This window comes from Balaenoptera musculus, chromosome 15, assembly GCF_009873245.2.
Source record: "Balaenoptera musculus isolate JJ_BM4_2016_0621 chromosome 15, mBalMus1.pri.v3, whole genome shotgun sequence".
Lineage (NCBI taxonomy): Eukaryota > Metazoa > Chordata > Mammalia > Artiodactyla > Balaenopteridae > Balaenoptera > Balaenoptera musculus.
This window is the reverse complement of record NC_045799.1, coordinates 4,409,450-4,479,093: the sequence shown is the minus strand read 5'-3', so window position 1 is coordinate 4,479,093 and position 69,644 is coordinate 4,409,450. Positions and strand designations below refer to the sequence as shown.

The window sequence follows — 69,644 nt, the reverse complement described above, 5'->3', positions numbered from 1 at the left end:
AGTAGCCCTACAGGCCCCCAATGAAAGGGCACTATCCTCTCCCCACCCCCATGGTGTCTGTCTCTTCTGCCAGCCTTGGACAAATGGCTCCCTCCCCTGAGTTCCTAAAACATTTATCATCCCTACGATTCACGGGGCAATTAATCATGTGCTGCCTTGAATATGTCTTCTGTTGTTGTATTGAACAGCTGTTTAACCCTTATCAGTGGTGAAGTTTTCGATATCTTGTCTTCCTAACCAGACGTGGGCTTCCAGAGGGCTGGGCAGGCGTCCACCTCTCTCTCCCCTGCCCGTAGCCAGAATGTGCCTGGTTTGTCACCATCAGGGGACGGGCTGTGTCTCCCATTAAGAGTCAAGCGCTTAGCACAGAGAATGGTTACTCGTAAGTGCCCAAGAGCCTTTGGATTAACATGATTCTTAGTATTATTGCTATTTGGTTTACTCAGATATGCCTCCAGCACCTACCATATGCCAGGTGCTTCTGAAACCACCTGAAAATGGTGCCCATGGATTTCCCTGAGGCCTTCTGGAATCCAGTCGGAAACTCTAGGCACTATTCCCTACTGAGAGGATGCATTTATCCCCTGGGTGAGAACATGTCTTTCCTCCAAGGCCCTCGGTTGGTGTCAAGGACCCTTCAAGTCTGGGCAAAGTTGGTTGTTTTGGTCTCAAGAGCTGTGTGTGATTTTCAAAGAATAGAGGGTTTGTAGGCAGATCCTCATCAACTTCTTCCCCAGAGAAGTCAGGAAACGGCCAGAAGGGGGTAAGTGCTGAATAGGGGGCACCGCTGGTGTGGCAGGGGCTCAGAGAAGCTCGTGCTCACTGTGGCCGGAGATGCTCATCCGTGTCCCAGCAGCAACCCTTCCCGGCCAGGGGAGAGGGCAAAAAAGCACAGGAGGCTGGGGGGATGTGTGTGTATAGAGCAGCGGTCCCCAACATTTTTGGCACCAGGGACCGGTTTCGTGGAAGACAATTTTTCCACGGACGGGGGGGCTGGGTGGCGGGGATGGCTCAGGCGGTAATGCGAGGGATGGGGAGCGCTGGGCAGTGGCAGATGAAGCTTCGCTCGCTCACCTCCTGCTGTGCGGCCCGGTTCCTAACAGGCCGTGGCCCGGGGGCTGGGGACCCCTGGTATATATAGAAACTACTTCCTTGTCATTTTCAATAAAATGGTTATCGTTGGACCATCCAGTAGCGCTCTACCTACCTCTACCTACGCCAGCTCCCTCATCTGATTTTTAAAAGTCCCTCTGGTTCCCGTGTGGAGAGCGTTTGGGGGTGCAGGGGGAAACCTGGGAGCCCAGCGAGGGGGCCTGTCATGATGTCACGGAGCGAGGCAGCGGGGGGGCCAGGCGGGACCAGATGGAGAGAAGCCGGTGTGTTCCAAAGCCCGCCGTCCTGAACCCCACACCAGGATTTCCTCCCCCTTCCCCCAGCACCCTGCCTGTGTATTGGTCTCCCCCATGAGTAGGGGGTTCCCTGAGGGCAGTCACTCTGGCTGGACCGCCTCTGAACACCAGAAGACAGGCAGGCCAGTCCTTAGGTCTCTTTTCCTGGTTCAGATCTTCCCAGGAATCCATGTGTGGGCTTTGTTGCAGCAGCCGGGCCCTGGAATAAGAGGAGGCATAGCTCCCAGGCTGTATATGATTCCATTCAAAGCCTAGCCTTTCCAGCCACGCTTCAGTCCTGCCTGGGGTTCATGACTCTCACGGGGTCCATTCTACCGCCCGCTTTCCAGCAAAGGCGGGATTCAGGGGCAGCTGGGACCAGCCTCAGGCCCAGGAGGAGAGAGACCTACATCTCCCCAGAGGGCACCTGGCCCTGGGGACAATGGGCCCTCTGTTAGCCTGTGGTGATGTTACAAGGACTTAAAGACTCTTCCGTGGCCCTGGCTTGCTTTTTAAGAAACAAAACAAGTTAAAAACATACACACTCCAGAAAAAAAAGTAAAAATCAATGATGATGGAATCCAAGGGGCAGGATGACCTGAGCTCCATCCTGCCCCTAAAGAAAGAAGGCAACGCAGGCCGTTCCTGAAGTCATCCTGGCAAACGGGGCTGCGTAGACCCCACGGAGGGAGCTTGGCGCTGAGGAGGGGTGGGAGGTGGGAGGTGGTACCCACCAGGACAACAAGCCAGCCAGGCAGCTCTGGCTGTGAATGTTGCCTTCAGCTCTGGGGCGTCTGGATCTGAGGACAGCTCTGGATGCCCAGGGGCTGCTGTCCACATCCAGCCGCTGTCCTGATCACCCCTGGCGTGGACTGAATTGTGTCTCCCCCAGATTTCACATCTATCCAGAACCTCAGTGGCCTTACTTGGAAGTAAGATCTTCGCAGATGTACCTAGTTAAGGATCTTGAGATGAAGTTATTGGTGGGCCCTAAATTATTTTTCAGGTGGGCCCTAAATCCAATGACTGGTGTCCTTATAAGAAGAGGAGAAGGGGCTTCCCTGGTGGCACAGGGGTTAAGAATCCACCTACCAGTGCAGGGCAGACAGGTTCAATCCCTGGTCCAGGAAGATGCCACATGCCGTGGAGCAACTAAGCCCATGCGCCACAACTACTGAGCCTGTGCTCCAGAGCCCGCGAGCCACAACTACTGAGCCCGCGTGCCTCAACTACTGAGCCCATGCGCCACAATGACTGAAGCCCGCTCGCCTAGAGCCCGTGCTCGCCTAGGGGGGAAGAAATGGGTAGCCTAGAGACCATCCAAGATGGTGGGCCAGGGCCCTCGGGCCTTCTCCAGACGTGGGCTGGGCTCCAGGTGTGTGTCCTACATGGCTTCCCACTTCAGACCAGAAGCCCTGGGATGGCTGTGGCCAGGAGCAGTGGCAGACCTTCTCGGGGGTCCTCCCAACCAAGGGAGAGCCCCTCAGCCCGAGCCCATGCGGGGGACCAATGCCTTGACTCTGGCCAGGCCCCACCTGCCTCCCCTTCTGAGGCCCTTTGCTGCAGGGTCTCTGAATAAAGAGTACCAGGGCCTGAGAGGGTCATGCCATCCAAGTTTGAGCCCTGGCTCTCTTGCTTACTAGCTGTGCAGCCTTGAACAAGCAACTTCACTTCTCTGAGCTCCTCTCTCCCCCTCTTTAAAATGTTGGCCAAGCCTCTCTGAGCCTCAGTTTCCCCATCTGTAAAATGGAGGTACTAGGTTGTTAGAAGGACTAAAAGGAACTTGGCTGGGGGACTCTTAGCACAGGGCCCGGCCCAGGTGCGTGGGCATTAGGGCTGCTGTTCATCTTATCCCGTGCTAAGGGGACAACTTCTCCATTGTTTTCCATCAGCCAATGGGCTGGCCGCACCATTGCTTGCCCCCATTGCTCACCCCACCCGCAATTCATGTGGGAAGGATGTGCAAAAGCCAGCTTCACGGAGGACCAGTGAGCTCACTTCAGGAGACAGGGTCGCTGTACGGGTTTCCGCAGCAGAAGAGTTAACGGCAACTTCAGGGTAGTGACCAGAGTCCCATGAAATGTGCAATGTGGTTTGTTGCTTTCTGGACAGGCTTTGCAAAGGCCTCCTTGTCCCCTGCACCTTCCACGAAACCTTTTGAGCTTCATTCCTTCTTCCTTCTTTGGACAAATATTTATTGAGCACCTATAGTATGCCTGACCATCTGTGTTAGGGCCAGAGTCATGAGCTGCCCAGGTCAACTCAGATCCACTTTTTTTTTTTTTTTTTTACCATTTTCATAGCATTTATTTTTATTTATTTTTTTAACCATTAAAAATTTTTTATTAATTCATGCAGGCATTCAATGTAGTCATTCATTTATTTTTGTTTTATTGAAGTACAGTTGATGTACAATATTATACACGTTACAGGTGTACAATAGTGACTCAATTTTTAAAGGTTGTGCTCCATTTATAGCTATTATAGAATATTGGCTATAGTCCCTGTGTTGTGCAATATATTCTGGTAGCTTATTTTATACATAATAATTTGTACCTCTCAATCCCCTACCCCTATACTGACCCTTCCCCCTTCCCTCTTCCCACTGGTAACCACTAGTTTGTTCTCTGTATCTGTGTGTCTGCTTCTTTTTTGTTATGTTCAGTAGTTTGTTGTATTTTTTCGATTCCACGTATAAGTGACATCATACAGTATTTGGCTTTCTCTGTCTGACTTATTTCACTTAGCATATACCCTCTGAGTCTATCCATGTTATTGCAAAGGGCAAAATTTCCTTCTTTATGATGGCTGAGTAATATTCCATTGTGTATATCTCTATATATCTATATCTATATCTATCTATCTATCTATCTATCTATCTATCTATCTATCTATCTATATATACCACATCTTCTTTATCCATTCATCTGTTGATGGACACTTGGGTTGCTTCTATATCCTGCAGGCCAGCTCACATCTAGTGGACGACACAAGGTGCTGAGATAGAGACTTATAGGAAGACCCAGCAGGAGGGTACAGCCAGAGGACTTCTCTGAGGGGGAGTCTTTTGAGCTGGGACTTGGAGTTGAGGAAGGAGCCAGCCATGGGAGGAGCTAGGACAAGAGCATTTTAGGCAGAGAGAACAGCAGATGCAAAGGCCCTGGGGAGGGGAAGGTTTGGCCAGTTCTAAGAATGTATCCAAGGCTCCCATGGCTGGACAGCAGTGGGTCCCACTGGGGAGCAGGGATGCAGGATTGCCATGTGATCGAAGACAAATGCCCTAGTGAGACAGCCAACACACTGGCATGCCACCTCCTCTAGGAAGTCTTTCAGGCTGGCCATGGTGGAGGTGAGCAGTAGCCTCTCAGAAAGCCTAGGCCTTCTGCCATGGCCCCATCTGGCCATCATCACTCGTGGCTGTGCCTCCTAAGGGTCTTTGTTTTATGACGAGTGGGTGTCTAATCCTCCCAAGATACACAGAATAGGGTGACGTCTGTTACTCCACTGATCACCAGGAGAGATGTGACATATCTGGCTGGCTAAGTGGGTGACCCCTTATCTCCCAGAGCTGCATACCGAGAGACCTTCCCAAGGAGGAGCAGCCCAGAGCTCTATGTCGAACAGAATTCTGGAGCTACACGTGCAGTGAATGATCAGCAATGTCTGCTAGGAGCACGGGAGGGAAGGGTGGGGGCAGGCATACCACGTATTTGCCATCCTTCATCACCGAGAGCCTCGTTCCCCCTCCCCAAAGCCCCGTATATTTTCTAGGTCTTAAGCCAGTGGCATATACATGATAGATGTTAAAAAATATTTGTTATTTGATCGATAGTTTATTCAACAGTCATTTTATAGCCTAGTGACTACAAGCTAGATTAAGTGAGGGGGAGAAGAGAGTGAGGGGGTGGGAGGACCTGTCTGCTGGAGAGGAGACTGGGCGGGGTGGGGGGGGGGATGTGCCAAAGACCAAGATCTCGCCAATCTGGGTGTAAAGAAGTCATTTTTCTACGCCTACTAAGTACAGACGACGTGCCTGGCGCTGTCCTGGATGCTGGAAGTGCCGTGGTCCCCGCTCAGGAAGGCACCTTCCTGTCTCTAGTTTCATGAACTCGATGCCGGGGAACCCTGCTTGCCTCTCCCAAGGCCAGGTCCTCAGGGCTGAGATGCTGGGCCGGTGTGGGAGTCTCCGCACTCCCTACGGAGTCGGGTGTGGGATCTGGGCTGTTTGACAAACACTCTTATGAAAGCAGTCCTCGGCAGGCAGGCGGCAGAAAGGCCCTATTTAATGGGGCCGTGTCAGAGTCTGGAGCTTAAATTTTCTTCTCGAGAAAGGAAAAATGCCATTGAGACCCACACCCGCAAATGCATAAATGTGGGCGTGATTTATTAACCCACACGTCAGCCAGTGTTTTCTCTGAGTAACTGTGAAATCTTTCCTCCTCTCTAAACAAGATATCAACAGTATGGTCACTGTATACGTTTTTCCACTTTTTCCAGAGCCAAGAACCAAGGGAAAAAAATTAAAAATGAAAGTGTAAGAAAAGTAAAGCTTAGGCCATACCCACCCCAGTTTGGGGAGCCACGTAAGGGTGGTTCTCAAAGAACCGCCAGGCCCCAACTGGCCTTCCTTGTTGGGATCTGATGTGCTGGAGGTCCGCAGACCCCTCTCTCCCTGCAACTCGGGAACACATCTCCCACCAAAAGGGGCTGATGTTCCTGTAGGTCGCAGAGCAGCCGGACCACGGGGGCTTTGGGAGGATTCTCTGCATCCTGCGGGCCTTTCTGAGCGCTCAGAGGAGGCAACTTCTTCTCCCAAGAGAGGGGCCTCCTAGGCGATGACGTGTCCCGGTCCAGGTGAGGGGTTGCCTCGCACCAGCTTGGGGCCCAAGTCTTTCCCGGTTCCCCACAGTGTGAATGTGCCCCAGCCCTTGAGGCACCAAGAGCCCTCCCCTTGAAGGCCACCAAGTCCTGACAGCAGCCTTGGGGACACCATCCAGGGCCTTGGGACATAAAGAGCCGTGGACCTCAGCTGGGGATGTCTGCCAGTGTCTGGAGACATTTTTGGTTGTTACAGTTCAGGTTTTCCACTGGCCTCTCATGGGTGTGAACCAGGAAAGCTGTTACACACCCTAAAACGCACAGGACAGCCTCCCAGCGGAGAACCATCCAGCCCCCAGGTTGGGGACCTGATCTAGAGAGATTTCTCGCCTGCTTCCCTTCTTTCGAACGCTCGCGGCCACGTGGAAACTCCTCCTTCTGTCTCTCAGGACTCTCCTGTGGGTCAAGAATATATGTGCCCACTTGAGGAGCAGACAAACTGAGGAGTCCGGTGGGGAAGTGACCTCCTTGAAGGCCAGGGACAGTCATTGGACAGCTGTTCCCGCCCCTCCCCACCTCCCTCACTCTGTCCTACTCGGTTCTTTGCTGGTGGCCTGTTGCACCTTTAAAATCAAGTGAGAGAGAGAGAGCGCCAGAAACATTCCCGCAACCTTTTCCACCAGAGGAAAGAACGTGAAGCCAGCTGAAGATCTGTGGTTGTTAAAAGACAAAAACAAATCAGAAAGAAAGAAAATGTTCTTAATGGTGAATCTCCCTGGAGCAGAGAAGGAAGTGCTGGCCGGCCCTTGTGTCACATGGAGACGTTCTGGACAAGTTTTGGGAGAAGGGCCTCGGAATCCTTCCATTTCAGGTGATGGCCAGGGCAGGCGACCACAGGGATGGGGGAATGAGACCACCCAGCCGGTGGAAGCCCGCCAGACCCAACGTTGAAAGGGAAGGCCAACTCAGAACCCCCTCTGTGGCTGTAGCTTGCAGGCACTGGATGGAGGCTTCCAGGCCAGAGGAACTGCCGCTCTCAGACCACAGCCCTTAGGGGCACAAAGCGTTTCAGAACTGGAGAGGGAGACGCGGAGGTGGCCCACAGGTAAAGACTCTAGGAATGGGCAACAGCCTGATTCGATTCAGCCAAACCCCAAGTCCTTCGGGCAACATCACAGATGCTGCCGTTCCCTCTCCCTGAGACACTCTTCCCCAGACCGTGTCTCTGCTCCAGTGTCACCTCCTCCTAGAGGCCTTCCTGGATCATCCTTCATGTGATTCTACTGTCTGCCATGAGGCAGGGACCTTGCGTCTTGCTGGCCACGGCATCCACAGCAGCCGGCTCTGTGCCTGGCACACTCTCAGTATCTGTCCCACCCCTGTTCCTGGGGGCTCTGCTACGTTTGTCCTCGGAGGACTTGCTTACAAGGTGCTCTTGGCTGAGTGGGCTTAACCAACATCATCGTGGGTGGCATTAGTAGATTCCCTCAAAATTTACAACATGATTGAGGGGTTGGGTGTGGGCCCTGGAGCCAGCCGGACCTGAGTTCCATCTTGGCTCTGCCTCTCCATGACCTCAGGAACACTGGCCCCTAGGACTGTTTGGAGGGTTGTTTGAGATGACTCGTATCAGGCGCTGAGCACAGGTGTAGCACAGCACCTCCTCCCCGCAAGGAGAAGCATGGTTAGGCAGAGTTTCTTGAAAAATGGGATGCTTTTTCTTCGTGAGCCGAGAGCCTGGGGATGTTTCTTTCCCAGTAGGTCCCTTGGGGGCTACCATATCTTTCCAGCCTCCGTGTGCCTCTCATTTTAAGACCAAGGAGCTGTGAAAAAACTGCTCCCACACATGGGAAACTCAATCATGGGATTTGCATGAAAAGCATCCCAAAGCAGCCTTGTTTAGCATTCAGACATGCATGGCCCCTTCCCACTACCCTTTCCAGGTGTTAAAGATGGCCCATCAGAGCCTCCTGCACTGGAAACAAAGGAGTTGTCTGTTCAGTCACCGTTGCCCATGCCCGGCATTGCTGTCAGGGGCCCCGGGAGCCCTGCTCCAGCCAAGCCAGCCTCTGGGGAAGGAATGCTTCCCCGCCATCTCTCCTGGATGTTGTCCAGGCCCCCCCAGCAATCCACCCCCCGACTCAGGAGACAAGCCTATCAACGAGTCTTCATTCTGGGCTGGTGACGGCTCGGCTTCCCAGGTGCGAGGAAGTCATCACGCCTGGGGGCTACCTCCTATCACTCTGGATCCATCTATTGCCTGGAAAGTTCCTCCAGGACCAGGGCCATTGGCCAAGGCTGACACAGGGGGAAGAACAGCCCTCATTTCACACGGAGCTGCACTCTGAGCCCGTAGCCCTGCCACCAGCATGCCAGCTCACGCAGCCTCCGGCTTAGCTTCAAGCCCAAGCGCCTTTGGCAGGGGTGCAGTCAGCCTGCTGGGGCCTTGTGCACTCTCCATGAGCCAAACATGGGGTCCGGGGCCGTCCGCGGCTCTATTCCCACCGTGGGGACTGCCTCTCACTCCCAGGAGGTCCATCATTCACTTACTATTCGTTTATTCTTTCATTCACTCCACAAATGTTTACAAAGCCCTCACTCTGCCCGAGCATAATATAGAAATGCATACGTGGTCCCGCAGCTCTCTGTGGTTCTGAAATGGACATAAGGAAATCCTTGTTTTCGGTCTTTGGGGCTTGCTGTTCTTTCTGCCGGCCCAGCATCGACTTTCCCTTCTTCCACTAACAACACCCTGATTTTCCTTGGGAAGGCCTCCCCATGCCTGCCTCAGCCCTTGTGGGTGAGCCAGGCCAGGCCAGACAGACCCTCCCTCCCCCAGGGATAAAGATTGATTGGTTCTGGGATGAAGAGGCAGGTGACCTAAATCTGGCCAATGAGGCTCAGTTCTGGGACCTTTACTGGAATGACCAATGAGTCCAGAAACGCTGGTCGAGGCCAAAGAATCCGTTCATCTTCCATCAATCCAGGAAGGCTTTTTGAAGGTAGAGCTTCGGGTCTTAAATGATGGGACAGAAGTGAGTGCAGCCAGCCCTCCCACGAGGTGACCAGTCATCTTCCGACCCAAGAGAAGCTGGCTGTGTTCTAAGCCTGTGTATGGCTTGGCTGAAGGATCTGAGTCCCTTCCCAAGCATGTAAGTGGTTCCCTGTTTCCGTCCCCTCTGACCTGCACACCCAGCCCACTTCCTGCTCGCGAACAGGCCATGATCTAAGTGATTTAGTGAGAAGTGAGACCCACTCTCCCAGAGACCCACACAGAGGAGGTGCTGGTCTTCGTCGGGGACCCGGGGAAGGTACTAATTCTTCTCAGAGGGACTCTGGTGTGCTGAAGGGCCACGCTGGGAGTCGAGCTGGGTTCAAGGTCAAATCCTGCCGCTGGGCAGCATGTGACCTTGGCCAAATGGCTTCCCTCCTCCGGCCTCCGTGGTCTCTAAGTATCTATCTAATAAATTCGTTATTTCTAAATCAATTAGATAGAAATGCTGAGGCCAGGAGGCTTGGAACAGGAGCCAGGGTACGTGGAGCTGACCCATGACCCCTTGGGGAGGTAGCTGCCATCTGTCGTGTTCTGAGAGGTCCTCCCTCTGCTGAAAGGGCCCAACTCCCCGAGACCATTTCTCCTCTTTCGTTTTTCTTCTGTTCCAGGAAGAACAGGGTAGGAAGTTCTGTCGAAAAAAGGCAGAAGGGCTCTGCGTTGCTAATGGCATCCCGGGGAAATGAAACGTAAAACCGTGTGAGTTATTCAGCTTCACATAATGCTTTTCTCAGGGGCCTGGAAAGAAGCCCTTAGCAGGAGGAAGTCTGATTTCCTTGGAAAGATGGAATTCTGGTGAGACCAGCGGGGAGCCGGGCCCTCCCAGCACAGACGCAGGGTGGAAGGATCTGCAAGTCAGCCCGAGGCAAAGACCAAGACGTGAAATTTCTCTCCCTCCCTCTCTGACACACACGCATGCACACACACAGCAAGACCATGGTTTATCCCCACTTTTCAAAGGAAAAGCTGTGCGTGGCCTCTCACGTGGCCGACTTTGAAAGATACCTTGACTCCAGGATGCTTCTAGAATAAAATCCAAACGCCCGACTTCCAAGGCCAACGAGGCCCTCGGCTCCGACCTCACCCCTCACGCTCTCCCCTCCTTCACGACCCACCAGCCTGTCGGCTCCTTCCTGTTCCTCAAAGGCTCTGGCTTGGCCCACCTCGGAGCCCTTGACCTCGACCTTCAGTCTGAGCCTCTATGACTGGCCTTCCCCGCTGTCCTTCAGATCAAGGTCGCTTGTTCTGAGAGGCCTTCCCTGAAACATCCCTGGTCTAAAGCAGGCCACTTTTTTTTTAGTTTTCTGCTGGCAAATCCTTACTTTCTGAGATCGCATTATTTATTTGTTGTTTATTTTCTGATTCTTCCTCCTGGCAAGGGAACTGTCGGAGGACAGGCGGCACATTGGTTTGTCCATCCTGTGTCCCAAGTCAGGAACGATGCCTCCAGAAACTTGCAAGAATCTCCTTGTGGCCCATCCCGACTACAGACATGGAAGAAAGGGGATTCTAGGAAATGTCGTTCAGCCTGGCCAAGTGCTATGGTCTGAATGCTTGTATCCCCCCACTGCCCCGTGAAACTCCTGTGTTGAAATCCTAACCCCCAAGGTGATGGTATTAGGAGGTGGGGCCTTTGGGAGATGACTGGGTCACGAGGGTGGAGCCCTCATGAATGGGATTAGTGCTCTTTTTTTTTTTTAAATATTTTATTTATTTATTTATTTTTGGCTGTGTTGGGTCTTCGTTTCTGTGCGAGGGCTTCCTCTAGTTGTGGCAAGTGGGGGCCACTCTTCATCGTGGTGCGCGGGCCTCTCACTATCGCGGCCTCTCTTGTTGCGGAGCACAGGCTCCAGACGCGCAGGCTCAGTAATTGTGGCGCACGCACCCAGTTGCTCCGCGGCATGAGGGATCTTCCCAGACCTGGGCTCGAACCCGTGTCCCCTGCATTAGCAGGCAGACTCTCAACCACTGCGCCACCAGGGAAGCCCGGGATTAGTGCTCTTATAAAGGAGGACCCGCCGAGCTCCCTCGCCCCCTTCCACCGGGTGAGGAGACACCAGTTATTCACCAGGAAGAGGGCCCTCACCAGTGGTCAACCCTGCTGGCACCTTGATCTTGGATCTTCCCAGCCTCCAGGACTGTGAGAAGTAAATTTCTGTTGTTTATAAGCCACCCAGTCTGTGGCATTTTGTTCTAGCAGCCTCTCTGGACTGAACCGGGCAACCGAGACACCAAGTTAGCATACTGGAGAGTCACCCTGAATCAGTATTGACTGATGGGAGTAAGTGAGTGGTTTTGGATTAAGGTGTGAACTCCTTAGGCTGGAACATCATTCTCATTATGGTGCATCTTCTACCTGCCCATCTTCCTCCCAACCATCTTTAAGGGTCTAGGAACACCCAGGCCCGTTTGAGCGTCCCGTCCCCCAGAATACAGCTCCTCAACCATCCATTGGCTGGCCCTCAGCACCTTTTAAGATTCAAGCTTCAAGCGATGGCTCCTTTTGGAGTCATTTTACACCAAGGCTGAATCACAGCCTTCCTCTGTGCTCCCCTGCTGGCTCTCCTCCCTGGAAGCCACCATTATTCCATGTTTCTTGTGTCTCTTTCTAGAAATGTCTAGTCATTTGCCAGCAAAACACATATATAATTTTTCCTCATGTGAAAGAGAGCATACAGTATTTTTTTTCTGGATCTTGCTTTTTTTTTTTTTTCTCTTAACACTGTATCTTGGAGACCTTTCCAAATCAATATATACTGAACTGCTTTATCCTTTTTAACTGCTCTACAGGATTCCGTATGGATGAACCATAACCTATTGCATCAGTGGCTTTTTGCTGGGAATTCAGATTGTCTGCCCGTTTTCACTCTGATAAACAACATTGCAGTGAACATCTTTGTACATGACCATATCATGCTTCTGCCCCTTCCCCACCTGGACAACTTCTGATGCTCTATGAGATTCCCTCTGAGAAGCCCCCATTAATCTTCATTAAGTGAGGCCAGCTGCCCCTCTCTGGCTTCCAGGCAGCTGGTGGGTATGGCCCCTGTAACACTTACTGGAAGATATTTATTGAAGTGTCTGACTTTCCTTGTGTCTGGTTCATCTCTGAACCTCCAGCACAATCCACAGTGCCTGACACAGAGTAGGCACAAGATAAGTGCTTATGAATTGAATGAATGTCACATTTAAACCCCTGACCTTCAGGGGACTCCAAATCTCACTCCTTCTGCATCGTCACCTCCCCAGTGTTTACGGGGCTCAGCGGGGCTCTCTCCTGGTCCCTCGCCCACCTTCTTCTGAGCCCTGCTTCTTCAGCTTCGCCCGTGCTGCTTCCCCCTCTCTGGAATGCCCTCCCCTTTCTGAAGCCCTTTCCCATCCTTCAGGGAACGGGTCCTCCTCTGCTTCCTTCATGAGGAAGCTTTCGCTGAAATATCAATCTCTCCCTTTTCTGAACCGCTGCTGCCTTTATAGTCACTTTGGCATATTTTTTCAAGCTCCAGTGCTCACTAATTGTTTCCCGTCTGTTGGTTTTGTTTCCCCAGCTAGACTGTGAGTTCTTTGAGAGCAGAGCGTCTTACATGACTCCAGCGGCTCCATGATGCCGTGTTCATGGTAGCTGTTCAATACTTCTGTATTGGTAAAGCAATTGGTGCCTTCATCGACTGAGTGGGATCTTAATGCTGATGGCTGGAAATGGTGCTTGGGGCACCAAGGAGGTGCTAAACATCTCAGTCCTGGTAACCTTTGAAGTAGGAGATGTGACCCACGTAGAAAAGTCTGTGGGAGCTTGGCTCCTCTACCCCACCCTGCTTAGACTGTGTCGTCGGCAAGAATGAGTCCCAGTTACATCAAGTCATGTCGCTCTGTGGTCCCCATGGGCCTGTACACAACTCTCCACTGAATGTTGCAAGTGGCACACGCCCTGCTTCCCCGGCTCCTTGGGGGAAACAGGGCACCTAGAGAGAATTGAATGAGTTTCACCCAGACTCATGCCCAGTCATATTTCCATAGATAATTTGACTCCAGTCTGACTCACTCAGCCTCTATTTCCACCAAAAAGACATGAAGCACACCGTCAATCCCATCAGGGGAGAATAGTTGAGTCACATCTAATAGAGCCAAAGGAAACACTTAACTAAGTTTGTAACTGAACTTTGGAAGCAAAAAAAAAGAAAGAGGGTGGGTACCAGAGACATGTGTTTACCCCCGACAATCCAACCTTGAGGCTCAAATTGGTTTAGACTGTGGCTAAGGATGAGCCGGCCTTTCAAAGGAGATCTGCCAATTGGAGATGCAGAATTCAGCTGGATTTTTCTCCCTCTGTCCTCAGTTTATACGAACTTCTTGTTAGTCCCAATACACTTCGAGCCATTTGGGCTTATGGATGCCTCCTGATCACAGGTAGCTGGCCCTAAAGACATCTACCTGGACTTCGCTTGGTCCGGCCTGGCCTCACAAACCTCACATCCCAAACCCTGGGCTTTGGTTGTAAAACAAGGATCCATCTTCCCACTGTGATGTGCTGTAACCTGCCTCCTTCCACATCCCCCATCAGCAGTGCTCAAATGTCATTCACCCAGTCACGCTCAATGAGCAAGTGCTTCCCCCGGCAGTGCCTGCCCTCCCCATTGCCCCCGACGAGTGGCGAAGGCAGATGTGGAAACAGACCAACACAAGACAGCATGGCGTGTCCTCCAGGCCATGAGTGGACGTGGTGCTTTGTGCTCCAAGAAGGGGAAGTGACTGATGTTGCCTGTGGGGCTGGGGACGGGCTCACTGGTGACATTGGAACCTGATCTTGAAAGGCGAGGGAGTTTTCCAGGAGGAGGGGGTGGGAGTGGAGGAAAAAATTCAAGGCAGAAGCTATCAGATGTCAAAAGGCACAGAAATGGTAAACACGGAGGGTGCGGAGAATGTTCCACAAGGCATAGGATTCCCCGTGGGTGTGGCTCGAGAGGCATGGGCACTACAGGCATTTAGGGGCAAAGTGAAGGAGTTCATTTTTTCTCCATATGCAGTAGGATGACAGAGCAGGCATCTAATCAGGAGAGAAGCACGACCAGATTGATCTTTTTGGGAAGGTGATGGTTTAGAGAACATCCTGCATCAGGGACCAGCATCAGAGGCGTGGAGACAAGGCTGAGAGGCTGCTGTTGTGATTTTCCAGGCAAAAGGGACAAGACCAGTGGAGTGGCCGTGGGCACGGAGGGGCGGAAGGACCACCGATACGTAGGAGGAGGAATCTTTTGCATTCTGGTTGTGGATGGTATGTTGACTCAGGCAAGGAGGATCTAGGATGGCAGATAATGCCAAAGGCTCTGCTTAGGGGCTCGGCTGACTGGTGGTGCCACTGATGAAGATCAGGAATCCAGGAGGAGGAGTATACCTAGGAGGGAAGCCAGGGGTTCACTGTGGGACGGGGAGGACCTCCAGGAGGCTCTGTGCGGTTGGACACGGTGGAGTCTGTGGAGAGAACCTCTCGCTAGGTGGTCCCTGAAACCATGGGTAGGTAAAGGGTAAGATAAGAAAAGCAAGAACCAAACATCTGGGGACTGGGCCACAGACAGACTACGAAGGAGTGAGTTTCAAGGAGAGGCAGATGGCCATGTGTGAAGGGCACAGAGTAAGGACTGAAAACTGGCTTGAGGCAGAAACCTGCTGCATTGGAGTACCCAATGTCCCTTTTCTTGGGTCCAACACACTGACTTCAAAAAGGGTGAACTTGCAGTGCATTTTGTTTGGGTGGCTCAGACCCGGCCGCCCTCACCTTCCTGAGTCCAGAAGTGGTCACAAGACCTAAGCCCGACCAATCAGATGATCACTACTTTCTGGCCACAGTTTGGTGTTTAGGGTCCAGGGATGAGGATGGGACTAAGACAGGCCACTGAGAGTCGGTTCTAGACTTTTGTTGAAGTTATTGAGAAAGAGAAGCGTCCTTTCTACTGCGGTTGCTATGCCATGAGACACCAGGGCTGGGCTTCCAGATATCAATTTGCCACCTCCTGGGGAGAGCTAGCCCGAGCATGAAACCCACGCAGAGGAGGGAAGAGCTGAGAGATAGACTCTTGTGGATTTCCCCTCTGAATCCAGCTCTGCCTAGATTTTTCTTTCCTTTCTTTTTTTTTTTTTTAGTTATTTGGGCCAATACATTTGCTTTTAAGCTGAAACCAATTTGATTTGGGTTCTGTCCCTTGCAGCCCAAGGAGTCTTGACTCTTACAAGGCCACGTGGCTAATGAGAGGCTGCTGGTCACCAGAGTGGCATCTGGAGAAGACTGGGTCCAGGTCTGTACTTGACAACACTCAGAATGCCATGGACAGGCCAGTGGTTACCACCATGGGAAAAAAATATATATAGAAATGGCTGTGCCGGCTGTGTCTCAGTACCTGTTAACGTGAAAACACAATGATTTCCTTTATATTTTTCAAGGGTTGAGTCATCCAGATCAGCCCCGGCTTGGCACTTCGACTAATTGATCTTGCCAAGGAAGATGGTTAAGATGGGAAGGTTGATTTATTTGAGGACACATGTGTCAACATCATCCCACGGAAGAAAACAGAGCACAGAAGAAAACAGAATGTATGCTTTGCTGGCATCAGCTGTTACTTAAGAGGTTTCTTTGGGGACCTCGAAGATCAAAAGCCATGAGGTTAGATGTTGTTTCAGTCTTGAAGTTGATCAAACACAGCCACATGGTATGATGGCCCAGGGCCCCAGCAGAGGACGTTCCTCTCCCAATGGCACAGACAAGGTCGGGGGACTATTTTACATGGGGTGATCTGAGACCTGAGTCGTGAGAAGGAGCCAGTCGTGTGAATAGACTAAGTTGGCGGGAGCAACGAGTTCTAAGGCGGTCTAAGAACTAGTAAGATGGCCAGTGTAGCTGGAGCACAGTGAGGAGGAAGTGGGGAAAGAGGACCAGAGGTCTTGACCTTCTGGTATATGCTGGTCCTTAATATATTTCCTCTCATCTTTCCATCTATCAGTCCAGCCATTCATCTATTCCATAAACATTTATGACATGTAGACAATGGGTGGCACTAAGAATTGAAGGAAGAGTTCACAAAGCAAAAGGGGAAAGACCCGCAATCCAAGCAGAGAAAACCACATGAGCCAAGGCCTGGAAAGGGAAGAGCTCACTGTTTGGGGTGGAGGGCTGTTGGGAAGGGTCTTGAATGCCTGGCCTCCCTCCCAGCGGACCCCCCACCATACAGAACACCCATGTGCAGAACGCCAGCAAATGTTGATATGTGAAAAAAATTTGTCAGTGAAATTCATGATTCTGGGATAAATCAGATATAATCTTACGCTATATTCAGCCAAGGGGTAGCAGTGAACAAAGGCTTAAGAAACAGTGAGGGGAGAAGCACTTAAAATGGAGACTATTCCATCAATTAGCTTAATTTTTTTCTGCCAACCAAGAAAAGACCATCATTAGTTACTATTAGTGATGGCCTGGCTTGGAGAACACCTGTTTTCCGCTGAGTGTCGCTGGTGTGGGCCAGAGGGAGCTGTTTCAGAGCCTCAATCAGGCAGTGACATGATGAGAGTCGCGCTTTGGAAAGGTCACCACGGCTGCAGGGTAGAGGATGGATGGAGGGAAAGAGAGAGCGTGTGTTAGGCTGTTGGAGAAACACACATGATGAGAACCAGCATTTGGGCAGAATAGTGGAGGCTGCATTCCCTGAAGGCCAGAGTTTTGCTCTGGTTCAGCCGTTTTAGCAGTGCCTGGCAAGGGCTAGGCAGAGCCACTGCTAGATTTTTTAGAAATGCTTCCTGAATTGAATTGTCTGCTATAAAAACCTAATGGAGTCTGGACAAAACAAAACTTGCCTCTCTCTGGCATCTCTCTGCTCACGAGAGGCATCGTGGCTGAAGGCAGACAGAGCTAGGGAGTTTCCAGAGGTTGGAAACACTCAAGGTTTTGAGGAGCTATTTGGGGAGACAGAACACAAAGCTCCTGTTTCCTAAATCTGGTCAGAATCTGCCTGTTATGTCAAATCTGTGCAAATGAGACATTCATTAGGCTCGGGGGCTCTGCTGCTCATCCTGATAAAAGAGTGACCACCTGTCTTCCAAAAGGCGCTAGGAAGGCCCAAGGTAAAAGGTGTCCATTTGAGACTGTTTAAACCCCTTTTCCACCTGCTTAGACACATCTGGATTCCTAAGCCACAGAATCCGAATTTTGAAATGTATTCAGGGGAGTACCCAGTTCCCACCACCATGACCTACTATTTGGAGTTTGCTGTGAAGCCTTCCAGGGAGAGCCCAGCCTACGTGAGCTTTGTGTCAGCAAGACGGCTCCTGAAATAAAACACGTGGCCACGTTCGGAACACTTAGTACGCGCTGGCCCCAAATGAGGGCTCCGTGAGCCCTATCTCATCTAAACTTCTTCCCTGAAGGGTGTGGGTCTCGCACTGCTGACCCATTTTGTCTAACCACTGACCTATCTGCACTTGAAAACCTTCTCCTGCCCCTGCCATTGTCTGGCTTCAGCCAGGAAAGTCCATGTTTATGGTTCCCTTCCGCACTGATTAAGATGACAAGAAGACAATGAAACACTTGTCTCCCAAAGTGACTTCTTGGATCCACTGGCAAAATGTTAGAAAGTGGGTACAAAGCCCAAGAAACAGGACACCCAGGCTCTTTGAGCTTGGGGAGTATTACAGAATCCTATCCCAGGCCAAGAATGAGTCACAATGAAAGCTTTTAAAATATAAAACCATCAACCTAGATTTCAATTCCAAGGAAACACATACTTGGCCATGAGGGAATGCTTGAAAAAAAAAAAAATCAGTCTTAAGCCACTTGACAGGAAAATAAAACAGCCAAGGAACATTCAAATGTAATGATTTACATCCTCCCTCTCCCCCCAACCCACCTCCCTTCCAGTATGGGTCAGGGCGTACAGGGACTGGACACGGTCTCCACCAGTGTGCATGTCCTGGCCAGGGCTTCCATTTCACTTAACACTATTTCACGCACATGATCTTGTGCCTGGACGCAGCCAGGTTACAACTGCACGCTGCCACCTTTGGGTTGCTATGCCAGTCTCATGGATTCTTCATGATTTCCCTGCTCTCGGGCTCTTGGGTTGCTTGAGGTGGCTGTTTGGGGAATACAGGGATTTTTCTTCCATTATTTATGTGGGCAAGCGCCCGTTCATTTCTCTCAAAGAAATGGAAGCTTGATTGATTTCCTAAATGTAAGAACGAGATTGTCCTGCAATAAATATTTAAGACTGACCAGGAAGGGCGACCACCATCTGCTGAAACACAAGCCCAGGAATTACTCTGTTAAGCTTTCCCAGTGAAGGGAATGAATAACTACCCTATGTAATATTTGCTCAGCACCTGATAGTTGACAAAGGTTTTCACTTAACTCATTGGATCTTCACAATAGCCCCGAGAGGTAGACAGGGCACGGATTACATGGATTATTAAAACCCCACATTTTCCCCTTCCTAACCGATAAGGGCTCTAAAGGCTTAAAGTCACTTGAGGGAGGTCAGAGAGTTTGTGGAGGGTATCGCGGGTCTCTAATTCATTCATGCGCATAAAAACAAAACAAAACATTTATCTGGAGCCTAGTCCCAAATAGATGAAATGGCAGAGGGTACAAAGATGAATAAAACACGGTGCCTGCACAGGAAGATCACGTTCTAGCCTGGGGGAGAAAGCCAGAGATAATACATGTCCCCGCTTTGCAAGGTGATGAGTGCTCAAGAGAAAGGAACAGGGTGCGGATCACGTTTCTAATCTGATGTCTTGCCGAACACCGGCTCGGTTGTTATTTACAATATCTGTCCCCCGAAGGGGGGAATAGGGGGCTTAGCCGTGCGCCCCGGGTCAGGTCTCACTGCGGGGATCGCACGCGGTGTGGGGACCGTTCTCTCCCTCTTTCGGCAAACAGGCACATATCCCCCGGGGTGCCGAGCTTGCCGGGGGTCCGCACACAGGCTCCCCGAATTTCCCTCCACGAGATAACCGGGGTCCCTGCCTTTGGAGCAGCGGCTTTCTCCCGCCGCAGCCTCCCGCTCGGAGAGGCAGGCAGCTCGCTGTCCGCGGAGACACGCGGCGGCGAGACGGCTGCGAGGTTTTGTCTCGCCCGAGCATCGCCCACCGCCCGCGAAAGCCCGCGAACGAGCGCCGCTTCCCCGCGCATCTCCCTCTCCCGCCGCCCGGCTCCGGAAACCACAGCCCCTTCCTCGAAACGAACGCGCCAGCCCTGCTCGCTGGCTCTCCCGGTTCTTTTTCTTTTATGCATTTTGATATATCCCTCCCAAAGATATGTTTCACAACAATTTTTAGTTACACGACCGATGCACAGAAACATTCTTCTTTAGGAAAGAAAAATGATATATTTCCATCTAGCGGGTCGCCAGCTGCCCGGCGGATCCCCGGCGGGACTCCGCCGGGCGCCCCGCGGGTGCAGCTGAGAGCCGCGCGCGGGTCTCCGCGCCGCCCGGGCGGCCGCCCTTTGTGAGCGCCGACACCGGCTTTGTGTTTCCCGTTTTGCTTTCCTTCTTTTTTGCAAACCCGGAGCTAAGCACGCGGGAAACGCTCGGAAAATACACACGTGTGTGTAAAGTTTGTTTAATGCAGGACCAATTGCGGGGATGGGGGCCGTTCCCGAGTGCCGGGGCGATTTTCCTTTGTTAAGACCTCAGTCGCGAGTGCGGCACGGCGGCCACGGATCGCCCGGGGAGGGGAAGCCCGCACAGCCCCGGCCCTGGGCCCGGGGGAGGCGCGGCCGCCTGGTTCCGCGACCCCGACCCGCTCGGGCCCGCGCGCCCGGCCCAGGCCGTTTCTGGCTCGGGCTTCGGCCTCGGGGCGCCCGGGGGGTGACCTCGTGCCGCCGGTGGCGTGGCCTCGTGCGGCCCGTGGTGTGGCCCCGGGCCGGACACCTCGCGGGGCGACCGCCTAGTCCCTGCTCGCGCGCTCGGGCTCGGGCGGCTCCATCCCAACGCGCCCCAGCGGAGCCCCTGCCTGAATCCCGGCCACCCAGGTCCCCAGCCTCCAGCCGCGGTCGCGAGGAGCTCCCCGACCGGACTCCAGCGCCGGAAAGCGGGCCGGGGGCGCGGGGGGCGCGGGGCCAGGCTTGGCACGCCGGCGCGCGGGCCCACTAGGCAGGGAAAAGTTGCTGGAGGCGGGGGGGACTGTCAAAGTTTCGGGGAACTTTTCCACTTGAGATTCTACAACCCTGCAGTGCCCCCTACAGAAAGCGGCAGCCGGGGAGGGCGGGCGCCCCCCACGACCCCCGACCGCAAGCGGCGGCGCGGCCCAGGCGGCCTGGAGCTCTAGCTGCAGCTTTTGCTTTTTTTTTTTTTTTTTCCCCCTCCTGGTGGTTTTTCTGATACATCTTTTTTTTCAGAATTGGAAAAAAAAAAGAAAGAAAAAGAAAAAAAGCGAGCGTGAGCCGCCGCCTGCAGTGGAGCGTGCTCGGCCTCCAGAGGCAGTCGTCTCCAACTTTTCCTCTCCCGCCCCAACTCCGCGCGCCTCAAACTACGGCTCTGCCGGAGCCCAAATTTGCCTGCCGCTCGACTCCACTCTAATAAGCGCGCCAAGGCCCCTGGCGGTTGTTTGCAACGTGGGGGCCACGCTCTCGAGGCTCAGGCCCGCCCGGCGGCCCGCTCCCAGTGCCTGGGCCCAGTTGGGAAGGGGAAACCGAGCGTCGCGGGAGCACCCCGGGAGAGGGCGGAGCGCTCCCGTGCCCCGGGGCAGGCGTTGGTGGGGGGGGGGGGGGGTAGGGATCTCCCGCGCCCGGAACGTTGCGAGCTAGGCTTATGAACGTCGCAGGGGGGCACTCGCGAGAGACGGACAGGAAGAGGGCCGGGGGGACGCCAGAACCCGGGACCATAGCACGGAAACGGCCCGGGGCTGAGCAGCAGTCAGATCCCGGGATGGAGGGAGCCGGAGAAGAGGAGTGAGGAGGCCGGGGAGGCAGGCCCTGCTGCCCTCCTGGAGGCTGGCAGCCTGCGGTGGCAGTGGAGGACCAGGCCGCCCACAGAGGGAAGGGGTCAGGAGGTCGGGCCTCGGCCTTAGCAGGCTCAGACCAGGCCCCAGAAGGGAGCAGCAGAAGTTCAGGGCCCAGGCCTGGCTCGGGTTGTCCAAAGGGGACCTCAGGCAGGCCTCCCAGAGCCTCTGGCGGGGACACTGAGCCGGAGACAGGCCTGAGGGCCCGGCCCAGACGCCTGTGAGCCAAGTTAGGCAGAGCCAGCTAAGGCCCTAGGGGGTGTCAGAGACTAATGTGGTAGGGGGCTTCAGGGCCTCCCAGCCCGGAGCCGGATTGGCGAGTTAGACGCTTGTAGATCCAAGGTTGGATTGGGGAGGGGTCTCTGGGAAGTTGGCTAGCAACGCAAGGATTGGGGGGATTTAAGTGCTTAGAGATCGAAGACAGGTCTTGGGTAGGGGGAGTCAGACAATCGGAAAGCCTAGGTGGTTATTTGGGGAGGGGTCTTTGCTTTTAGACGAAGCGCAGAGCAGCGCCTGCTCGGCTGAAGGCCCGAGGCCTTGTCAAGAGAAGCTCCTGTGAAGGGTGGGCTAGACTAGGCCAGGCCAAGAGAAAGAAAGTGAATAAACCTGGCCTCGAAGTGGGCGGGGGGCCCCTGAGCGGGGGGTCACAAAGGGTGAGACATGGCCACCAGGCGTTTAACGGACGCTTTCTTGTTGTTGCGGAATAATTCCATCCAAAACCGGCAGCTGTTAGCCGAGCAAGTGAGTAGTCACACCACCTGCAGCCCTCTGCATTCACGTAGTATTGCTGCGGTGAGTCTCCTGGCGGCGGCCTCTCCGACACACGCACCGTGTGCACTGCGGCTCTGCCTGTTTGTCTGTCTCTGTCTGTCTCTCTGTTTAAAAAAGAAGATTAAGACTAGTACGGAAATGCAAGGTCTCTCGGCTGGGGTCCGAGAGCATCGATCACCCTGGCTGGGGAAGAACCAGTGCTAGGCCCCTCCCTGCTCCACCTCTGCCTTGCACTCTCTCCTCACTTCCGCATCTCTCCCAGTTCCCCCCCCCACCCCCCGGCCTCCCCCCGGCCGTCCCTGCGCGACCCGCAGCCTCCAATTTACATATGTTTTAGCACTAAGGTTTGGAAGCTTTGGGCCTTTCTGAAGCCTTTTCGTTCCGTTTTGTTTTAAGCTCCCCTCCCCCACTCCGCCCCCGCAGACTGAGCCTCACTTCGGTTCTGCTGGTCGGGTTGCAGGCTCGCAGACCCAAATCCTTGCAAATGCACGATGCCCTTCCCCCAAAGAGGAAGGAGTTGTTGTTTTGGTTTTTTGTAGTCCGTTTTCTTTTAATGGCCTCGCAGTCCTCTGTGTTTAGTGTTCCCTGTGAATAATTGCTTCGCTGTTTTTCCTGGGGGCTCTCGTTTGTGAGGCTGTAGGGTGCTAGCTTCTTCGTTTTCCATTTCCCAGACAGGAAATTAAGCTTTTCCCTCCATTCGAACTTTTTAAAAAGAACATGGTGTGTATGTGAAAATCAACCCCCCAAATAGCCCACGGTTTTTGATTTAATTAACCTGAAACTTTCTTTAGCCCAGCCGTAGAATCTTTTACTGGGAGGGCCTGGAAGGATTGCTGTGCTTTTCTGTTTGTTTAAGGGGCTCCTTTCTCTTCCTGAGCCTCAGTTTCCTGCTCTGTTGAATAAGGGGGTGTGTGTGCATGATCTAAACAGGAGAATGAAGATGAGCCTAAATGGAAAAGTGAAGTTATGAAACTAGTTTGTAGTGGGGGGGGGGGTCCTTGCTGTAGACGGGCTGGGTTTGAATAGAAGCAGCATTGGAGGAGGAGAGAATAAAGTCACCCCAAGACCAAGTTCTTGGGGGTTATACTTGACATATACAGTTTGGGGAATCACATTTATTTCACCTGTTAGGGACTGTATTCCCTTTACATTTTTTCTTTATGACTTGATCTAAATGCTTCACAAAAATCAGGCCTTCTGTCTTGATTATTGACAGAGAGTCTACAAAGACAGTTTTTCCTTTTTGTAAATCGGAAGAGGAAAATGTATTTGGCCAGCTTGCTTATATAGAAAAAATATTGTAAACTGTGTGAGCAGTTTTAGGAATAAAATCACGGTAAACTTAGGTCAAAAAGCATAGAAAACAGAGGGACAGAGTGTGTTTAGCTTTTCACTTACTTAAGAATTTGAAGGTTTTTTACGTTTGTAAACTGAAAGAAGTCGTATTATACTGAAGTAAGTGCAAAATGGGAATGGGCTAATTCCAGCGCTAATTTTGAAAAGAATGTTCTGAAATAAGCCAAGAAATAGAGAGTAGAAGTGAGTGAAAAAAAAAAAAATTCCTCCATGGAACTTTAGTTTTGCTAAATAAGATGTAAAAATTGCATGTTCCTTAAATGACTTGATTTTATGCTACCTCGTGGGGAGAAAAAAACAGAACTAAAACTCCTGTTAATGTTTCTAAGGTATCAGTCTTTAACTGATTTTAAAACATAATGTTTGCTTTAAAATTTTTAATCATGTAAGGTTCGGAATACACTGAACCATAGGATAACATGAGACTTTTTTTTTTTTTTAATCATTTGGTCAGACGGTTTAAAAACCTGGTGTCTGAGATAGGCAGCTTTTTAAAAGTGCATCTCTAAGTCAAATCTATTTTTTAAATGGTTTTCGAAGTTAGGCAATTTTAAATATATATATAAACTAAGTCAAATATTTTAAAATATATAGCTAAACTGTACAATTTGGAAAAAGAGATATGTCAGAAAATGTACAGGTATATTTAGCTAACTCAGACATTTTCTTGAAAATAGATTTCTAAGTCAGACTAAAAATACATGCCTAAGTGAGAGCACTAAAAAGTATTTTTTACATATTATACCATTTAAAATGTTACATATGTTGGTTTGACTCTTTAAAATCTTTCTCAGATCATTATGAGCAATCAGATCATTTAAAATATCCTTGTAGTCAATTAAGACTATCTAAAAAATAGATTTTGCAATTAAACAAAGATGGTTTGCCTAGGTTAGAATTAAATAGAAGTCACACGTTTATATATTTTAATTGTGTGCATTAAAAAACACATGGCATGTCATAAATTTCCGAAGTGTTTAGGGGTGAATTATTATATTTTCAGCTTGCTTACAGTTGATTCTACAGAAACCATTTCTACACACACACAGACACACAAAATTAAATATGTCAAGATGTTAGCATGACTACATAGAGGGTACAATATTTTCAATTTTTCTGGAAGTTGGAAAAATGTTATAAACATTTTGGGGAAAACTATGTCTAACACAATTTTTAAAACTTTATTAAGTAACTGATGTAATATTTTTCACTGCATATCTAGCTCACAAAATTTTTTAAACCTCATTTCTGAGTTGTAAGTTTCAAAATCATGTAGCAAATCAAACAAAATTAATGCTATCAAATTTGAATATGGACTGGGTTTTAGGTGGTATTAAGAAATTATTAGTTAGTTAAACTAATTAAATAAATTTGTTAGCTTTATTAGAGGGGTCTACTGAAATGTTTAGTATTGAAATGTCAAAAGATCACCTAGTTTATATGCTTAACCCCCGCCCCCCATAAAGGAAACAAATAAGGCAGAGTGTTACTAATTGTTAAGTCTACTGATGAATATGTGGGGGGAGGCTATGCCATTTTACATAGTTTTCTGTATGTTTGAAAAATCATAAATAAAAACTTAACAAATACCTAGCATGTTAAAAACACAAGTAAAACAATTAAAAGGCAATTTGTATATATTTATCTAAAACTCAGGTAATTAAAAAAGGAAGTAACTAAATTCTAGAGTGTAACTTAATTAAAAAATCATAAACTGAAATTTCTACTTCCTAGTTAGAAGAAAAAGCTGTAGACCTTGATTTTGGGGTGTGCAAATTATCTCACAATTAGAAATAAATCACATCTGAAATTTTTTTTTTTTTTTTTTTTTTTAGTTTTAAATCTGAATCTGCACATCCTTATTTTAGGTGAAAGCTGTGGAAATTGATTGTAAAGTGTTTGTGCGTGCGTGTGTGTGTTACACACCTCAAAACAAAGGGCACATAAAGCCATATCATTCAAAAAATTTAAACAGGCATTTTTTTGCATCCTAGTTGGAGGAAAAAAGTAGAAGTTGGTGGTTGGTGGTGGTGGGGTTAGTGTGTGTACCTATACACGCGTATAAAACAGGTTTGTGCCACATTCGGGCAAATATGTCACAGCTAAGCAGGAATTTAAGGAGGATGTGCGGTGACAAAACAAACAAAACGTCCCAAGGGCCAGGAGGGACCTAAAGGTCGTTTGACCCAACATCCCCTCTGTGATAACCCCTCTGCCTGCCTTCCTTGACCGCATTATGTGATGGGGATAGGAAATTCCAGCAGCCGTCACCCCTACCTCTTTCACTGCGAAAAAAGTCCTTGCCTTTATTAACCCCGTCTCTGTCTGTGTCTTGCATCCTGTGGTCCTAGCTCTGCTTCGGAGCCCCCGGGGTCTCTGACACAGGAAGCCTCTTCCTTCTCCTGCAGGATAGATAACCCTGCAGCTTGCTGGTGCCCCGGAGCTTTCTCTAGCTCAGCAGTCCCGGCTCAGGCAGGGAGGTTAAGTTTTCTTGCCTATGAATGAAGTCTGGTTTTTCTGTGTGCTTTTTAAAGTTCAGCACCCAGAACTCAACAAAATTCTACTTAATTGTGTTCTCGGTTGTGTTGATATTAGTAAAACTAATTGTTAAAAATAGACCAGGGGTTTGATTTTTAGACTGTCAGCAAAATGCAGCTGTTGGCATTTCCCATTCATTCTGTTTTGGCCTCAGTTTTGGACGCCCCATCACGGTTAGGCCTCAGGGCAGCGTGAAATACAGGGAAGAGCCCTGGAGTTTAAACCTGGGAATTTAGGGCCGAGTCACTCTGTGGCTGACTCCGAATGTAGGTCTTCCTGCAAGCTTTTAATCTCTTCTGGCATCTTTTGCCTTAATTGTAAATGGAGGGTTTGAGTTAGGTGATTTCTAGTGGCCCTGTGGATTCAGCCGTGCTTTCTCAGATTCTGTTTTAATACATTGTTTCTCCTGACCAAGGCTTGCAGCCTTAGCTTTAACTTGAAAAGGAGGAAATCACAGTCAACGGCATTGCCCTGCCCATCAGCCCGATGTTACCTCAGAAATCCTCAAAAGTAGCTCCAGTACCGTGGAGAAGTAGTTTTAACGTTCTGTCTGCCAAGTGCAGGTTTTAAGGCAGCACCTCATTCAGGCAGTTACAGGCAGCTTAGCTTTAAGGAGCTGGAATGAATTTACAGCATTGAATAATCATTCAAAAAAACGTGTAAAGTCTTGAATGAATGACAAGTAGATGTTGAGTTGCTGTTCTCATCTGGTGAGGTGCTGTGTGACTTGTGTGATTTCCTTTGATCTCCTGAAACAGATCTTATAGAGGGATTTGAGCTACTTTGTTAGCGTTTACTGCTTAATCTATTCTCTGTTTCAGAATAATGCACAATCTATAAATGGAAGCTAGAGTTAATTGGTCTTAGATTAGTTTGAAAGTAGCACATTATTTTTAATAAAACATGGTGTGCTTTGGGGGAAGAAAAACAATTGAGGATTAACTGTGGTTATAAGAAAACTGAGGTCCTTCTTCAGTCTTGACTATAACATTAGCCAAGATTTATTGAGAGCTTACTGTGTGCCTGGCACTGGGCTTAGCCCTCTCCGTGTGTAACCCTACTTCATCCTCACAGAGCTCCATCAAATAGGTGGTGTTGTTTTCTCATGATACAGATCTGGAAACTGAGGCTTCGAGGAGTTAGGAAACTTGCTCAGTGTTGCCCATCTAGTGAGCCAGGGAACTGGATTGGGAACTCAGGCAGACCTGGCCCGGAGCCCTGTGTTACCTGCTGGGCCACAGGAGTGCTGGCTGCTTTTCCCGGACTTGGGCTGCAGGTCCCGGAGAATGGAAGAACCCATTAAAAAAAATCTTTTTCTTCTTACTATGGGATTGCATCTTTATCTCATTTTACAACCATGCAAGTCCATTTTGACTTGCGTATTGAAAGTTCTGTGTTTTAGTCCATGCTGAGTCTGTTGGAAAGTTAGTTCTCTGTCTTTAGAATCCAAGTATGAAATCATTGTATATTTCTCTTTAGATCTATTTGCTTTTCTGCTTCTAAAGATTCCATTTGAGCAGAGAGGCTTACTTGAGAATAAGGGTACTTTGTTGGATAAAAGTGAAGCAAACTTTTACTTTGGTAGTAACGGAAATAAAGTAAATATCACTATAGCATAGACCTGTATTTCCAACTCATTTTGCTCAACTTTTCCAGACTTCCTGAGTAAACACAGATGGGTTTCCACTTACTTTTCAGTTTTATGTAGAAAGTTCTTTAGACAATAAATTCCACATGCTACTTGGAGTTTTCAATATTTGCTTGATTGTATGCCATTGGCAGGTCAGAAACCTAGATGTAGACGTTATAAAGATTTAGAAAGTGATGATGTGTAGTGCCGTGTTTTCATTTGGCTATATTTTGGTTTTTCCTGATGGTAATTCTAAATGTTTTAATTCAGGTCTTGACAAAATTTTCTGGTAAATTGGTGGCAGGGGGAGTTTTGAAAGGCCTTCTGTTTTTAAGTAGCAAAATGGGAGGGGATGATGCTCTTCAAAAAGAAGACCTCCTGAATTTAATTCCCAGTGTGGTATGGTAGTAGCTGCCTATCACTAGTAACTCCCTGAATTGTTAATAAAATTAGAGAGACTGGAAGGTGGGGTGGAAAGAGGCCTGAACGCCTGGGTCTGTCCCCATCTCAGCCCTGTGACTTTGGGGAAATGGATTTATATATTCTGAAGCTTGATTTTCCTATTTGTTTAAAAAAAAAAAAAAAAGAGTCGTATCTAGCCCATGATTCTGATTTCACCTCTTGTCAACTAATAATTGTAGAAACCAAAAGATCAGGGTGTGTGCTTGGTTGATAATCCAAGAGGCCAGGCTCATGTGCAGCAGAGATCTTAACCAGGGTTTGCGGTAATGCTTTATCCAAAGATTGGATGCCAAGGAGGCACTGCAGGACAGGCAGATGTGCAGACTGAGATACTGAATTAGGGGTTTTGCCTTGTGTCTTGTTTTATTAATAAAACCACTTCAGTGCTTTCTTGCTGAAAATGTTAAGCTTTTAAAAAATAAAGAGGTTTTCTTTTTAAAGTAAAAGGTAATTAAATCAGATTTCCATTTGACACTATCTTCTCTATTAATATCTTGTAGTACTACTGTTGTGGCAGGGTGTGTATAGAAATATAGTTCTCTTGCTCTCATGGCAAAGTGTAGAAGGAATGAAGAGGGCTTTCAGCTTTCTATAATGTCAGCTGATTGAATTTTTACATGGAGGAATGTTGTGTGGTTACACTGTTATTGCTGTCATTGTTTAATAATATTTTGGCCCTGATAGACCAGTTTCATTTGCACTATTAATTTTTAAAGAAGGAAGTTATGGTTTTTTATTTTCTAAATTGACTGCTCAGCATAAAAAAAAAAATCAACACAGTTGATTATTGAAATTCACCACTAATTATTTCAGTGATCAATACTGTAAAAAAAAAAAAAGACCTAGTTGTTCAGATTATCTGTCATTAGTAAATGTCTGTTCAGAAGATAGAGTTCCACTTTGATCGAAAAAAGAACCTTTGGTTTTAAATTGAAACTTAATCTTCTGCCAGCCGGTGCTGCTTCCTTTCTGCTCCCCCTTTAAAAAACAAAACAACAACAACAAAAAAAAACCCTCTCCTTACCTTTTGTTTTGTTTTACTTTCCTTTATAATAGCCTAATAAATAACTGTGTGCCTTCTAGACTAATAATAATGCATGCCAAGCAAATGGGAAGAGTTTTTCTTTTCTTTTACCACCTGTGTCTCTCTCCGGGGAAGAGTGGTTTCTCGGCTTGCTTATTACCACGGAGAAAGCCGTGTCTGTGGGATTTAATTTGTAGAGCCCTTACATATGTGGTCACTCGAATATTATCTGAATTCAGCCATAGACAATTTTTGGGGTTTTTCATTTTCTAATTTTGCTGCATTTGCAGGGCTGATTTACATGTTAAAATTTACATTTATTTGACATGGTAAAATTACATTTTAGCTTTGCTCTCTTGATTTTATCTTCCTCAGGGAAATTTAGAATCTTGTATATGATATTTGATATTTATGAAGCGATACCATTATATTTTATTGAAACTAAAGCAAGTGTGTTTTATTTGTTTCTATTGTATTTTAATTTTTACAACTATTTATTGTTTGTATCCTATCTCATTTATCAAAACAACAATCATGGTAAATAAAAATAAAAAACATAATAAGATAAATATTGATGTAGCTTTTTTTAAAAAAAAAAAATAAAGGAAGAATCAGAAGGGGGAGATTTTTTTAAATGCTTTGGTTAGTGGATCTTTATTTTTAGTCAACTTTACAGTTGCTTAAAATCTCAGTGTTTTCTCAACTGACCATCCCTTATCTGTCTGTCTGTCCCCATCCTTCTTTTTTTTTTGCTATCCCTAACTGGATGGGCTGATGGGAACAACATATCTCTTCAGGAGCTGGATGAGGTATTGTGTTTTGACTATTTTTGTATGTTAGTTTATAAAATTATGCCTGTTTTTCTGAAATCTTTGGTCATATGTAAAATGCTAAGAGTGTACATTTTAGCATTTGTTTTGATTACTTCTAATTGTCGTGTTTTACAATTTAATACTTAGGATTTATTTAATGTATTTTCACACCAGATGAATTGATGATTTAGAGAAGGGCTTAGGAACATTATTTACTACTGTAGGGAAAGTGTCTCAACTTTGGAAGCAGTAAAATTTCTTGCACTTAAAATAAGCCACATTGTTTTTAGGATTATGCATGCAGCTCCCTTGATTCCTGAGACTGTGCAGTGAGGTTGCTCAGAGGTGTAGAAGGACGTGATGTCTGGCAAAAGCCCTAAGGAAGCAGGACCCGGAGCCACCAGACCTGTTGAGATGTCTGCTGAGGTGTCACTGGCCCCAAGCGAGTGACCCTCCGGTTGTGCTGACTGACTAATCGTTACGTGGCCCCCTTCCTAGCAGCACGATTTTGGCCTTTTCGTCACTTATTAGCAATTCTCCCAGAAGATGGAGAGGGTATGTGTTCACAGCACTTTATTCTAGTTGTGTGAATAAAAGTGTTGAGGAAAAAGGAGATTGAACTGTGATTGTTGGTTTTGTGTTTCTAGTATCTGTTTCAGCCATGAAGGGGTTGAAAATATTTTTCCTAAAGGTAGACCTTTTTAAAAGAGTCCTTTTAAAATTGGGGGTGGGAGGGTGTCACTGGTTTTTGTTTTCATTTAGAAGTATGAACAGTGAGGTGGGGTTAGGGCCACTGTCTTCAGAACCAATGGGGTCCCTTACTAGTTGATAATAACAACAGATGGGAAACAACCTAAAGATCCTTCGTGGAGAACTGGTTAAATAAATTATATAGCAACTCTCATTCCCTGTACTGTACCTGTTAAAAAGAGTGCAGTCTGTCTCTGAGGGCTGCAGGGAATGAGCTCCCAGACACATGGCCAAGTGGGGAGAAGCCTGATGCAAAACACTGGACACCGCGATTCCTACTCTTTAAAAATAAATAAATAAATAAAAATTATGTCTTATTTTATTTTTTTAAGAAAAATAACTAACATTCAGGCTTGTGTGTACTTAGATTTCTGAAAAGAGACAGAAGAAACTATTAACAGTGGATACCTTCCAGGAGAAGTCTGGGATGGAAGGGAAACTGCCTTTCTGTTGCAAACCCTTTCCGTAGGTTGGATATATATTTTTAAGCCATGTGTATCTATTACTTGAGTCATTAAAAAACAATTAGTATTTAAAACCAAACCCATCCATCTAAGAATGGATGCTACCGCTTACTGAACGGTTTGGAAATGTGGGACTTGTGGCCCCAAAAAGGAAGTGGGCCGTGGGGAAAAAACAAACAGCAGAACAGCTTCAGTTTGAACACTTCTCCCACCGGGCCTGTCAAGGGTCGTCTTTCCTGAGGGCTCCGCCGTCTGAACCTATTTCCAGTCTCTCCTACTTCCTCTTCAGGCAGCAAGTTCCAGACACTGGCCCCCCCGCAGAAATTCTCTCTGCCACGATCTCTAGCAGAGACCCCGAGTGGAGAGCCCCTTCCCAGCCACACGCACCTCACGTGCCAAGAGGCCCTCCGAGCTCCAAGCCTTTCCATTCCGGGGCCACGTGGCCCTTCGGCCACCCGAGCCACTCACTTCCCCTTCTTGTCCTTTGTCCAGAACCACTGTATCAGTGAAGTGAATTGTACATGACCTGTCTTTTATTTACTTCATTCATTCATTCCATTTATTGTTGACTCATGCAACTGATTATAATTGCGTACTTATTACCACGAAGTGCCAGGCGCTGACCGAGGAGCTGGGGCTGTGTTGGGAACGGTGTCCAGAGCCTCACCTTGCCAAGACTGCAGTAGGGCTTCGAATCGATCCTGGCGTGGGTCAGATGGAAGCCCACCCCTGGGTGGGTGAGGCCTGAGCACGCTGTCCTGACTGCGTCACAGGTGGCGTCCTGCAGTGTGTCCACATTGGTTTGTCGTTTCTCCTACTCAAGCCAACTCGAAAATCTGCTGCACCCTGGGGATAGCAGGCTGTGTTCTTCCCCAGGAATACTAAGTAAGGTGTGCCCAGGGAGAAAGCCCACCCACCGTTCACCCTTTTGCCCAGTGTACGGCCCTGTCCTCTGCTCTCTGCTCTCATCTACTCCCTGCCTAGGACAAAGTCATCTCCCAAGTTGTTGGGTTTTAAAATTCATAGGAGGAACTATTAAAAAATTACAAGATGTAAAATCAGGCTCCCAAACCATATAGCCTGGGAAGGGCAGGGTGAAGTAGCAGGGGCGTGGGGGGCCACAGGCTGGCTCACTGGTGTCCCTGCGGAGGGCAGCATTGAGAAGGAAAGTCTGTGAGCCCCTCGGTGTCTGTATCTGTAGAACAGGGAGCAGTTCCCTCTGCACTTTTGTTGTTGGGACTAAAATGACCAAGTCAATGGGGGTCCAGTACCAACAGAGCGCAGGTAATTGTTGCTCCCTACTTTTTTTTTTTTTAGGATGTATATAAGAGTTGAGAAAAAAAGGAAAATCAGCGAAACTAGTAACATTGTATCTGGGTGGTGTGATTGTCAGATTTTTTTAATTTCTATATTTTTTGCACATTTAAAGAAGTGTTAACTTTGAACATTTTTTGTTTCATAATCAGAGAAAGTAAACACTTTTAAAACTATCACAGATTAAAAAAAAACAAAACTGTAGGGCTGACAGCCCCTGATTCTCTTTTCTACAACATGCTTATTCACTCCCTCAAAGAACTGAGATTTCTTCAGCCTAATTGTCTATTAGCCTTCCGAGCCCAGTGAGTTACGCTTGTGGTCTGACTGCATCATACACACTCCCACACTGTCTCAAGTGGAGACCAGAGCTGCCAGGCTGTAATTGTCAACGTCCCTTCTGGACTTTTTAAATGTTCGTTGCCACAGAACATTTAAAAAGTCCAGAATTGTCAGTACTGGTTCTTATTACCAGGGCATTATGGCTGAACTTGGTGTGTTTTTTTACCTGGGTGTGTGGCGGGGGGGTGGGAGGGGCTGTGTTTGACTTTTCTAGTCCCTGCAGGGGCCCTGCCATTTCCTTAATCTTACGGTACACCAAATCAGCCTTCTCGTAAAGGCAGGGTTTGCTAAGAGGAGGAAAGCTGTATATTTGGGACAGCAAGATTTATAAGACTGTGCTCGTGTGTGTGTGTGTGTGTGTGTGTGTGTGTGTTCCGTCCATAGATCAAGCACTCGTCCATACTGTCTGGTACTCTTTAAAGGGACAGTTGTCAATGTCTAAAGTGGACCAAGAGCAGAAGATAATTTTGATGAGCTGAACAAGAAGCCTGTGGGTGTGCCATTGTGAGCACCCGCTGGCATTTTCCTGCGTTGATGCAGTTGAGCTGGATGACTCTGGGTTGTGGTCGTGCACCCTATAGTTCTTGGAGGACAAGAGTTACAAATCAAAGAGACAAAAATTCTTAATCCTCATAAACACAATTTTATTAAAAATTTTTTTCTTATTTAAAAAGTAAGATTTTTTTTTTTACTTCAGAAGCACAAATTCACTAAGAAAAGCTTTAATGAGCAACATCGTGTGTTTGGTAGGGGGACACCGAATGGAGTAGGCACAAGTAAAGAGAATGAGAAACCTGGCAGCTTTTTAAGGTCTGAACTGACTTGGATGGCAACTTGAAAACTGATGTATTCTGGATCTTAAAAATGAGGAAACGTGTTGAGATGGGCAGTGAGGTTTCTGAAGTTGAAAGGGTGATTGTTTTGCATTTAAGATGTATTTTTTTAATGTTCATATTTGTTCCCATTTTTAAGTGATATTTATCTTCAATTAGGTTTTCCCTTCCCAAAACAGTCTTAAAAAAAAAAATAGTACATACTGTGAAATATATTACAAATCCATACTGATAAAATAAATGCCACATTTCTTCTGAGTAAGGCTGCATTTCTTTATCATGATGAGCTATCGCTACAGATTATACCATAAAGGGGACAAATTCTTCCCTGTTTAAAGCTTTCAGTCTCAAAGAATCAGCTATTCTGTCTTATTGGCAACATCCTGATACAGCATGTGGGAAAGCTAGGGCCAGCTAGATGGGCTAGCGTCTGTCCCCCTCACGTGGGGATCTCTCGATTAGCAAGCTTCCTTAGGACACTTGAAGAGGGTGTGTTCGCACACTCTTTTACGTGCGTTTTTTGGGGGAACACGTCTATGGTGTAAGATCAAGTACTGCTTAAAAAAGAGTTGAATCCACTTCAACTGACTTTTCATATGTGATTTATAATTTCTTATTTGTTTCAGAGAAGTTGATACTAATTATTGTGCAGATAAATTTAGGTAAATACCATCTCTGTATCCTTTTTAGTTTAATGTATATTAGTAAACCGTAACAACAGTTCAAAATCGTGAGTTTAAAAACTCTAAATAAAGCAAATTACTATTATTACTTTATTGAGATACGGTGTAACAGTAAAATGTAGTGGGTTAGATGATAAACTGGCGTAGTAGAAACTCTATGACCCGTAGGTGTTGCTTTGTACGAACAGCTGGAGATTTAAGTTCAAGTTCTGCTCTCAGTTAGGCAACTCTGCAGTGCCTGCTGTATAGCTGGCAGATGCTGGGTGCTGATTGTGTGATTTGTCCCTTCTGTTTTGGTCATCGTGCCCTCCACAAAGTTGCATAGCTCTTGGTGACTTTGGGGCAGGACTTTTAAGGAATACACAGCTCTGTGTGGAGTGAGGTCTGCACCTCGGGGCTGCATCTGCAGATGGTCCTCGAGAGTGTCTGCTTTGTGGATGCCTCTGTGCTCAGCCAGAGCCTGTCCTGGAGTCCCCGGTGTAGCTGGTAGGGAGTGGGTCCGAGGACCGTGTCTGGTGGTATTGTTTAAGTCTGAGGGCTCGTTGTCCTGGTGCGTTTAGCAAGTTACAGTTATATTTCACGTGCCTGCCAAAGTGATTGGCAGCGTGCGGGTGGACGGTGCTTCTGGAGTAGCCGATCCAGGTTTTAATCTGTCACATAATACGCTGTGACCTTGGGCAAGCTAGTTAACTTTCCTGAGTTTCAATTTCCTCATTTATAGATTGGAATAATAGTTCCTAGCTCACCTAGCTTTTGTGAGGATTAAAATAATAAAGAGAATGTAAAATTCCTGTTAGTGAACTCTTAAAAACAAACAAGGTGGCTCTGGCTGAGAATTACCACGTCACAGACGCAGAGCCCCGGATAGTGCAGGCGGGATGACGCACCATTTGTTTAAGACCTGAAATGACACCGGCCCTGCAGGGTCCACGCGGCAGCGGAATGCGCTGGCCCTGATCACGACTCAGACGCTCTGGGAGCACTTCTGGGGCTGCTGGTCCCCTGAGCCAGTGGGGGCAGCGCCACACCAGGCATGACGGGTGGCAGACGCAAGACTCTCATTTGCTTTTAGGGATTTTGCTACAATCTCTCTGCTCAGGATTTAGGGCTTATTACTTGAAGAATTCTTTTAATTTAGGCTTTTCCTTATGTGATTTATCTTCCCCCTTCGTCTGAGGATGTTAAACATTTTGCCTTGTTCCTTTATTGTTAGAAAAGCAAACAAGTATTTGCCGAATGAATGAAAAACAATAAATTTAGATAAATGCAGGGGTGGGGAGAAAAGCAATATAAATTCTTCACCCAATTCTGCAGTGTGATTTAGAAAATTTACAAAGTATTACCTGTAAAGGACTTTCATGTGCTATTTTCCATTCTTTTTTGATCATCATTTGCATCTTTTGAAACTGGCATTTGTAAGTGCTGGGCTCCGGAGGGTACCTCGGGACCCTTTCAGCATTCACTGCCTCCAGGCCAGAGGGCAGCTTCAGCGTGCAGAACGCATGATTTCCCTCCCATTCTTAAAAGCTTCCTACCGCAGTGTATTATATAGGTAAAGTAAACAAGAGCTGTTGAGATCGTTTCAAAATAAGTGAAAATGTTGCCTGTGGACATTTAACCAAAGAAAGGAAAGGACAGTGTAAGAGTGCCTTGAAATTTTAAGGATTGCTTTTGCCAAATGGTGGGTAATTTGCTGACTGTTTTAGGCAGTTCTTTCACGCATTTTAACACGTGGTTGATGATCTTGTGACTAAGGTAACTAGATCAGCCCTGTTTACAAAATAAGCTAAGTGTATGTAAGTAAACCGTGACATTTGTGTGTTAGTTCCATTTACAGCCTAGAATTTTTTTTTAACTTGCATCTGTCTGATCAAATTAATTGCTGAGGTTCATGCCATCCCATCATAGTATAGTACTAAGGTTTTTCTTGTAAGAATCTTTTGTTGACTTTTTCATTACATTTCCATAGCCAGAGCAAGTCAAATGCATGTTCACAGGTATGTCCAAGGAAATTAAGAAGTGGTGCATGAAGAGACAGGAAAACCATTGCATACCCTTGCAGTATCAGAAGCAAGTGTGTAACACAGGGAAGTGCACTTATTCCTCCATTTCTGAATCTTCTTAGGGAGCGGCAGTGAAAGGTAGTAAGACTGTGCTTATCTAAATTGAATTTGAGTAATTTTTTTAATGTCCCTTTATCTCCCTGTAGCTTGCGGATGATCGCATGGCTCTGGTGTCAGGCATTAGCTTAGACCCAGAAGCAGCAGTTGGCGTGACAAAGCGGTTACCTCCTAAATGGGTGGATGGAGTGGACGAAGTAAGTTGAATGTTAGTTTCACACTCTCTTATTTATTGAGGTAATTATGACATTAACGTATTTTAAGATACCTGCCATAAAGACTCAAATGAGCGTCCCTGGAAGCATGTTACATTTAGGATTATTCTGTTCACATACCACAAGAAAGGGGTGTGTGTGTGTGTGTGTGTGTGTGTGTGTGTGTGTGTGTGCACGCTTGTGATTTTGGTTTTAGTACTAACTATCTGAATTATAGAAATAAACTGAAGAACTGTGTAACCAGGAGGAGCGCTGTTTGAATGTCTGGTCGTTTGAATTAAAAGTTGCTCAGGCAGCTACAAGTTGGCTGAAGACTGAGCTCCATACTGTGAGTGTAGCCAGTTGTCTCAGAGGCAGGCAGATAGCTGGCAGGCAACAGTGATGTTCTGTGATTTCATTTGTTTAGATACAGTACGATGTTGGCCGGATTAAACAGAAGATGAAGGAGTTAGCCAGCCTTCATGACCAGCACTTAAACAGACCCACCCTGGATGACAGCAGCGAGCAGGAACACGCCATTGAGATCACCACCCAAGAGGTCACGCAGGTGAGGGTGGAAGGGGCCGCAGGTGAGGGTGGAAGGGGCCGCAGGTGAGGGTGGAAGGGGCCGCAGGTGGGGACCTGCGCTTCCCAGCCTTCTCCCCCGCGCAAACCCGGAACGCGCTCCGGCTCTAAATCAGATCGCATGTTAGTCCCAGAGCTTCACTTCCCAAGCGGAGGTTCACAGAGGGACTCTAGGAGGCCCTGCGCTGCTCCAGGTGTCAGCATCTGCTCCATGCCTTGGAGGAGTGGGGACTGTTTTTCATTTGTTCGTAGATACTACTGTGGATTGATTTGAAAATTAAATTCAGAACATTACTGAGTTCAGTCATTTGGTTTTAAGATGTGTAAGTTCTGTTGTATACTAGTGTGCAAAATTTGTTCATGTTAAAAAAAAATGGTGGTTGTAACTGAAAGGATGGAGAGCTGTTGCCCCAGACTGAGTATATTAGTATCCTAGAGAAACTCAGCATCCTAGAAATGTTTCCTGTAAAATGTTAAATTTGAATAATTTTAAAATAATGTGACTAGTGTGTAAACTAGCACTTACATTTTTCATTTATTTAAATCTCCTGGGTTGCTGATGCACAGAGAAGCGGTGTGGTGGGTGGGGAAAGCCCTGGGGTGTTGGGGTGTTTGGATCCTGGCTTTTAGCGACGTAACAATGGCATGATTCTCATTTAATCCCTTGGACTCCAGTGTTCTCGTCTGTAAAATGGGAGTGATGATAGTAGGGTGGTTGTCGGGATTAAATGAGAAGAAGGCCGTAAGGAGTGATGCACACAGCGTGTACACACACACACACACACACACACACACACACACACACACACACACACACACACACACACACACACACACACACACACACACACACACACTTGTTCAGGTCCGGTTCAGCTTTGATCTCTTGGCCGTTTGCGGCGCCAGCCGATCTGGACAGAGCGCTGTGTGTCTCACTCTGGCCGGTGAGCGAAGAGGCCGAGGGGCACCTTGGGCCACACACACCCCCCCCACCCGCCGCCCTGCTGTGAGCACCACCTGTTCTCCCAGCTCTTCCACAGGTGCCAGCGTGCAGTGCAGGCACTGCCCAGCCGGGCCCGCAGGGCCTGCTCGGAGCAGGAGGAGCGGCTCCTTCGCAACGTGGTGGCCTCCCTGGCGCAGGCTCTGCAGGAGCTGTCCACCAGCTTCCGGCGCGCGCAGTCGGGCTACCTCAAGCGTGAGTGTCCGGCCCCTGCGGGGCCTTGTGAGTCACAGGAGTTCCGGCGTCAGAGCCTGGAACGACTTTGTGGTTTTACCCTTCTCTTTCGCTGCTAGTCTCCGTTTTGTCCTGTGCCTTTCATTGTTAGCTTTTGAGCACATTCCCACCTTGCGGAACAGAAAGGAGCTCCCTTCCGCCCCCAGTGGGAAACCGTGCCCAGGTTGAAGCCACGGCGACAGGGTGTCAAATCGTTCACGTCTGAAAAAGAACAAAACAGAAACATAGGCCGTGTCAAGTTTAAAGTATTTGAAAATGAGTCTCGCACATTTTAAAAACGTGTGGCTTCCTAGATGTTAGGGGTGGAGGAGCTGCTGCTAAGTAGGTAGAAAGCAGTTGTGACCCTGCTAAAGCTTCGTATTTGCGCAACAGCAGGTATTTGAGAGAGGGTCCCAACGCCTTTCCTGGAAGTAGCTTAAACAAACGCTTTCTCCCTTGGCACAGTGATTTACTCGGGCTCCCTTTCTTCCTAAATAGTGCCAAGTCAGGCTTCAGCTACATCCTCGTTCTAATTACCCTATAAACTGGTTTTTTCTTTATTGCCATTGTAATCAATAATATCCCCACATGCTCCCCCCAAAATGAGTTCTCCCTCCTCCTGACAACTGGCATATTTGTGTTTTAATTTTACTATTTCTAAAATTTGACTGGGGCCATTTGGAATTCTACTAGAGATGGCTTTAGGGAGAGATATCGATTTTTTTTTTTAATGTTTTGTAACAGCAGTTAGATTAAATATTTCTGCTTCTCTTAGAGATTCTCACATGGTTGTGTCATTTTGTCATTCACTTGGCATCCAGTGAATTATACACATTTACGGTGTGATTTTTGTCTTAGATAACCCCAGGTGCTCGCATACTGTTGCATGTTTGTAGTTCTCTACTGTCCCCCCACCTCTGCTGGAGGTGAGATAGGGTCCTTTTAAAGCTGCTAAGAATGTCTCCATTTTGACTGTTGAGTTTTACTCTAGATTTCCCCTTTTTAATGGTGGGACAGTACCAGGATGGTTTACGTATTCAAGTAAAGTGAATTCCTATCCGTGATAGGCCTGAAGAATCGAGAGGAAAGATCCCAGCATTTTTTTGATACATCAGTACCACTGATGGACGATGGAGACGATAATACTCTTTATGATCGGGTACGTGAGGGGCTGCAGAATTGACTGCTGTGCATTTGCGCTCCGGTCTGTTTCCTTCTCTTCGTGGACCTTTAACTTCCATGCGATGCAAATGGATCAGCCCTGCGTGACGTGCACATCCATCGAGTGGCTTTGGCAGCCGGCGGAAGAACGGTCATGGGGGCCATACTGTTTCTTCCTTTCCAAAGGCTGCAGGGAGACCTTGTCATCTGCCTTCCAGAACCTTCCGGAAAGCAGTCTGCCCACCCCACTCCTGGGAAGAACCCAGAGGTGCGCAGGCTTCTCCCCGGTGGTTTTGCTACTTAGCCCTTGGGTAGCTGCAGACGCGGGGTTCTCTGTGTCCCCTGCTTTGGCCGATAGTGCTTTAGAGCCCGCTTGTTTGGGGAATTTGGATCTTTCCTGTTAGGGAAGAATAAGTGCTTATCTGTGGTTTATGTGCTTTAGAGAAATAGTTTCAGAATTTATTTCCTTTAAGTTACATCTAAAATGGTACACTGTAGCTTTCTTGAGGGGAATAAAACCTAACGCACACATTTCGTCCTTTTTGTTTTGCTAGGGTTTTACAGATGACCAGGTGGTGCAGGTGGGGCAGAGCACACTGATGGTGGAAGAGCGGGAGCGGGAGATTGGCCGGATCGTGCAGTCTATTTCTGACCTAAACGAGATATTTAGGGACCTCGGGGCGATGATTGTAGAGCAGGTACGTGAAGTCACCTGCCTCCTCAGTGGGGTTTCCTGCCATAGTGTCTAGTCCTTCTCCAGACGTTTTTGGTTCTGCACTTCCGTCAGGAACACAATTTGAACCTACTCCCCGAACGCATGTATGTGTGTGTACAAATTATATGCATATACTGCTATCATTCCCCATAAAAAGACTAATACACTATTTTTTAGATGAAAACTAAATGTCCGTGACAGTTCTCCTCTTCTCTGCCTCTACGCCAGGGGCGCTCATGGCAGCACCCCGCGCTGGGGGCCTGGTTGTTCTGCCCACGCTCAGCAGTGATTCTGCCAATAGATAAGGTTTCCCTTCTAATTTTGGCAGGTTATTGTGTAATGGCAACTGGAACCACTAGCTCTCAAGTAGAATTAAATTGTTTGTTCGCTGTTGCAATCTGATTAGGGTATTTTATTATCTTGCCGGCAGGGATTTGGGTCCTGATCCCCCTGAAACCAGCCTCAGAATGGAGTGGCGGGGCTGTGGAAGATCTAGTTACGTTAATTACCCCCGAGGCTCCCACGGGACTGCCGCTGCCGTTGTCTCTCCTCACACAGCACGTTTCCGTTCACAGCCCTGTCCTTCCCTGGAGCCCAGTGTCCCTGCTTCCTGTCTGAACCAAGAGGTTAAACAATTAAAAACAAAATTCTCCCTGAGGCGAATGTGTAACTTTACATGTGGATTGGAGCTTACCGTGTTTGCTCTGACCCATGGAGCCACGTGGTGACTGACGTTTATAGACATGATAGTCAATTTCCAGACCTCATCGAAACCAGGCCTGGCTTAACTGGCCCTCTCTGCTTACTTGAATCCAAGTATTTAAGCGACAAACGGGCACAGACGCAAGCCCTTCACCACTCAGAGCCTATTTCCACTGAACCGTATATTTTTTAAAGCCCCAGTAAGTCTGAATATGGCATATCCTGCAGTGGCTAAATCCAAAAAAGAAACCTCAATTTGTCAGTATCTCTTTCTCCTGAGCTAGACTTTACTGTGACTAGTGCAGCAGTCTGCCACTGAGTGCCTGATACTGCACGGTGACGGATCCCAGACCTGGCAGTGTGCACCTTTACACCACAGTTAGGTAAAACAGATAATTCTGTGGATAATGAGGTCTGCAATTTGCATCTCTTAGTTTTGAAGTTCAGTTTTCCCAGTTGTGGTTGTTGATCGTCTGTAACTGTCATTTATTACTCAGGGTACCGTCCTTGATAGAATCGACTATAATGTTGAACAGTCCTGTATCAAAACTGAAGATGGCTTGAAACAGCTTCACAAGGTAATGCCCTATCTTTCAGTGGTTGAGAATTTGAAGAACTGTTATCAGATATCAAGAATTCATGAGAGGCTTCTCTTCCATCATAACTGTCTTCGGCGTTCTCATCTGCCGTCGGCTCGAGATAGGACTGTAAAAATGCACCGTGTCGTTTTATTCAGAGCCGACCACGTGCGCTGTTGCCGTTTTACTGCAGTTAATGATTCCGGGTGCACCTCACACGCAGGTCTGAAATTGCCGAGAATCCCCTTCTGTGACGGTGGATTCTGAAGGAGTTGGGGTTTTCTCCCTTTTAGAAAATATTTTATTCCTTGTTTAGGTCGTCTTGTTTTAGGAAATCGATTTGAGTGGGTATTTGTTAAAATACGTGTTGAGCATTCTGTCTGCTTGTTGCTGCTGACTCAGGCCTCTCTTTGTTGTGATACTTTTCTGATAAATTGCTGGTGGGGATTCATTCTGGAGGAGATAAAAATCTAATTTTTCCTTTTAATTACCGCAGTATATCTGTGTACTACCTTGAGGAAAGAGTAGTTTGTTGAAGTGAGAGTATTAGCTCTCTTATTCTTTACTAATAATAAAGTGGCTGTTTCAGGAATGTTTTTCACGATATTTGTTAAAAATAAATGGAAAACATCTTTAAAATCTTGTAATGAGTTATGAGAAACATACACATACGCTGCTGTGTGTCTCTCATATATAATTGGGTGCATGTTTTCTTTAAAAGGAATGTAATACTTCACAAATAAAATAAATTGTGTCTGTTTCCTCATGTCTTTGAGACCTAGCAGTATTCCTACCCGTATATAATGGTCATTTTTCCGATTCACTAATGTACTTCTCTGTCACCTTTCTGAAACCAGCCACTTCCTGTGGCAGAGATGGCCGTATCTGACAGTAGCGTCAGGTTTCCAGAAAGACCTCGCATAGGTCTGACCAGAAGCCCTTCACTGCCTCTTCCACATGCTTTTGTCACCACATGCCAGGTGGGGATGGCGCTCCAGCATATACTGAGAAAGAAGAGGCTTGCCTTGTGCATGCAGAGGGCTTTTTAAGCATTAGGTTCATTCGGTTGCCAAGCTTTGTGTATTAAAAGAGTGAAAACTAACTTTAGTTTGTCACTCTGTAATGCCCGGGCTTTCATATGCTGTTGAATTATGCATCGGTTTTGAAGTTTCTTAAATAAAAACTAGTGAAACATGTTTATTGATATAACACAGATAAAGGGAAAAAGCTTTCTCTGCGGGAGTGTACAAATCTTAATGGGAACTAAAAATTTTGTTTAAGGTTCTACTTTATAAACCATTTTGAGAGGTTTCAAAGTATATCGTTTGGTGTCAGCTTCCGTGGTGGTGCAGGTTACTTATTAGAAAACTAAGCACGCGCCGTCCTCTTTCTCCAGGCACGGCTGGCCGTTGCCTTGGCGGTCAGCTCATCTGAGGCTGATGGAGCCTTGGGAGCTGCTTCACATGGGCCGGGCTCTCCAGACGGGTGAACCTGTCTGCCCTGAGGTTTCCTCCTGTGGCTGAGTGGCTCCTGGTGGGCGGGCAGGCTCGCTTAGGAAACGGACGTCCTGGTCAGAAGGTTGGTGGGGATGGGGAAGTAGGGCAGCGGAGGCTGGACGTTCTGAGCAGGTCCGGCCCTGAGGCTGTCTCCTTGCTTTCACCTTCACTGTGAAGCAGCGCTGTCCTCGGAAGGGCAGGACGTGCTCTCCCCGACGTGGACAGGGACACCCTCACGACTCCCTTCTCCCCTCTCCTTTCTGTGGGTCACATTCTGCACCACGGGCGTGTGTGTCCGCAGACGCACAGAACTGGACTCGGTGGGTTCTTTCTGCGCTTGACACCACAGGGCCAACTTTCCTGTTTCTACTTCAAAGGTTGAATTTCTTCTTGTTCCCAAATTCAGAGGAGGTAGAAAACAAGCTTCTCTGGGACCCTCGGTTCCGTCCCTGCTGGCTGTGGTAACTTTAGCCAGGTGTTCGATTTCTTAGTGAAGGAGCTGTGCGTTCATCCAGAGAACTGTGTCCGGAAGCGAGAGGCTTCTGTTGAAAGAGTGGGTCCTTGCGGTCAGTGGAAGGAGAAGTAAGGAGAAGCGGCCCACAGGGATCTGAAGGCAGAGCCTTCGGCCTCTCCGGCGGCCTCCGTGTGATGGCGGGTCCCCAGCGCGGGCGTTAGCGAAGCCGGGTAAATAGGGAGCGCCGGGGTCACGGGACTCGTGTGGATTGAACTCGCGGGAGCTGACGGCAGGGATCGTGATGCTGGAGCCGGTGGCAGAGGCGTCGGGTGTGTGGGTGCAGCCCGAGGCCTAGGACTGGAAATGAGCGAGCCGCGATTTGGGGTTTGGGGGAAAATGACGGCCTTTTTTCCCTCCTCTTTCTGTAGGCGGAGCAGTATCAGAAGAAGAATCGGAAGATGCTTGTGATTCTCATCTTGTTTGTCATCATCATTGTCCTCATTGTGGTCCTCGTCGGCGTGAAGTCGCACTGAGCAGCGCTGGGCCGGGGCGTGAGGCCCGCGTGGACCCGGGTGCGCGGGCCCGGCGCCCGTGGGTTCCTGCCGAGGTGCGGCCCCGGGCCAGTCGGGGCGGCGAGCGTTTCCGTGGACGCCTCCGCGCCGTCGTGCTCGCGCAAGGGGAAGGGGCTTCTGCTTTTCCTTCACTGTCAACACTTGAAGGACCTTGGATACTGCTGCAGATTAGAGATGAGTTCTCTCTTCAGTTATAATATATTTTTTTTTAGAAAGAGAAAACGAGTTGAAGGTTTACAGGCCTCCTCAAGCTGTTCGATATATTATATCTGTATATGCTATTTTTTTTAGCAGTCATGTCTGAGCAGCATGTTAAAATAATTTTTGGAAAAATTTTTTTTAAACCATCTGGTTTTTAAGAAATTTGGTACCAAAAGTTTATGAGTAAAGGCAAAAATGCCTCTTCATTTTTCTCTATATATTTTCCAGTTGAAAACAAACCGAGAAGTCCTTTAAGAATTTGTAATCCATTCCCCATTAACTTAATTTAGCTTTTCCATCACTGTTAATGATCAGAGTAACAAAGTGTGAAAGATAAGAAACCATCATTGATGTTAATTAACACATTTAGATGGGCCAGTTAAAAACAGCTTTATAAGTTTAAATTAATTGTAAATGGAGTATTCCTCATCTAAAATTTGTGCACTGCATGTTCTCCCGTAACCAAAAGGGGTTACTAAGCAAAACCACCTAAATGTAAAAGTTGGTGATTTGAAATAACCTCACATTGAGAGGAAGCTTCGTAGTGTTGTGAAAGTCACCAGAAGCAGCCGGTGTGTCCCTGTGCTCGTCCCCAGCCATCCTTGCTCAATCCATTGCTTATGTACTCACTACTTAATGACCTGTTCAAACCAGACACCATTTAATGAACTGTGAATTTACACGGAGGCCATTCTAAATGGGTCACCCCATATAGGATTAGTGGGTCTCAAATTATTAACCAAACATCACTCCATTTCAAAGTAAAATATTCCACCAGTGGTTTGATTTATTGGTCCTTCATTTGCCACTTACCATGCCCAGAAAGTAGGCATATTCTTGCAATTTGTGAAAATCTTGGCTAGAGAAGCCCCTCGTTTGTGTGAGCGTGAATCAGATCGCCAAAGTAGGACTTTGTTGTTTACTTACCTGTTATCAATATGGTGCTTGAATATATTCCTGGACCTGTGGAATAATGTGGAAAGTGATAACTTTGGCAACTGAAGTTGTTCATGTTTTAATTGGTCTTGAGACACCAGTATTGTTTTAATGGTCTTTGCATCATTTTCAATGGCTTTCCATTATTTTTACCTTTCTTAAAATGTTTTAAAAGAGCATGATCTCATTAAATGTGCTGCCATTTATTTGGACCAGTCACATAGAATGTTTCTCTAGAACTGACTTGGAAGTTATTTCCAGAAATTTAAACTCAAGTCCCGAGATTCAAGTTGTCCAAACAGATCATGGGCTTAAAACCCAGACCCCTGCCCCAGCCTTCCCTTCCCTAGTGGTTTACGACGCCAGGCAGTCACTGGTTTTCTTATTACTGATGTGGCCGTAGGAGGATCTAAAGGTGCCCCTGGCATTTCAGGAAATAGCACGGCATTCCCTGACAGTTATTTATTGGGAAAGAAGGTCAGGGGATAAGAGTCCAGCCCCTCCTCGATCGCCCCTGAAACGGGGGGCTTCTGCGGTCCTCGAGAGTAGCTGTGGGCGTCTTTCGTCTCAGCGGTTCTGACCTCATGGAGGCAAGCTGCTCCCTTGGGCCAGCTGCTCCCAGCAGTGGGGCTGCCGAGATGAGGGGCCTCCCTCCCAGGCAGTCTGCGATGGTGATACGGGTTACTGCTGAAGCTTTTCAAGTGCTGCGTCTTACTGACCTTTGAGGGAAAGTGACCCATTGAGAAAGGATCACTGTTCATTTGTATTTATTTTCAGTGAATAGGGTGACTAGAGTTGAGTTTTTTACCCAACTCATTGGGTAAAACAATGAATCTGACTAGGAATGGCTTGAAGGATCCTGTGTGGGGTCCGGGCAGCTGCCCCCCGCTGACTGGATCCAGTGCAGCGCCAGCTAAAGCCCAGCCGTCCGCTGCCACCACTGTGTCCCAAGGCGGGGAAGTGGCCCCGAGCCCATGCACCGCAAAACACTGTACTGTTCTGTTGAGCCTTCACTTGCGGAAAGATCCGCAGCATTGCGGGAGCAGGGGCAAGTTAGTAACCAGCGTCCTGGCACCTGAGGGCCCTTCTCGCCCTCCTCTTCCTGCCCACAGCTCTGGGGGCAGTGATGGCCTGTCCCGTTTCTCCCCTCGCCTGGAGTGCGCCCCGAGAAGAGGACCCACAGGGAGGGCTCCTCTGGGCTCAGCCTGGACCCCTGCCCCCTGTAACGTGCCCTGGGTGGCTCTGTTGACCAGGGCTGGAGAGGGGAAACGTAGACATTGACTGTCAGGTCCCCAGAGCTCCTGATCTTTCCCGAGAGATCGTAACTGAAAGCTACTGTCTCTTGTTTTATTAATTTGGGGTTGGGGGGAGGTGCTGGCTCGCCCGCCATGGGTGCGAAGCCGCGTACGTCTCTAATTTAACGAATTTACTGCGTTCTCTGCTAATTGAGAGAGCATTATTTATTTGTTTTGACACAAGCGCTTTCAGTGTTTTATCCTGGCTAATGGCTTCTTAAAGGTAATAAAACCCTTCCAACCTAATTGGTCAGATAAGACTTTTTTTCTCGTGTGCTTAAATAAAGCAATTAGTGAAGCGCTTCTATCTAAAATGACTTTTTTTGTCCTTTTTTTAAAACTAATTTACTGTTACTGGAAACTTTTTGTACAATAAAGCAGTCGTGCAGATTAAAGAACATCCTGCTATCCTAGTATTAATTTTAACGATGGGGTGCATGTTTTCTTCAAGTGCGTCTGTGTTTCGGGAGAGCCTGGCCTGTTCTGTGATCGTTTGGGCTGATGACTATTTGTTTTGTGCCGAGGCCTTTGTCTCAGCGTCTGAGAGTCCATCTGTCTGTCTAATGGATGCTTTCAAGGGGACCACCTCGATTTGCTACCCACTATACAAAAAGGCAGATCATTACTTTCCTTATGAAAATGTATGCTTTATATACATACCAAGAAACACTGGAGATCTTCAGATAAAACCGTAGTTATGTGTGCCTCGTTGAGAAGTAATTCTTACACACGGGCTCCGGGAGACTTGAACTTCTCAATGACTTTGAATGTTTCCCATCCTATTAATCCGAAAATTTCGGGGGTGGTGTTTGCCAGTCGAACTCAAAGCCAGGACTGTATTTCCTCTCGAAGGTCCTGGGCTCCTCAAAGGCCGGGAGGGTTCTCTGTTAACTCATCGCTGACTCTCACCCGCGTCTGCCCAGTGAGAGATGCCATCGGGGCGCGCCAGGCGTGTGTCTTCTTAGCTACACCCCAGGGTGCACACACATGGAAGCGGGCGCTGGCTCTGCGGGCGGTCTCCTTGGGCGCCAGGCATTCAGTCCTTGGAGGTCGCTGTTGCTCCAGGCAGCGCGGTGTCTCCGGAGCCCGCCGATCCACACGGAAGAAGCAGCCTCTCCTCTTCCCGTGCGCTCACCTTGTCTTTGGACTGGAACCACAGCCCCCCAGCTTGCTTATCAGCCATTGGCTGTGTCCACGATCAAGTCCACTCTCCGAGGATACACACCGAAGAAACGCTCCATCCTGACGGGGCCGCGGGGGAAGCGGCCGCACGCGTGGGCTCTGCCGGACGCGTGTGCTCCTTGCGCGGTAGCCTCGTGGCTCGTGTTCCCACTGAGGTTTTGGTGGCCTTCTCTTGAGGTGGTGCTCCAGGTATGTGCAGGTACAGTGATTGGAAACATTGCTTGCTGGGCAGAGAGGTCCTCGGGTGCTGGCCCTCAGGCGTGACCGTGTCGCGTGTGGACCGTTGGGTGGGTCCTCTCGGGGACACGTGTTGACGGCAGGAGGACAGGCTGCGTGTAGTTGCCCCTGTCAGTGTCCTGAACATCTTCTCAGAACTGTGTTCATACCAGGAGTTGGAGCAGCCTAGAATTCTTCCTGGTTTGTCTGTCGTACTTGTGTAGCCGCAGCAGAACGACTCAGCTAGCCTGCCACCATTTGTTTCTACATTTATTGGATAGCATGTTTCTCTACCTGCTGGCTTAACTCCTATCATCAGGATCCCCAGTTCTAGTCAAAATGTGGGAACCATGTGGAGAAACTGGCTCGCTGTCTCCGCGGATCGGACATTCATTAGTTGGGTGTAGGGAGGATGGGATGGTGCTAATTCACTGACTAGTTATCCTAAGTGTCCCCTCCCCCTAAGACTTAGAGGGGCAGACTCGGTTTGTTTGATGTTAGCTACACTTTGAAACTCAGCGCTGTGCACACGCGGACATGGTGGGGCCCGAGGTGTAGATCCCTGTGTGTGTGAGCCCTTTAAAAACTAGTTCCCTCTCTCCAAGTTCCCTTGACCACCCAGACGCCACCTCTAACCTTGCTGCCTGATGCTTTTGTTTAGTTTTGTTTTTAAATTGGGAGACAACAACCCCCTTCGAAATGATGGGTGTCAGAACTAACGAGGGTGCTGGTGTGGGCGTGTAGAGCCTCTGCTCGTCTGAAGGTGCCTCCGATTCAGGACTTGGAGTTGGACGGTGGGCGTCAGCCGTGTGCCGTGTGTATCCCGTCCCCGACTCCACACCACCCCGACGGCGGTCTCCCGGTCCGTGGCTGGGTCTTCTTCCAACACAAAGGGACATTTCCACAGCATCAGATGGCAGGGACTTGTGTACGATTATCTGGTCAGTTGAGGCAAAAGAAAATAACCATTTGTCCAATTGTCCAAATGAGCTCTCTGGTCTGTCCTGAATGTTCAAGATAATTGTGTGGGCCCCCGTTTCAGCTCTGTAATCTGGCTAAAATGGATCATTTAAGAGAGACTCCACTCAACGCAACGCACATTTAAATCGGGCTTAGTTAAGATAGGCCACTGGGTTTAGCGATTTCTGTTTGTCAACTGTTATGCTAAAATTGCATTTTAGCTAATTGTCCAAATTCCGCCGTTAGGAATCACTGTTTCTCTCATTTTGTAGTTGTTGTAATGGAAGCAGAAGGGCTCTGGTTTGCATCATTCGGTCTCTTTTTCTCAGAGGAAGTGCTGAGGGAATCAAATGGTTGTTTTTGTTTTGTTTTTAAACTTGGTGTTCTGACTCGGCACCATAATAGACCTCCATTTTCATCAGCTGTCGGGGAAATAGAGCAGCCCCCCTTCTCCCCGCCAAACCTCCCCCTTTTCCAGATGGGGAAACTGAGAGCCGACAGAGGGCTTACCAAGGTCACAAGACTAGTGGAACCCACGGCGGGAACTAGAATCTTCGACTTCCCAAATTTCCAGACCAGCACTGTTTCTGCTTATGCCCTTTTCATTGTTCATTTCTTTCCATAAAATTAAATGACCTTCTTCCAGAAAGATTTAATGGTCAAGATGTGATTTGGTAAAAGCTTCCTCAAGGATTTTTTTTTTTTCTTACTACAAAGATTAGAGCAGACTGAGGCTAAGAGAGATTTGCAAAGAGCGGTATGTCATTACCCCGAGCTCAGTTTTTCGTGTAATTGGTGTGAAGAGCTGGCCGCCAATGACTAAGGCTGCCGCCCAGCAGACAATAATGCTGCTTTTGTGACATGCCTCGGTGTGCATACGTGTCCATCTGCGGTTGTCCGTATAAAAGGTGTACGTCTGCATAAAACGCTGACCAAGATGGATCGTGTCATGTTGACGTCGTAAATAATAAAAAATAGTCTCGAGCAGAACTGATTTTACAATTGCCTGAGAATGTAGCGCTTCATTTCCACGCTAGGCAGTGGCTAGAAATTGATTTTTTTAAATCCAATTAAGCCTCAAGGTTGGTTATCCATTTAAAAGGTCGGCTGAGTTAAACGATGACAGTACCTTCAGTTCATGCTAATAATTAAATTTACACAGGGCTTCAACACTTACGTCGTGCCTCGTGGAGGCACCCGTCGTGTGGTTTTGCACAACAGCGGCAGGCGAAAGTCCCCGGTGAAGGTGCAGACACACAGCAGATCGTGCTCCCTGACTTGCTAAGTCCCAGAGCTGGCTGCCATCCAACCCTGTCACTCCTTCCCCTCGGACTGCCGCAGCCCCCCACACCTGACACTGTACCCCTCCCACCTCTCCTCTCCCTGTTCTATGGCCCCAGGAGTACTGGAGGATGGAGAGTAGCCTGCCATTTAAAGGAAAGGAAAAAGAAAGAGGGGAACTCTTGGTACATACGCTACTTGGTTTCATGTGCTGCTGAATTTATAATGTAACAAATCAATCATATTTTAAAAATAGTACTTTATAGTGCGTATTTACTACATGTTCCCAACGTTTTAAGAAAAAGACTTCAGAATGTCTTTGTAGGGTTCTCATAGGTGATGTTTAAGTGTTACTGAACTTATGAAGATGTTAGGAGAACCACAGACCTGATTGGAATGCTTTTTACTCTGTTTGGGTTATAATGTCACTCAAGTTTCGTAAATCACCGAGAAGGGATAGGTGATCTGATTTCAAACCTAGCATTTTAACCTGCGTTGTAATACACGCAAGGTTGCTCCTTCTTTGTGCTTCCCATCCATGACTAGGAACCGGCCCAAATTATGGAGCCTTCCAGAATCAGTGAGAAAAAAATACTTAATTTCCTTCTCATGGGCCTTAAAAAAAAAACCCAACAATTTCTGGTTAATTTTTCCCTCCCCCAGCCTTACCTCCACACTGCTCAGCTATACCAAAATCACCCGCAACAGATTTGGGATTCTTTTTTGCTTTTTAAGAGATCCACATTTAGATACGAAGATAGACGTGTTGCTTTACACAAGAGTGTTTCTGGAAAAAAAATGTGACTCAGGTTTTTAAAGACTGAGTCATTTTCAAGGCACTCGAGAAGCCTACTACTTCAGAGGATCCTATAAGGGAAGCTTTTCCTAAAGAAACGATTTCTTGATCAAAATAAACACGGACCCCTCATTTCGCTTTCCTATACATCTCCATTTTATATGCTGAGTTTGCTTCAAGGAATGTAGAACCACGATTGGTCTGTTAATGATTTCTCTCTTACTTCCTTCAGCCACCCCATCTCCAGGCTCCAGGTCTTCAATATGCCCTTGAAAACTTTTACAATCACAAAAATAATTTTGTTGGTGTTGAGAAGTAAATAGAAATTTAGTTCCCGAGACATGAGGGTCATTGCTATCTGACACTCTCCCCTTCCTGGGAGAATAATTTAGGCTGCTAGCACGGCCAGGGAGCTCCGAGAGCAACTCATTCAGCCCTCATTTTATCGAGAAGCCCTGAAAACTGATGTTAAGAAGGAATGCTTATTGTTGTTAATAAATGATTCCACTAGTAACATTTTTATTAACACATTCTGTCATCCCCACTGATCCTGGAAGGTAAAAACGAACACAGGACTTGAGATGAGACTACAAAATGTGCTTTTAAAGCAAAGCGCAAAAGATGACGTGCAATATGCTGTCTTTTGTGTAAGATCCATGAATATATATAAGCTTTTTTTTTTTTTTCAAAAGGAAACAAGAAAGATAAACTAAAAAGTAATAAAAATGGTTACGGTGGGAGAATGTGGAAAGGGGTGGAAGGAACAGGAGATTTCTTTGAGCATTCCTTTTTACAGCTTCATCTCTTGAACCATACAAATGTTTTATGTGTTCAAAAACTGAAAATGTAAAAAAAAAAAAAAAAAACTACAAAACAGCTGTAAAACAAAGAATGTTACCCATCATCCAGTTCTACCTACCGTACACCCTGAAAGGAATTCAGGGTGGAGAGCAGGAATGAGGCCCTCTGTGCTCTGGGAAAACAAGGAGAACAGGCCCTCAGATAGTTAGATATTTTCAGGAGAAAATTTCATGAACCTAGATTCTTGTATCTTCCCATACTTAGAAAAGTGCTGAAATCTTGAACTGAGATAATCTGTTCCTTGTGACTAATAGTAACCTTCTACCAAGACGTGTGCTTGATTGCAGCTACCCCTTCTCCAATATCACGTATATACTGACACCTCCCCCCGCCCCACCTCTTTGGAGCAGTTCCTCAGAGCTCCTGGGCTAGAGTCCTCAGTGAGTCTCCAAATAGAACTGAACTCACGGCTCCCACATTGTGCATTTTTACTTCAGTTGACCCAGCAAACCCTTATGTTGAATACAAACAGAAACATAGGAATCTAGATGGACATCAGCTAGACAGACCACACAAACATGAAGTAAAATTTGAATATATCAGTGGGATACATTCTAAGAACATGAAGGGAGAAAGGAAGGAGGGAAGGAGGGAAGGAATCTTGATGCGGTAGGTTTGTTGTCAGGAGTGGAGGCTATTTGGTGAGAGTTGTAGGAAAGAACAACTGAGTATCCCTATAAAACAAATTCTACTGCTGTCCTCTAAAAGGATTGGGAGCAATGACACCCAAGGAGCTGTGAGCACGCCTGGAATGCAGTTCTGGGTTTCTCAATAGGAAGCCCTTACTTTCTTACCAGCCATTCCCCCAACCAAAAGGAAACAGGGTTCCTTGGAGAAGTGGCTGGCTGTAGATGTTGGGCAAGGAAGGGACACTGTGAGCCCGGGGGTCATCTTATTGTTCCAGAAAGGACAGAAGTACACAAAAACCGACAGGGACGTGGGAAAGAGACACAGGAGCCTGCCTGCTGGGTTCTCATCGGCCTAAGTGGAGACGCTTGGAGCAGAGATGCTGAAAGGTACCCACTTACGTACGTCCTCAGTGGGGGAAAGGCCGGTGTCCTGGGCTTGCAGCCACTGCAGTCGCCCAGGCCCTGTCTTGGGTTCAATGCTCTTCTGTCACCATCTTGAAAAAGAGGCTCTGCATTTTCATTTTTGCCCTAGACCTCCACAGATGATGGTCTTCTTTACTCAAGAATACCAGGTAGCAAGTGTAGAAGGGATGAGATAGCTGGAAAATAACCATGCTGCAACCAGTCCTCAATGCAGGCAGAGATCATTATTGGGTTTGAAAGCCATGGGGGAAAGGTTGTCAGGAAACAGAACATTCTCATAGTCTCAGAGTGTCACTCCAGCATTATAAAGAGGAAGCTGATTTCCATTCTATTCGGTATAAAGGGGGAAGTGTACCTTTACCATGAAGAGATCTGGCCGACCCCACTTAAACCAAGTAACCAACCTTGGCCAGTAAGGCGAGACAACCTAGGTTATGTGCTTCCTGATGGGGCGCAGTGGGAAACAACGTGCATTGTTGCCAAAAAGGTCTAACCCGAATCTAATCATAAGGAAACAATCAGAGGAATCCAGACTGTGGGCACCTTCTGTGAGACGCGTCAATGTCAGAAAAGACAAAGGCAGGGATTGTTCTGGATTAAAGGAGACCAAAGAGCCTTGACAACCAAGCAGAACGCCTGATCCTTACTTGGATTCTGGATTTAAAAAGAAAAGGCCATGAAGGACATTTTGGGGACAATTAAAGAAGTTTCAATGGGAACTGCATATTAGATGACAGAATGGCTTCTATGTTAAATTTCCATGGCTGTTGTCATCATGGGGGCTGGTGTCCCTGTTCCTAAGAGAGATGCACAGAGGCATTTAGGGTTAAGTGTGTGCAGCTAACTTTACATGATGCAGAGAAAAATACCTATATATACACCCATACACATCCATACACATATATAGGAACCTAGGTGAAGGGCATACAAGCATTCATTGTACTGGTTTTTCAACTTTTCCATAAGTTCATGCATTTTTTTCAAAAAAGTGTTTAGGGAAATGTGATTTTTATGGCAATTAGTTAATTTTCAATCCTTGAGGGAACGTACAAATCTTCTAGTTGGCACGTCTGACGCAGTTATTTACAAAATGTAACTGGGAGGCTCCCTGAGGTCCAGGCGTGGTGATGGAGGGCACACGCTGGACACAGGCAGCCTCCAGGGAGGTCATGCACGGGTCACCCGCCCCCTTTCTTGGATGGGGGCTCACTTCCAGGCCAGCTGCCCCATGGAGGGAGGTGGCTGGAGCCGAGCCTTCCTCTGCATCCTCTGGGCACAAGAAGCAGCAGGTCATTCTCAACCAGGAACAAGCCCTCCCTCGATTTCACGTTGGTCCTGACTGAGGCCCGTCCACTGGCTTTCAGTGGCCCGCAAGGTCAAGTCCAAAGGCCAGGGCTCAGCATACATCTCACGCACACTTTATATGTGCAGCCACGGGAGCCGCGGTGGTTCCAGAATGGCCCGTGCCCGTTGGTTAGTAGTACTTTGGGTGTTCGTGTGAACGATTCCCTTGTCAGGGATCAGACTGCCTGGCACACCTGCCCTCAAGACCCAGCTCAAATATCTCATCCAAACTCAGTCTTCTCCCAGTGACTGGATTTCTTGGTTTTACTGCTGTGTTTGTTCCTTCACCCCTGCGCGTGCGCACACACACACACGCACACACGCACGTGCACACACACACACACACACACTGCTGCACATCCCCAAAGCCTGACCTGGCCTGAAGCTCTTCAGAACTGGTACTCATATATTTTGATTTTATATAGGTAAACTCTGGTATGAAATTAACACAGAAATGCACATTTCATACACCGAGAGCCATCTTACATGATATGACTTAAGAAATATGTTCTAGTATGTGACCTGTACCAAAAAACTTCCTAATATGTCCTGGGAACTTTATTCTGATTTCTTCCAGAAGTTTTTAGTCTTTTCCTCAACTCCTAAATTAAAAGTCTGAAGACCCAGTTGAGTTTGGAACGAGTTTGAAGTCATCAAAAACATGAGTTACTTCTTGGGTTGCATTAAAGAGCCTGGTAAGTTGTTTTAAATTTTCATTTTTTAAGAAAATTAAATTGAGGTGAATTTTTCATTGACAGTGAAATATATACTAAGCTCTGGATTAATACCTTCATAAAAATTTATCTAAACAAAGTGGGGCCTGTCTTATTTATGTTGAAGCCTGCAAAGTCTGCAGTGAAAAGGGGCAAGTACTTTCCTGGAATATAGTTATATCTGTCACAAGCGGCATCTTGAGGAAATTGGCAGGCGTTTGAAGTGGAATAATTCCTTAGTGTTCTGTTTAGTTTGGATTTCTTCGATTCAGGGGTGGCTTAAGACCAGAATCAGAAATATCTGCTTCTAACAAGCATCTAACATTTTCTCTTGCTTTGTGTACGTAAGTGTTCAATAAATGTCGGTTGCATTGAATCATCTTGTTCACCCTTTCTTGGGGCCATCGGGGTTATTCAGTCTATTCTTAAATATGGAAGAATTCTAAAGGGAAAGATGGTCTACCAGCAGTTTCTCTGCCCCCCTCCCGCCCCCCAACTCCCTGTACACAAACACTGCCAGATCGGGCTTTCTGAAATGCGGCTTGGATCCTCCCTCAGTTTGCAAAAGTCTGTGGATTGAATCAAAGACTCCCTGGTCCCCCTGACCCCGCTCCTTCCCTCGTCTCTGGCAACCCGCTGCTCTTACACTCTGGTTTCAGAGCCCCGTGGACATGGGCTCCGTGCCTCCCCCGTCCCGTCCCATCCTGTCCTGTCCTGTTAGCCTGCGCAAGTCCTAGTTCATCCATCGGGGCAGGGCTTAACGTCCCTCACCTTCCAGGAAGCCCTCCCCACCGCCCCCAAGTGCCCCACACGCCTGTCTGCAGCATATTTGCAAACAGAAGAAAGAGTGATAGATCTTCATACATGCTCTTCGTACCCTTTACAAATGTGTGAGAACATTCAGCTGCTGTAAAATCTTTTGAGGAAAATAAGATCCAATTAGCGCCGACTTTTGTGTCGGGAAAGCTGAGGGTTTCGAAGGAATTCCTTTCACTCAGTCAGAAACTGAGGGCTGCTCTGTGCCAGGCCCTGAAGAAAAAGGCTCTAGTCCGTGGGATGCGTGGGGCTGTCTGCCCTGTGCCAGGGACCACGGCCAGCCGAGGGGCAGACGTGGAGGGAGCAGACAGGGAAGATGGGAGTGTGGCTCGTGCGTGGGTGGCGCAAGTCACAAGTCAGGGAGTCAGGGAGTCAGGGACACGCTGTGAGGTCAGCAGCCGTGGCGCTTGGCTGCCACACTAGAGAGTTGGCTCTGCTGCTTTTTAAGGTTGGTGATGAAGAGAAAACTCTAAATATAAGAGGACTGGTGCATGGAACTAGCTGAGGTAGCAGAGAGGGGTGCCCACCAAAGGCCCTCGAGCAATCAGGATGTGCACGGGATGGAGTGACAGGTGTTTATTTTTAAATGACTCCTGGTAGAGCTTCCTCAACTGGGTCCCCACGCCCGGACCCTCGTACCTGAGCCGCAGCAGGAGCCAGGCACCCTCACCATCCACCGGGCGCCCCCCCCCACCCTCTGGGGGCCCCTCCACTAGCCTTCCCTCCTCAGAGAGGGGTGGGCTCAGGGGTCTTGTAAGCCACTGGCTGCCCCTCCTCTCTCCCTAAGCGGGGTGGGAGGCCGCAGAGACAGCTTCTCGCAAAGGGCTGGGCTGGCGAGGTGACGCCTGGCTTCCTAAGTGGCCATCCCAGAAGCAGCAGCCTGAATGGACACCCCGTCCCCGGTGCCCTCGTCACATCCAGGACAGGCCTGGCAAATCCTGGGGGTCTGACAAAGGTTCAGGAACCCACTAAGTGAGGATGAGGGGATTATGCACACTGCCCAGCATGCCAGAGGGGCCCCGTGCCACGGGGAGCTGGCCCGAATCCAAGAATCACCCAGCCAGTCCAAACGCGACAGGGTGTGGCGAGGGCTCCGGGAGGGGTCCAGCTGGACCACCACTGCTGCTCAGAGACCCCTGGGAGGCCTGCCTCTCCTCGGGGCTGGGCTGGCTCAGGGCCCACCTGGACTGTGGTCTGGTGGACGGGCTGGGGTGGCCTTGAGGTCGGGCCTGCATCTGCTCAGGACCTGCTGGAGCTCAGGTGCACTAGGGTCCGCTAGCAGCCTGCTGGGGCTGGGGGGGCCCCTTCCCGGAACGGCCGTCCGGAGAGCTGTGTTTCCTCAGTTGCGCACAAGGACCCACGTCGGGACCTGCCCCAGGGTCAGGGCCTGCCGCGGTTAGAGGCCTGCCGCGGTTAGAGGCCTGCCGCGGTTTGAGGCCTGCCGGGAATGGGGCCTGGTGGGGCCGGGCCTGGGCCTACTGCCTGCGGTGCGGGGCCTGGCGGAGTTCGGGGCTCGCCCTGGGCCGGGGCCTGCAGGTCCGGGCCGCCCCGGGCCGCCCGCCCCGGGCCTGCCCCACCCCCAACCCGCCCCGCCGGCCCGGCGCCCCCTCGCGCCCCGGGCGGGCCCTGCACGTCTCGCGAGCGGCCCGGAGCGGCGGGGGAGGCGGGGCCGGCGGCCGGGCAGGGCCGGGGCGGCGCCGAGGCCCGGCCGGAGCGGGAGCCCAAGCGCGGCAGGCGCGGTGGCCGGGGCCCGGGGCGCGGGCCGGCGAAGATGGCGAACGTGGGGCTGCAGTTCCAGGCGAGCGCCGGGGACGCGGACCCGCAGAGCCGGCCGCTGCTGCTGCTCGGGCAGCTGCACCACCTGCACCGCGTGCCCTGGAGCCACGTCCGCGGGAAGCTGCTGCCCCGGGTCACCGAGGAGGTGAGCGGGCCGCGCCGGCCGCCATGCGCCGCCCTGCCGGCGAGCGGAGGCCGGGCGGGGCCGGGCCGGCGGGGAGGCCGCGGAGGCCCCGCCTCGACCGCCCGGCGCCCCCCAGCCTGCCCGCCCGCCGGCCCAACGGCCCAACGGCCCAACGGCCCGGGCGCGCCCAGCAGGCCAGGCCGGCCGGCGAGGCCCGGGGCCGCCCGCCTCCCAGGAACCAGAGGAGCGGGCTCCCGTCCAGCAGCCCCGCCCAGAGGCCGTGCGCGCCCCGCACCCACCCGGGCCGCAGGCTCGTGGGCAGAGCTGGCCTGCCCTTCGACCAGGCGCGAAGGAAGTGCCCTTGAGGGGCCGGGCCCGGCAGCCTGCGCGGCCCTGACACCGCCTTCCAGAACCCTTGTGGTGGTGCCGCCCGCCCCCCTCCAGGGGCACCTGGCTGCGTACCACCCCAGTGCAGGTTTCCAGCGTTTGTAGCAGAGCAGCCTCCAGCCTGGCCGTTTAAGTCCCCACTGTTTAATCCCACGAGGGTGGACGCGCGCCAGCCGACGCACACAGCGCTTATCTAGTGAGATGTGACACTTCTTAATTAGGGACCCTGGGTGCCGCGGGGAGGCTGCAAAAGTGCCCTTTTAGCAGGTGAGGCAGGCGTGTGCGCGCAGGGCTCCTGGCCGGCGGCCCTGTAAAGGCTGGTGTCTGTCTTGTGTCTCCCCTTGTGATGCAGCTCTGGCAGGCTGCCCTAAGCACGCTCAACCCCAGCCCCACGGACAGCTGTCCCCTCTACCTGAACTATGCCACCGTGGCCGCCCTGCCCTCCAGGGTGAGCCGGCACAATAGCCCCTCGGCCGCGCATTTCGTCACCCGGCTCGTGCGGACCTGCCTGCCGCCGGGAACCCATCGGTGCATTCTGGTGAGTGCTTCTGAGGGGCTGGCCCCGCACGGGCCCCTGAGCTTCGGGTCGCTGCGTGCTGGCTGCTGGCCGGGGCCTGTGGCTCAGCCCTCCGGACCGCAGAGCACTCCGGCCCACGGTATCCCCGAGGCGGACGATGCCGCTGCGACCGCGCAGTGCAACCCCGGCCTTACCGCCGCCGGGGATACCGAGGGCCCCGAGACGGAACGGTCTACCGCAGATCAGTTTGGGTGGCAGATCTGAGACTCAGACCCAGGCTTCCTGAGCCTGTGTCCGCTGTGCATCGCTGCACGTCCTGCCTTCCTGTCTCGGGAGGCAGTTGACCCCATCTGGTGGCTGACATTTTCTTTCTCACATCGTGGGACAGTGATTCCGGGGAAGGCCCCTGGGATGATGGCTTTGCTGGGGCATCTCCGTCCAGATTGTTTCCACAGTGCCCTCTGACCCAGCTCTGGGGCCCTAGCACTTCCTGATGGCGGCTCCCATGGGTTGGGCCCTGGGTCCCATCCACCCCCCGAACCCCGCCTCGCTCCCCCTCACCACAGCTCCACTCTCTGTGCTGCAGATGGTCTGTGAGCGGTCGGACGCCTTCGCCTCGGCCTGTGCCCTGGCCCGCGCTTTCCCGCTCTTCACCCAGCGCTCGGGGGCATCACGGCGCCCGGAGAAGAAGACCGTCACGGTGGAGTTTTTCCTGGTGGGACAAGACAACGGGCCAGTGGAAGTGTCCACTTTGCAAGTGGGTGTCTGGAAGCTCAGACCGGGTCCCCGCGCCGCACTCCCCGCCGCCCCCCAGCTTGGGCAGAGCTCTCTTTCCCACTCCCTGGGAGGACAGGACAGGGCTGCTGGAATTCCCGAGAAAGCCCCCCGGGGCCTGTCCAAAGCCGGGCATCGGGCCCCCTCCCCCCAGGGTGGTCTTGTTCTCAGGGTTCGGTTCTGTTCAGCCAGTGTTTATCGAGCACCTGCCCCGTGCCGGGCGCTTTCATGTTTCGATACTAATAATCCTGCCCGTGTATATATCGCGTTACCCTTTATGGTGCGCTTTTACATGTGTTATTTCATTTGATCTTCCTTCGTTTGATCCTTTTGAGGCACGGCGAGGCTGGAAGTGATTTCCAACCTATAAGTCCTTGTGTGGGCCAAATGCCAGTTTCCCTCCCGTGGCGACCCCCCCCAGCCCAGTGGTGCTGTGGTCCCATCCTCCCCACCTGCAGTCCCCGCTCCAACCACCAGACTCAGGTGGTCCTTTCCCCTCCTCTCCCCTCCCTCACCTGTCACTCTGTCTCAGGCCCCTTGAGCACCCCCTCACCCGCTGTGTGCCCCCAGGTCTGTAACTGCTTCCCCTCCACCTGGATTCTGTCCCCTAGGAGGAGGCAATGTGCCTCATCTCTGCCCTCCTGAGACGGCGCCTCTTTTTTCTTCCCTTCACCTTCCGTGGTCCGCTTGCTTTGCCTGTCTTAACTCCCTTTCCCCCCTCAGCCCACCAGCATGGAGTTCGCCCACCCCCTTCCTGACATTGTTTTCCAAGGACCACATCTACCTGACTTGAGCACTGGTCATCCCTCCTTGTAGGGCACCCGCCCAGCCAGGAGCCTGAGCCTTCTCTCCTCCCCGTACCCCTCCCGCCTGCCCCGCCCTCTCCGCATTCCCTTTGTGCCCCCCACCACCACCATGGGGGCATTCCGGCCTCACTCCCTCCTCTCTGGGTGGTTTCAGTGCCTCTGGGCTCCAGCCTGCAGTTGGACACCAATGATCACTCCTTCCCTCCCGCTCCAGGGAGTTCCTTCTGAGTTCTGGGCTGGGGCTGGAGACCTGAGCATCCTCTACCTGCTCCGAGCCCTTCTCCTCCTGCCCTCAGCCACAGGGACTGGCTTCCTGCTGTCCCTTGGCCTCGCCAAGCCCGGTCCTGCTCAGGGCCCCTCTCCAGGGCCCTTCCGGCTCTGGTTCTGCCTGGTCTCAGTCCGGCTTCTGCCCACATCCCTTCCTCGGGGAGGCCTGGCCATCCTGGCTGGCCCGGCCTCTCCCACACTGCCAGGCCCTCTGCCAGCCGAGAGCCGTCCGCACCGGACATGACACATCTGAGTTTAGCCTCTGTGCCCTGCGCTGGAATCGGAGTCTCCCAGCCCAACGCTGGGAGGGCAGGGTCCTGGTCCTGTGCATAATAATCCCCACACCGGCCTTGTATGTGATGAAGGGTCTCCCTGGCCCCTACATCCCACCCATCCTACTTTGCCCACCTGCACCCCACTGTTCTCTGGGACCACGGTGGCAGCCTCCTAACTGGCCTCGCTGCCTCCAGACGCCCCCCTCCGGTTCCGCTTCCCACTGCCTCACAACCAGGCAGGGGCCGGCGCTTTGCAAGTGCTTGTCAGGTGTCAGGCGCTGCTCCGAGCACACGTGTGCACACACACTTAATTCTCACAACTGCCCAGTGAAATGGGTTCTGTTACTCTCCCCACTTTAGAGTGGAGCAAACTGAGCCTCAGAGATATGAAGTGACTTACCGGGGCCACGCCAGCATGGGGTAGAGCCAGGCTTAAACCGCGGCCGCCGTCCGTCAGCCCTCTTTCTCTTCTGTCTTGGATCGTGAGCACTTGAGGCTCTGACACCCCGGCTGGCCTTTCCCTCACCAGGGGAACCGCCTAGACCCCATCTCTGTGGCCTCTCCTACCCTCCTTCTCTGTGGCATCTAGTGGGACAATGTGTTGTGATTCTCTGCTGGACTTGAGTCCCTTGGGCATCTTTGAATTCAGAGTCTAGTGTGGGGCCTGGCGCGCAGTAGGTGCTCACGTGACGTGGATGGAATGAATGAATGAGTGAACGGATGGTCCTGCTTTCGTGATGAGGAAACTGAGGCACAGTGAGGTGCAGGCTCCTACCCCAAAGGTGCGCCCTCGCACCTGAGCCTCCGCTGCGCTCACAAGGTCCGTGAGGCCGGCACTGATGCGCCTCCCCGACAGCGGCCACAGGTCTGTGCAACCCCCCACAGACAGAGACCCTCACCCTCCTGGGGGAGAGCCCGCTGCCAGGCAGCGCGGGCTACACGGCACATCTCGCATCTGAGCCGTCAGGTCTCTGCCTCTGAGGCGCCAGGGTTTAATTACCTCAGGACAGCCTGGGAGGTGGCTGGGCTGGCGTTGTGGACCCAGAGCCTGCCCTCCCCGCCCCCGCGGGGCTGGAAGAGGCGGCGAGAAACGGGATGCCATCCTCACCCCCGCTGCGCCTCTCTCTTGATGTTGCCTCTTCCCTGCACTGGGAAAGGCAGCCAGGCCCTGGAGGTGGGTGCTGGAGGGCCAGGTGGGGCAGGAGGCAAAGCCGAGCGTCAGGGCTGACGCGGGTGGACGGAAGTTCTTGGCGGAAGCCGCGAGGGGAGAGGGGCCAGCCGGTTTGGGGATGAGCATGACCTCTGCGTGTGCATGTGCCCCGTCTGCGGTGCCTCCCGTGGTGGACGGTGTCAGGCTCCTGCCCCCCTTTGGGCGCTGGGTCGGTGCACAAGGCCGGTCTGTCTGTGTGCTTCCCTCCTGGCCCTGTGGCCAGAGCAGTGTCACATCAGACGACCAGGAGGAAGGGTGGGGGTCTGTGACACTCACATGGGGCCCACGTGAGAAAAACGCCTCCCCAGCGGGCCCAGGGACCTTTTCTCCATTGGGAGGATCCAGAGAAGCTCCTGGAGGATATGGCCTTTGAGAAGTACCTCAAAGCGTAGCTGGGATCTTGGCAAGAGAAGGGGAGTCGTTTGGTCTGCTCAGGCCACCATGACAACAGCCCACAGACGGGGGGCTTGAACAGCACATGTTTAGGACGTCCAGGATCACGGTGGGTCCTGTGAGGGATCTCTTCCCGGCTTTCAGACCACCACCTTCTTGCTGTGTCCTCTTCTTTTTTTTCTTATAAATTTATTTATTTTTGGCTGCATTGGGTCTTCGTTGCTGCGCGCGGGCTTTCTCTAGTTGCGGCGAGTGGGGGCTGCTCTTCGTTGCGGTGCGCGGGCTTCTCGTTGCGGTGGCTTCTCTTGTTGCGGAGCACAGGCTCTAGGCGTGCGGGCTTCAGTAGTTGTGCCTCGCGGGCTCTAGAGCACAGGCTCAGTAGTTGTGGCTCATGGGCTTAGTTGCTCCGCGGCACGTGGGATCTTCCCAGACCAGGGCTCGAACCCGTGTCCGCTGCATTGGCAGGCGGATTCTCAACCACTGCGCCACCAGGGAAGTCCTGCTGTGTCCTCTTCTTAGGGGCAGTCATCCCATCATGGGGCCCCACCCTCCTGACCTCATTGAAACCTGATCATCTCCTAATACCATCCCATTGAGGGTCAGGGCTTCAGGACATTCAGTCCATAACAGAGGGCAGTACCTCCTCCTGAGGCCAGACATAGTGTGTGTTCAGAGCCAGGCAGGAGGGCCACCTGCCACCTGGATGAGGGGTGTACGTAGCAGGAGATGAGGTTTAGAAAGCAAGGTGGGCCCCATGTAGGCCACGCAGGATGCCAGACTTGAAGGGTTCCTCTGTGATTCTGGAGCTGCGTTGGACTTTCTGTAGACAGCTGGGGGGTCACGGGCAAACTTCTGCTTCCCTTCCACCTGCCCTCGCTCCCCTGGCAGCAGCCCTGCAGCCTCCCCCGGGTGACGTGTGCCTCTGACACCTCTGGGCCCCTGGCCATTGGATGAGGAGGGATGCCTTCCACCTGGTCCCAGGGCCCCAGTGACGGCCTTTTGTTTCTCCTAGTGTTTAACAAGCGCCACAGAAGGCGTGCGGCTGGCAGCCCGCATCGTGGACACGCCCTGCAACGAGATGGACACAGACACCTTCCTCGAGGTTCGTAGCCCTGGGGTCCTGCCGGGACTGGGACGGTGTCGGTAGACCTCAGGGAGAGTCAGGAAACGCAGGGCTGCAGGGGGATGGTCCACAGTCTCTGCACCTCGTCTGGGGAAGCCGTGAGCTGCTGCGGACAGAGTCCTGCCGTCCATCCAGAGCCGAGGGGCCCCCAGGCCTCAGCTGAGGGTGGAGGGAGGACAGAGCTTCCTCCCCAAGGCCCCTCAGCAGGACTCCAGCCATGAGCTGCAGGAAATCGCAGAGTTTGGAGGGTGAGCCGCCTCTCCTGGGTTCAGTCATGCTCGGAGCCAAGAGCCAAAGCCACGGCCTCCCGGCCCATCCCTCTCCCACCGTAAGGCATCTGCTCACCCCTGGCCCAGGCCCTGGCCTCGCCCTGATTTAAGCCGTCTTCACGTGTTTGTGTGTTGTTGTTTTTTCCATGAACACATCCAGGAGATTAAGAAAGTTGGAAAAGAACTGGGGATCGTCCCAACCGTTATCCGGGACGAGGAGCTGAAGACGAGAGGGTTTGGAGGTGGGTCGGGGCTGGTCCTCGCAGATCGTGGCCTCAGGAGCGGCCCGGGGTACCTGGGTGGCAGGGGGGCACCAGGCTGCACGGTGTGTCGTCCCAAGCTTCGCCCTAAGCTTCGCCCTGAAGGAACCCAGCCCGCGTCCAGCCCCGAGGCCAGACCCTGGGAAGCAGACCATCTGTGGGGGAGAGAGGAGGCAGCGGTTCAGATTCTGATTCAGATCCTGGAAGCCTCAGGATCCAAGGCCTCCCCCGCCCACTCGCTCTGTAGCCTCCCACATGCTGCCGTCCTGGCTCCCTGGCTAACCCAGCAGGGCCTTTCTGTTCCTCGAATACACAAGTTCACGTCCACATCAAGGCCTGCACTTGCGGCCCTTTCTGTCTGGGATGCTTTCCCCCGAGGTAGTCTCACGATAGGGCCGTCTTACCCTGCACGTCTTGGCCACCTCCTCAGAGAGCCTTTCCTGATTGCCAGGTCCGTCCTCCCCCAACTCCCAGGCACTGAGATGCGGTGACGACTAGGACAGGAGCTTTCTGTCTGGCTGGGAAGGTCACTGTTGTTACCTGAGGCTGCAAAGCCAATTACCCCAGAAGGTAGCAGCTGAAAGCAACACGTGTCTGTTGTCTTGCAGTCCTGTGGGTGGGCAATCGGGCGTGGCTTAGCTGGGTCCGGCCCAGCGTCTCTCGAGGCTGCGGTCATCTGAAGGCCCCAGTGGGGCTGGCCACGTGCTCCCAGCAGGGCTCACTCACGGCCCTGCCAGCAGGCCTCCGGGCCCCACTGGCTGTTCCTTGTCTTGTGGGCCTGTCCTTGAGCAGCTCACAACGTGGCAGCTACTTCTCTCAGAGCAAGGTCTCCGAGCAAGAGACGAGAAAGAGCAAGCAAGATAGAGGCAAGGTCTTCTTTTGTCACCTAATCTTGGAAGTGGTCTTGTCATCTCTGCCACACCCAGAGGAACCGAGACATGCAGTCCTGCCCCCACTTCGGGGAGGGGATCCACACGATCATGAATGCCCAGGGGCGGAATCTGTGGGCATGTGTTAGTGGAGGGAGAGGGAGTTCAGTCAGAAAGCTTCACAGAGGAGGTGACGTTTGCAGCGGGTCTTGCAGGATGAGTAGGAGTTTGTCAGGCAGCTATTACTGCCTGTTGTCCTGGTTGCTACGATTGTTCAGTTCGATTACTGGGGGACCTTGAGGCATGGGTTGTGCCCACAGCAAGCCACAGTTTTCTTGAGAAGGTGGGGCATAGAAACCAACAGTGAGGCAGTGGTGGGAGCGAGGTCGGAAAGGGAGGTCCATCCTGAGTACACAGAGAGGTCAGGGAAGGGAGGGCGAGCAGGGGCTGGAGCGGCCTTGAAGAATTATCCAGAAATCGTTTCATTCTGCAATCCTGTTCATGTCTTTCTGGAAATGATACAATATTTTTTCTCTCAGCGGGTTTTCTTGCCTCACAATACTTTGTGTAGAATTCATTTGCAGTCCCAGGGCAGTGAACTCATTTGCCTTCCCCGATCCCACACCGGCCAGGGGGCGGGAGGGGGCGGGAGGGGGCAGGGAGGGGGCAGGGAGCTCTCCGGGAGGAACGTCCACAGGCCAGTGGCTGCTTCGGGGGGGAGAGCAGTGTTGCTGGGGGGCTTCCGGGAGTCCTCCGCTGGGTCCAGCCCGCGCCTCACTGACGTGTCCTGTGCTTTCCCTAGGGATCTACGGTGTGGGCAAGGCTGCCCTCCACCCCCCAGCCCTAGCCGTCCTCAGCCACACCCCAGACGGAGCCACCCAGACCATCGCGTGGGTGGGCAAGGGCATCGTCTACGACACCGGGGGTCTCAGCATGAAGGGGAAGGTGAGGTGCGGGGCTGGGGCTCGGGCGGGGCCGGGCGGGAGGGCCCCTTCTCAGGCGTCAGAGGAAGGAGCAAGGCTCCTGGGCCTCGGAGTCGGGGCGTCCAGGGCAGAGGCCGTGGGGCCCAGTCCCCCGAGAGGCAGACGATTTCACGCCCTCACTTCAGGCAGGAGGCAGGAAACAGAAAATCTGGAGAAGAGGAAGGAAGGGGCCTGGGGAGACGCCCACCGTCTCCACGACCGTCTGAGGTCCCCCAGGAGGATGCTTAGTGGTGGTCCTCACGAGACCTTCGGAAAGCAGACGCCCTGGTTCAAGGGAGGGGAGTCTGGGCCCGGAAGCCAGGTGCCTGGGAGCGTTGCTGGGAGGCTGCAAGTCCCAGAGTCTCTCTTAAGGGTGGCCCCTCCTCACGCCCGGGGGCCTGCCCTGCACCAGGAGGAGGAGGAGAGGTGTCTTCATCTGCTCACCCCACATGCAGGTGCTCCAGGCCTGGGCTGGGCTCTAGGGGGAAACTGGGAAGGAGACCTGGAAGAGCGGAGTCAGCTATCCCGGAGAGGGAGCTTTAGACGGCTGAGCGCAAGCTAAGCTCGCGCAGGGAAGACACTGACGACTGGCAGCCCGCGTGGCTGTCAGACGCGTCCTCTTGGCCCAGATGGTGTTTTAAAATCTGAATTAGGTACCAGCATTTAAAAACAGGAAGAATTCTCACGGGACTGGGTCTCTTACCTTTTGTAAACTCAGAGGACCTGGCAGCGCTGGTCCTGCGTTCGCACCTGGGGGCATCGTGCTGGAGCTAAGCGGCAGCTGCCCCTGTGGACGCGCCTCCTTCCTCTGGTTGGCCGCCGGCCCCACCACCCCCTGCCGCTCCTCTGACGTCACACCCCAGGGTCAGCTGCTATTTAGGGTAGGGCTTGTGCTGCTACTTTTTGCACTTCTGTATTTGGTACCTAGAGTGGATGATCTTTTTTTTTTAACATCCCTCCTCTTCTAAACAACAAAATTATTTTCAGGACTAATCGGGAAATGAAACAAATAATAAATGTTTAAAAAAACCAGACAGCAGTAGTGAATTCCCCGATAGTGAATTCCCTTTTATCGAATTCCATGTATATTATCATGCCAATAAAAAATTAAAAATGAATGTTATAGTACAAATAAAACAGTCATCCATTAACACTTTTAAACAGCATTAATGTGGGCTTCCCTGGTGGTCCAGTGGTTAAGACTCCACCTTCCACTTCAGGGGACATGGGTTTGATCCCTATTCAGGGAAGTTCCACATGTTGTGAGGTACAGCCAAAAAAGAGAAAATAGCGTTAATGTCATTTTTGATAGAAAAAAACTGATACCTCCATGTTGTTCTCTCGTGGTGATGTATGCCAGCATCAGACTCTGCTGTCAGGCCTTAGCTTCTGCGGATTTGTCAATGACTTTATCAACATTGGTCATCTTCACATCTTTATGTTCACTAGACAGAGGTACCAGATCGGTCAGTCTGTGTTCACTCATAGTTGATCCAAAACAACACAGTTAATTTTAATTTTGAAGAGTTTCTATCACATGAAGCAAGTGATACACAAATACTCAGGGGAAGTCTCCAACAGTAGGGTCCCTCGGCAGTGACTGCTAAGAATCCCATTTCCCAAGAAGCTCCCAAAATTGGTATAGCGTCCATGTCTCTGGTCCTCTGAGATCAACTCCAGCAGCTTTCAGACGTCTGTGGAGTAAAAACGTTTTAAACACCACGACTCCAGTGGTCCCCCGAGACTGTGGGCAGCAAGGAGGCTCGCTGCTCCCTGGGGTTCACTCCGAGCGCACCATCCGAAGGCAGGAACTCGCCGTCACAGGCGCCGTGCACACTGACCGGCCGCCTCCCGAGCCCGCCCGACTCGGAACCAGGGCACCTCGCGGAGTCTGCGCCCCTGGCAGTGATTAGTATCCGTGTAGGATAGTGTTGCTGGAGTTAATGCCGTAGGAGTTAACATAGGTGGATTTGAAGCTTTTATTTATGTGATTAGGACTCGCTTCAGCCAACAACAGGAGGAATCTTTTTCCACTGATGACGACGGGCAGACTGACTTTTAGTCGGTTTATTACCGTTTTAAATTCTCTGCAGATGATGTGCCCCTCTAGCTGCACCTGGTGCTGGTCCCCCGCCCACACCCTTGACAGGGGCTCTTGCCCTGAGTTCTGGGGGGCAGAATTTCAGGCTCATTTGGATGTTGGCTTGTTGGAGGGTGGGAGTGAGAAGCAGGGCTTCCTGGAAATCAGTCATTTTGCTGGTGGCACCCTCTCCCAGTTTTGCAGGAACAATCCCGGTTTTCAAAGATTCTCGAGGCAAATCAGGATCAGCGTGAATTAACAGGTCTCAAGTGTGTTAGACTCAGGACCCCTTCCAGTCTTAACAAGTATTGATTCCAAAGAGATTTTGTTTATAAGGGTGATGTCTGCTGGTATTTACCGTACTAGAAATTAAAACTGGGAAATTTTAAAGATGTGTATTAATTCATTGAAAAATAACAATATGACCCCATTGCATACCATTGTAAATAATACAGCTTTATGAAAAGAACTGTATTTTCCAAAACGAAAAAAAGTTACGGAGAGGAGTGGCAATGTTTTACATTTTTGCAGCTCTTTAATGTGTGCCTTAATAGAAGACAGCTGTGATCACGTATCTTCTTCTGCGTTTAGTCTATTGTGATCTGTTTTAGTTGAAATATAAAAAGAAAATCTGGCCTCAGTCCTTTTGTAGTTAGAAAAGGGAGAAGCATTTTAGTACCCTCTTCAGGTAACTCAGGACATTCTTCTTTGCTATTACACCAAAACTCGACAGGTGGGAGTTTCTGAAAGGTTAGTTATGATGTGGAATCTGAAACCGTGCCTGTGAGCTTTGGTGTTCTGCTACGTTGAAATCTACAGGTCTGTCTTGAACTTTGAATGTATGATTTTGTCATATCACACATGATATGGGTCATTTGGAAAATATTGTTCACAGAGTTATGCAGAACCTCCAGATTTTGACACATTTCATTATATAATATTTTTAAAAACCACATTCGTTAATATCACCATCTAGCTCATGTAAAAAGGTGAGTGTTAGGAAGCCATCATGGAGGCAGATACAAGTTTTCCAAAATTCTGACTTTTGCTTGACAGCTCAAATTTTACCACTGGCACCAAGCAATGCCGGCTGCCCTCCTGGAGGTGAGAGGCTCACTTTGATAGTTTTTGAGAAAATGTCTGCAGATACCTGAGTCTGGGTCCCCAGCATCTGTCAGTGGTTCCTCCAAGTACAATGGTGTTTGCAAGAACAGAGGCTTGCTGAGCTCAGGAAAGACTCAGGGCCCGCTCCCACTTGGGCTCCAGCCGACCCACCGTGACCGACTGCCGGGCGTCGGGGAGAGAGAGCAGGGCCTTCCCGGCACCTTCCATCTCATCACAGACGGTGTTGGGAATGGCTGTACTCAACGGCTGAGATTTTGAAAAGTTAATCATTTACTGCCTCAGCAAGGAGACTCGAGTGAAATGGGCCAGTGCCTTATTTCCCGGAAGGCCTGGAAGTGAATCCAGTGACCGCCAGGTCCCGTGGGGCCCCGGGCCACGGCTCCAGCCATCACTACCCCTGCCCCATTGGTGCAAGTGTCAGCCTACCAGTGACCAAGGCGTTACCATGGAAATCGTTTCTCTTATAAAAACAGGAACGCCAGGTGGGGTCCGAGAAGCTGACACAGTCAGTTGAGCTGCGTTTTGGTGGGACATTTGTTCTGCCCATGACAGGGGATCACGGGGTTTCAGTGACCATCTCGAGCCATTTTCTGTGTGGCCATTTTGCAAGGGGTTTGATTCTAGGTCTGAGGCCCCAGTTTTCCATTTAAACAATCCTGTGGTTTCTCGCAGATCAGGTCAAAATAGATGGCTTATTTTCAGTAGTGCTAGCTGAGTCATTTTCACTCAACTTAATTGTAAAAGCAGCTCCGTTTATACCTAAAAATA

At 50.0% G+C, this 69,644-nt stretch overlaps 2 protein-coding genes across 13 annotated transcripts in view; both read left to right on the top strand.

Moving 5' to 3' along the window:
• Positions 1 to 21,106: 21,106 nt before the first annotated feature.
• STX16 (syntaxin 16) lies at positions 21,107 to 46,838 on the top strand. Of its 7 annotated transcripts, none has more exons than XM_036825615.1 (11): positions 21,107 to 21,978; positions 29,816 to 29,827; positions 30,121 to 30,385; positions 30,948 to 31,045; positions 36,426 to 36,533; positions 36,958 to 37,098; positions 38,145 to 38,310; positions 39,396 to 39,487; positions 40,044 to 40,187; positions 41,404 to 41,484; positions 43,863 to 46,838. In XM_036825615.1, the coding sequence occupies exons 5-11, from the start codon at positions 36,441 to 36,443 to the stop codon at positions 43,965 to 43,967; spliced, it is 822 nt and encodes a 273-aa protein (XP_036681510.1). In that variant the 5' UTR covers positions 21,107 to 21,978; positions 29,816 to 29,827; positions 30,121 to 30,385; positions 30,948 to 31,045; positions 36,426 to 36,440; the 3' UTR covers positions 43,968 to 46,838. The 7 variants fall into 7 exon arrangements, with proteins under 7 accessions (XP_036681510.1, XP_036681508.1, XP_036681506.1 ...); XM_036825616.1 differs by having other exon boundaries at positions 21,901 to 22,029; XM_036825617.1 differs by lacking the exons at positions 30,121 to 30,385; positions 30,948 to 31,045 and having other exon boundaries at positions 21,172 to 21,187; positions 21,964 to 21,978.
• A 10,489-nt stretch (positions 46,839 to 57,327) lies between these two features.
• Positions 57,328 to 69,644, top strand: part of NPEPL1 (aminopeptidase like 1) — a 21,115-nt gene continuing 8,798 nt past the window's right edge. For 2 of the 6 annotated variants that reach the window (XR_005016546.1, XM_036826477.1), the window contains exons 1-6: positions 57,328 to 57,580; positions 58,299 to 58,484; positions 59,050 to 59,220; positions 63,201 to 63,290; positions 63,741 to 63,822; positions 65,512 to 65,654. Coding sequence is in view for 4 of the 6 variants with exons in the window: in XM_036826477.1 (XP_036682372.1) it covers positions 57,431 to 57,580; positions 58,299 to 58,484; positions 59,050 to 59,220; positions 63,201 to 63,290; positions 63,741 to 63,822; positions 65,512 to 65,654 (822 nt within the window). In the remaining 2 variants the exon portion in view is untranslated. The remainder of the gene's footprint in view (positions 57,581 to 58,298; positions 58,485 to 59,049; positions 59,221 to 63,200; positions 63,291 to 63,740; positions 63,823 to 65,511; positions 65,655 to 69,644) is intronic. The other 4 variants (XM_036826476.1, XM_036826478.1, XR_005016545.1 and 1 more) reach the window with 2 other exon arrangements.

Excerpts from the sequence above, each read along its gene's own strand:
- STX16 (XM_036825611.1), top strand. The coding sequence starts at position 21,898 with ATGGCCACCAGGCGTTTAACGGACGCTTTCTTGTTGTTGCGGAATAAT. Across the intron at positions 37,099-38,144 it reads CCACCCAAGAGGTCACGCAG|CTCTTCCACAGGTGCCAGCG; the intron begins GTGAGGGTGGAA and ends CTGTTCTCCCAG. Across the intron at positions 39,488-40,043 it reads ATAATACTCTTTATGATCGG|GGTTTTACAGATGACCAGGT; the intron begins GTACGTGAGGGG and ends TTGTTTTGCTAG.